The 72089-nt window shown below is 35.2% G+C and overlaps 3 protein-coding genes across 3 annotated transcripts; 1 reads left to right on the forward strand and 2 right to left on the reverse strand.

The window, feature by feature from the left end:
* The first annotated feature begins 5812 nt into the window (after positions 1-5812).
* Positions 5813-23023, forward strand: LOC104908621 (uncharacterized). The gene is made up of 12 exons (XM_010697746.4): positions 5813-6156; positions 9177-9241; positions 9764-9862; positions 9993-10125; positions 10762-10821; positions 14258-14317; positions 15968-16090; positions 16577-16648; positions 19271-19408; positions 19889-20044; positions 21382-21480; positions 22556-23023. The coding sequence occupies exons 1-12, from the start codon at positions 5935-5937 to the stop codon at positions 22583-22585; spliced, it is 1257 nt and encodes a 418-aa protein (XP_010696048.3). The 5' UTR covers positions 5813-5934; the 3' UTR covers positions 22586-23023.
* A 582-nt stretch (positions 23024-23605) lies between these two features.
* Positions 23606-25893, reverse strand: LOC104908620 (protein RALF-like 19). The gene is made up of 2 exons (XM_010697745.4): positions 25170-25893; positions 23606-23884 (listed from the first exon to the last, which is right to left on the reverse strand). Exons 1-2 carry the CDS (start codon positions 25400-25402, stop codon positions 23737-23739), a joined length of 381 nt encoding a protein of 126 aa, XP_010696047.2. The 5' UTR covers positions 25403-25893; the 3' UTR covers positions 23606-23736.
* A 28377-nt stretch (positions 25894-54270) lies between these two features.
* On the reverse strand, positions 54271-56724 carry LOC104908619 (early nodulin-like protein 2). Its single transcript, XM_010697744.4, has 2 exons — positions 56431-56724; positions 54271-55630 (listed from the first exon to the last, which is right to left on the reverse strand). Exons 1-2 carry the CDS (start codon positions 56627-56629, stop codon positions 54480-54482), a joined length of 1350 nt encoding a protein of 449 aa, XP_010696046.1. The 5' UTR covers positions 56630-56724; the 3' UTR covers positions 54271-54479.
* Between the last annotated feature and the right edge of the window lie 15365 nt (positions 56725-72089).

Below are 72089 nucleotides of genomic sequence, written 5' to 3' on the forward strand. Positions count from 1 at the left end.
TGTAAGTTAAGTAATTAACTTAATAGAAGATAATAATACTCTATCTAAGGTAATCGTCTTTAAGTTAAATTCATTTCGAAATCCAAATCATCTAATTGAATTGAAATAAGTAGTTAATTATTGTTACTATGTCATAGTAAACCTTATTGCTTATCAGTAAGATACTGATATGAAAAGAGAAAATTCGTATATGTAGTATACTATAAGCTAAGGTCTAGTACTGATTAAGGCTTGTTATAACTTATAAAAGTTCACTTAACTGAATACAATCAAATTATAGTTGAGTAATAGTAAATAATTGTATAAGTAAGGTTATAAGAAATCGACCTTAATAGAAGAAATAATTGTATATTAATATAAGTTTATAACCAATAACTTAAGTATTAATGTAAGACTTATACAAGTAGTAGTAATAGGTTAACTGTTATTGTGTTACGTCTTACATGTTAGCATTAAATTAATCCCTAATCACCGCATGTAACATGTTCACATATTTCTAATTTATAAATTTAGAATAATAATTTCTTAAAAATCAATAATACTAATTTAATTTTGAAAGTTTATAATTCCTATTAAGTTATAATAACACTACTAATTTTTAAAGTTACTAAACTACAACTTTGCCTTAACTGTTTCACGTCATTCATAATCATATTTACATGAATCAACTGGTTTGAAATTAAAAATAGTAATTAAACTTTAAAGTTTATAATTTTTATTAACTTATATTATTAATAATAGTTTAGAAATTTAAGTAGATTACTAATTTCTTATCAAATCAATACTAGAAGTATAGAATTATAAATTTAGAAATTAGAAAATAGAATATTTAACCTTAACCATTGATTTGAGAATGATAAAAATCCAACCATTGATATTTTGAAATCCATGTGCTTAATCACTCTTGATACTCATTGGTCAAAAAAAACAAATCAAGGATCATGAATTGTGACCATTGATTAACCAATATCAAATCTAAACCCTTCATTTCTTTATTCTCTAACCTAGTAACCTTAGAACTCTCTATACTCTTTACTCTAAAATCTCAACCATTCACTCTAAATCCAACGGTTGAGATTAAGTAATTAACCCTAAAATCTAACCCTACCATCCATACTATATAAACTCCCTTTTTTTCATTTCCTCATTTCGCCACTTTTCTAAACCCTGATATTAGTTTCTCTCTTCGCAATTCAGACCAACACCATCTCTCACAAAAACCCTAACCATTCTTCTTCTTCGAACACTCCAAAGTCGTATGAATTTTCAATTCCATTCAGTGCACCACACGACTTGCATCTAAAAACAACATTTGAAATTCGTTTAATGTCCTTCAACAACATTCAGAATGTGAAGACCCTTCGAGAATTCTGTAGTCCAGAAGACGGCGAAAAATAATGGCAAGAAGAATCCAGAAGATGATGCTCTGTAGTGCATGCAAGCGAAAGCGAGAGTTTTTGGTAGATTTTTGACAACGAACCTACGAGGTCTTCTACTTTCTCTCTTTTTCTTTTGTTTTTCTTTTTTTGTTCTGTTACCCATTTGTTGTTTTTGTCTCAAAGTTAAATACTTGATGAATATTAATAGGTTTCAGAAAAAATAATATGACAGAGCAAAACAAAGGGTGGGATGTCAAGAGGTTCTGTGTTCGAAGCTCGGTGGCTTCTGCCCCGAAGAATTTACAATCTTCTAAGAAGAAAATAATTTGCAGAAGAGCATTCGCATTGGTGTTCTTGGTGCTAGTGGTTACACTGGCTCAAAGGTACTGATTTGATTTCTTGTGCATTTCATTTAATGGAAATTTATGTTTAAAAGCAAAATTGCTGCTCCATCTCTGTTGGCAATTTGGTGTTCACTATGTTTTTTTTTTTTTGGTTAGAAAGGCATGTATTCATTCATAAATAAAATCCCAGTTAAGGCTTGAACAGCATAAACAATCCATCATTACTTATTATTAGTAAACTAGAAGGGTGAGAAGTTCCCTACTTTCATTCACCACAAAGGCATCGTTCCTACATTGCTTGGCTAGTTAAAAAATATAGGATCAGTTACTCCAATTTTTGTGTGATAAGTTTAATTAGATCTGGGTGGGGCTAGTGGTGGTGGTGATGATTGGGTGAGGTAGTGGGTGGTGGTTGTGGCTGGTTGAGGCAGTGGGTTGTGGCCTAGTGCACTGGGTGGTGTTCGGTGGTTCAGTAGTGGCTGTGTCGGTGGTTCAGCAGTGGGTAGAAGCAATTAATCCTAATAAAAATTACTAATAATAATGATAATAATCAACAATAATTATAATTAACAATAATGATAGTAGTGACTTGTTATAAGAGGTACTCCCTCTGTATTTTTTTTATTTTTCTCACTTAGAATATTGACACTATTCACAATTAGATAGAATCTTTTAGATTTTTCTCAATATATAAGAACAAAAATAGTCATGTGGGATCGTTTGATTTGTCTCAATGAGTACGTACTTTATTAATATTCAATTATAATAATTTTTACTATATATGTAGAATAAGTGCATTGGCAAACGTGCAAAGTCAAAGTAGGAAAGATAAAAAAATATAGATGGAGTAACCAACAGGTTAAAAAATCATTCAACTTATTTTTGACATAAATGATAGCAAAGTTGACTTATTTCAAAATAATTAAAAGATTGACTTATTTTTGGCAGATGAGGCAAAAGTTACCTTATTAGAAGCAATTATTCCCTTACAATTAGGTTTTACTTTTTAGTTTGCTTTTACTTTTATAATTACTTTTGTGATGACTATTTTCGAACTTTGTTCAACAGTAAATTGTTGCCGATGAGTTGATGTTGATGTGGTTGCTGTAGACGATCTTATGCATCTATCCTGGCGTGGTTCTGCTCATGGTGGTTCTATCATTACGTTGACATGAAAATTGACTGAACAATAAATTACAAATGTAATTACATTTTTGTTAATGGGAAATTGTATATTTGATAGAGTGATCAAACTCTTGATCTTTGTGCATATCTTGAACATCGAATGTAATTTTGTTGTGGAGTATAATTAATTATTATTTGTGTCTTGGTGACTAAAAACATATTATTGTTCATTTTCATTTTTCTGTGGAAAATTAAAAATTCAAATTTGTTGTATGAAAATTTTTGCATGTTACCCAAATATAAGAACAGTAAAGCCTAAAAAAATAACTCCTTTTTAGAAAGAAAACAATTTTTTTTTTTCAATTATGTAATTATCACATACTCAATATACAATATTTTTCTTTTATTTAATTTAAAATCAAAAGGTGAATTTTTAATGTTTATTTGATCTTTAATATTTCCTTTAGTAAACTACGCTTCTTTTTTTTAATTTGTACGTAATCTAAGTTATGTACATCTTCTATTGTACTATTTGTTTGAGATATATTGGTGACAAAAATATACTAACTAAAAATGTTACACAAAGAAAAATTTAACATATTTAAAATTTCAGTTACAGTTACTCCCACTTCAGTTTAATTCAGTTCAAATTTCAGTTATTTCAGTTCAACCAGCAGTTCATTAACCAAACTGACAGCTCTAGTGTTGGGTCGGAATGGCATTGAGTCGGATTTAGTTGGGTCGGGTGCTAACAGGGTTGGGTCGAAACTGGGTCGGTGATAGCTGGGTTGGGTCACAACTGGGTCGGTGATAGCTGGGTTGGGTCACAACTGGGTCGGTGATAGCTGGGTTGGGTCACAACTGGGTCGGTGATAGCTGGGTTGGGTCAAAACTGGGTCGGTGATAGCTGGGTTGGGTCACAACTGGGTTGGGTGGTAACTGGGTTGGGTGATAACTGGGTTGGGTGATAATTGGGTGGGTTTAACTGGGTCATTGGCGGGTGAAGTTGGGTGCGGGTCATTTTGGGTCGGAAAAGGTTGGGTCTGGGTCGTTATTCACAGGTGCAACTGGGTACGGGTAAACTGGGTGTCGCCCAACTCAGGTTGGGTTACTAATTCCACGGGTTAAACTGGGCAGCGGGTGAACACTGGGTCGGAATGGGTCGGCTTTCCAACCGACCACTCCGTCGGACAGGTTGGGTCTGGGTCGCATGCGGGTTCACCCGTGGGTCGGCCCAGTTTTTGACACCTCTAGGTTGGAGTCGTGAAAATTACATTGGATTGTGCGTTGTATAGGAGGGTAATTTTCAACCATACATGTGTTTGCATGGTACGGTGTTTGTACCGACTTGTTGGAGCTGTATAGGAACATGAAGTGAAGGCTTGTCATGAAAGGATGATGGTCAAGTAGGAGCCGAAAGAAATTGGAGCAAAAATCAGAAAAGTTCATTTCAAATAAGAAAAATAAGTTATGAACAAATCATATCATATAAGTCCATGAGAATCATGTAGGAATCCAATGGTTGGAGCTCCCACCTCCCAACCTCATGGTCGGGAGTTCGACTATCATCAACCCCATATTTGGGGTGTTTGTGTGGATTTATACTTTCGGATATAGTACAGCCGTGCAAAGACTAGGTCAGACCATATCTAAGATTCCGGTCCTCGGTCCACAAAAATCCCGATTTCGAGTTTTCGTTTTGGTCCGGTCCAAACCTGAAAAATTCTGGTCAGGACCGGTTGGGCTAGAATTTTTATTATTTTAGTGAAAAAAAAGTTTATATGTTAAAGTTTTAAAAAGTAGAAAGTTTTATTTTACGGGAAAAAAGTAGAAAGTTAAAAACCTACTATTTAATACTTTAGGATTATTGTTGTTAAAATTATAACCTTTTAATGTATCTAATATATAAATATATTTAAATGAAACAAAAAAGTTTTTTTTTTTTAAAAAAAGATTCCGGTCCAACAGGTCTAAAATCGGACAGGTCTCGGTCCAAGAAAACCCCAGATCTGGTCCACCGATCTAGTCAAATCCAGTCCGATTCGGTGCTCGATCGGTGCACACCCTTGCTATAAGTAGTAATTTAAGTCTAAATTTTTTTAATGGTTGTCGATGTGAGCTTATGGTAGTTATTTAAGTTAAATTAAACATCTCTTAACTTTTAAAATAAGCAAGGAACTACGTCACGTGGCGCTATCACTTACAGTGTTTATTTTATGTAAACACGCATATAATAAAAAAAAGAAATAGAATATGCATCATATAAGATTCGATCCTATTACCTCAATCTTATACACTAAGGGCCTATTGATACAACTTATTTTGTCTTATCATATCATATCTTATATTAAATTATCTGATCTTATTTTCTTCTGAAATGAGTGAAAATAAGTTGAGCAAAACCTCTTATCTTATCTGATCTGATCTTATTATAAGATTTTAAATAAGTTAAAATAAGTTGAACATAATAGAGTCTAAAGTCTTAACCACCAAACATTTAGTGTTATATTTATAAAGTAAAATGTTAATAAATAAATATTATAATGATTCTGGCATAGTCTGAGCCTAAAAACTAGTATATGTTAGAAATGTTGTACATATAAACAAAATAAAAGTCTAGATACATGGAGTATGGGTTTCTAAAATATGTTTCTAAGATTACCATAAAGAAACTTAAAAATTTACTAACGTAATAGATGATCTATGTGTGGCACGAGTTTATAATAATTTTTTAGTTTTAGGTAGGTAAGATAAAGGGTTCTACGGATCCAAACTTGTTTTTTTTTTTTTTGATCCATATGAGCCACGAAGGCAGTACAAAGTAGGGGAGAGGGGATTCGAACCTGTGACTTATCGTTCACAACACCTCAATCTTAACCACTAGGCCAAAACATCCTTGGTTAACCAGTTGATACTTGTAGTTGTACTTGACTACTTGTACCTCATTCATATTCCTTTCATCCGGCCAGGGGGGTTTTGGATGATGTTTGGTTAAACGGCTTAAACCCCAAAAGTTGAGCTGCTGAGTGAGCGAAAGAACACTATCTTTAACCCACACACTCTCTCCTTTCTCCTCTCGATAAGCCATGTCGAAAGGAACAGATAAGCTGATAAAGCAAGTGCAAGAATTCGCGGATAATCAGTACCAATATATCTGTCGCAAATATGGTCAGGATCTTATTGACATTTTTGATTTCCCCATAAAATTGGTTCTCTCTCCTTTCACCATTGCATGGACCGTTGGTTCTGCTCCTCGTGGTTTTGGTGTTCCCAAATTCATTTCTAAAGTTTCCTACACTGCTATTTTTGTAAGTTCCTTCTTTTTTGTTATTGCAGTAATTCTTCTTTTTTGTTCCCTCTTTAATGCTAAGTGGGATTTGAAATTGTGATTTTTTTTATCAATATGTAACATTTGTTTGTTGGGTAGCTTCTGGAAATGTTTGTGAATTTGGAATTTGATGTTGGGTACTTAAATAATGTTAAATTTTTTAAGATTCTGTGATGTTTTTTTTGAAGAATTGGGTGCATAAGTTGCTTGTTGGATGTGATTATTTGACATTTTACCAATCATAGAGTTTCAAAATTTGGTAAGTGATTGCTCAATATTTGAAATACATCTACATTTGTGAAAGAACATTGAGAGCAGGTTTAGTAGTTACCCATAGAAAAGGAGAATTGGACCACTTAAAGTTAAAGAGGCTATATTCCATGATTAATTTGACCAATTATGTTTATGTGGTGGTTAGATTTTCTCCTCGTCTCCAATGTAGAACAACTCATTTATGGACAACATAGTTCAATGCTCTTGCTCACATGTGAATGCTCATACGAAATTTCGCAGATTGGAAAGATTTAGAGACCAAATTCGAGACTTCGATCCTCATTGGGGTTAATTATCCAATAGCAAGCTCTAGGATATCAAAACAAGTCAACCTTAGCTATACCCCATGAAAGTTTCAATATGTCCATATAGGGCTGAAGATATAAGGTAGAAAACCTGGACGACTTGTAAGCCCAAGTGAAACTCCATCCTGAAACTAAACGGGAATGGGAGAAATTACTCTGTAAGCTTATAAGATGGTTATTATATCTCATCTTCTTTAGTGTGGGAATATTCACATGTACACATACATATACTATTGGGCCTCAACGCTTAATGTGTGCATTGTGCTCCCGAAAGCACAATGAGAACTGTGCTCCAACAATACAAAATAAAACATCTACGAATACAAAAAACGAATATTTTACTGTTGAAGTGGAACATTACAAAGTTTACTTACGAAAACGAACATTTTAATGTTGAAATGGAACATTACGAGAATTCATTTACGAAAAAAAACATTTTACTGCTGAAGTGGAACATTACCAGAATCCAAATACGAAAATGAACATTTTATTGTTGAAGTGGAACATTACTATTCAATTATTTAAATAGAACTTGTGCTTATCAAATATAGAACATATTTTGAGGGAAAATAGAACATAGTTTTTTGGTGGAAAATAAGTTCTAAAAGAACTTTTTTAGAATATAACATTTGCTTATTGAAATAAAACAGATTCACGAAATATAGAACATATTTTTCTACTGAAAAATAAGTTTAAAATGAACATTTGTTGAAATAGAATATTTACTTATTGAAAATAGAACATATTTTTTTGCTGAAAAATATGCTTAAAATGAACATTTGTTGAAATAGAACATTTAATCATCGAAAATGTAACAAATTTACTCGGTGCGTGGTGTGCTGCTAGGAGCACAATAGAATTTTCACTCAACGCTCCCCCTTGTTCTGAATGGCCCATAAATTTGTGAAAATGAAGAGTCTCATCCACTTCCATGGTGTTTGTTTAGGGGATAGGGGAGGTGGGATAAGGATGAGGGGATAGGGATAAAATAAATGTAGAGATAGGGATAAAAACCCCCTTATCCCACCAAAATAACACCTAGGAGGGGAGGGATGGTATAACAGGAAAAGATAAAGGGTGGGAATGAATTTTGTCCTAAATAAAAAGGGAAAAGGGAGGGAAGAAGGGGATAGTTAGAAGGGTATGTTGGCTAATTTGTCACTTATTCCAATCTTATTCTAACCATACCAAACAAGGAAGACACTTATAGTATCTTCAATCCCACTAACCAATTCCCTATCTTTATTCCACACTTTTATGTCTTGTCCCCATGACTCCTATCCCTCATGCCAAATGCCTCGTATAGGTACACAACATATAGATATGGGCTCGTAAACTTCTCCTCATACGTAAATGATCCATAATATTGGAGCTAACTAGGGGTCTGTTCCTGTCAAATTGCATATGATAAAATTCCCCGAATTTTAAAGAGGCGAACCTTCGATCTTATACCATGTTAACTTCTCAATTGTTTGTAAAATGGTTGTCCGTTGCTAATACGACGAGATTCTAGATCACTTATAAGTAAAAGGAGGCTTTCATACCAAAATTAAATGGTATTTTGAGAAGGAGCCCTCTAGACTTATAAGGAATTTATATTTTCTTCTTTTCTCCAACATGGGACACCTCACATGTGCAAAACACACATATATTGGACTTAATTAGAGCTGGCTTTGAGATTTCAGAATGACTAGTTGCTGTTTTTTGTTGTTGATGCGAGTTTCCTCAATCGTCTCATCTTATGTTGTTTTATGTCTACTGAACTCATACGTATGTGTTTATTATCTTTCCTTACATTTTATTAGCTCACTCAGAAGTTCTTTCCTATCATTGAAAAGTATTGTTGTCATGGTGTTGCGGAAGCAGCGTTTCAGGTGTTACAAATTACAACGTGCTTCGTGTCCGTTGGGACATGTAGTAACAAACTGAAAATGATCTATTTTATCATTCTAATGCAAGAGGTTGAAAATATTCATCATATTATAGCTTAAAATATACTTTTAAAAACCTTATCTTTTTATATTGTGTAAAAAAACGGTTTTACTTCTAATGGTGACTAAGTGTAATCTTATCCTATTTGTGAATTCGACTTTATCAATTTGCATAACGGTTTCAGAAACAGGTCATAATGGCTAAAATGGGAAGATAGTGGTCTGTATCAGATGTCGTGGCAAGATAATAACACGGTTGGTAATGGCCATTAAAAACCTGATGGCCCTGTTATGGTGCTCTCTGCAATGAAGATGCATTTTCTTGATGGTAGTAGTATTGCTGAAGAGACCACTTAGACTGAATTAAAAAAATTTAGCAGGAGAAAGAAAAATAAGCTTGATAAAACAATTTATAGCATTGATGAGTTGACTGAATTTTATGCCTGAAGGTCTGAAAGATGTGATTGGCTTTTTCTTTGCTATCTTTTCAGGCAATTGCTACTTTTGGAACTTGGGATATTGCACTGGAGCTGGGGAAGAAGGTGATATGTCAGAGGTGCTTATAATCTACCTTGCAGTTTCTAATCATGCGAATCATGAACTACTTGCTTTTAGCTCTTTGTGGTTTATTCTTGAAAGAAGGAATTTTTGCCAAGGGACTTGGAATTTTTGGATCAGATATCATTCCATGGGCTATATGGTTTTTCCATTTCAATATTTACTAGTTCGAGAACTTTTTTCTTCTTGCAAGTATATTAAGGACTTCTCATGTCTTCCCTTACTTCAAATAGATCTTTCTCTCAATCTTCGGAAAGTGGAACTGATAAATTTCTTGGTGTTTGGCTCACTGGATATAACCATGTCATATCTTTTTAGATTTCAGTTTTATATTTATATTTTGCATACAGATCTTATGGCTAGAAATCAGACAATATGTAGGCATAAAGCTGAGTGCTTTTACATACTTAAATTTCTTTAAATCATGTGGATGTGGCTTGGTTCCCGGTGTGGGCCTTTGAGGTTATAACTAATACTCTTCTAAGGTATCCTGTTGTTTTGTTATCTTTTTTGATTGTAGAGATTGTCGAACTTGTAGTGGATGGCAGGCATTACGGTGTACTATGTGCAGAGGCACTGGCCAGGTACACTATCAGGTGAAAAGTTACACCTTGAGGAGGTAGGCCTGTCATTGCTTTTGTTGCTTCTCTTCTTCCTGAATGATGTCTTGTAGAATCTTCAGAAATATCAAAAGCTAAGGGAGTTTAGCAATTTTAACGATCTTTGATGACTTTGTTGGCACTTGGCAGTGGTGAAAAGCCAACTGCTGAGTCAGTTGCAGATGCAATTGCCAATAATCAAGCCGAGTTGGTTCACCTTCCTTCAGCCATCGATCTACATACACCGTTGCCATCAAAGGATTGTCCTACTTGTGATGGAACTGTAAGACTTCTTACTGTAGTGGTGATATATATGTTTGGGTCTATTGTTTCCGTTGTATTCCATCACAAATTTCTGTTTCTTTATGGCACCTCTTTTTATGGAATTTCCATGAGGTACCCCATACCTTGAGCTTTTGAATGCACGAGGTACGTATGGGTTTTGAAAATTGCACCTTTATGCCTTTACCCCTAAGATTTGTAATGAATTTTTCCATATACCCTTGATGACTTAAAAACCTAAAAAATATTGTTATTTAATCTTCTCAGCAATTAACCAGAGTTCCAAAATCAGTACTCACTTTGTTCCCATTACCTCTTCCACCAATCTCAACAAATTTTGGCGTTCTAATTTATTTCTTGGAGGGATAGCTAACGACATTCTTTTTGCGTTTATTAGTTATTATGTAAATTTGTTGCAACTTGCAACCCTTAGGGGTACGCGCCGCGATTTTCAAAATGTGAAGGTACTTGGTGCATTCTTTAAAAGCTGAGGGGTACCTTTTAAAATTCCATTCTTAAGTTATAAAATGTGAATAATTATGTTCAGAAGGTCTGTAGCTCATACTCTAGTAGTCTAGTATTTGTCTGCAATATTTTGGGTTCTCATTTTGTGAGAATTTTGTTTGTGTTCTTCTAGGGTGTGATGAAATGTCCCGAATGCAAGGGCAAATTACATGTCCGTATCTCTGCTGATGATGTAAGTGCCTTAATGTTTGATCAATTCCTAGTCCCTTATAGCACTTTCACTTTTGCCTTCCTTGTTTGAGCCATACTAAGTTTTTTTTTTTTTTTGAGGGGAATTGAGCCATACTAAGTTAATTGTTGTTTAAATACAATCATTCTTTATTGGGAAGGTCCTCTCTAAAGAATCTGCCAGATCTTCTCATAACTTCTTGAGAAATGGAGAAGTGCATACTAAAAAAGTGCAGCATGTCAATGCTCTGGGATAATAAGACTTGTTATTGTTATTGTTATTGTTATTGTTATGGTTATTATTATTATTATTATTATTATTATTATTATTATTATTATATATTGATCTGTCAGCTTTTAGGAAAGACCATCTTTTTCACATAGTGTATAAATATTAGAATGCGATCAAAGAGTTGAAATAGCTTTGCTGGAAGTTGGAACTCCCACCACATGAAGACATAATATTATATATAAAAGTGTAAGTGATAAAAATCAAGAAACAAGTCAGAATTCAATTACAAAGTTGCAACAGCTTGAGTTATTTTGACACTACAGCGATATCATTTCTTACAGCCTCCATTGTAGAATTGTTGGGCCTGCATTTTCCAGCGACCACAATTTGATATACAAATGTTGATCCTTCTGCATTTGGAATTGAATTCTAGACTACATGCATACTTAATATCATTGATTAAATCATGCACTGGATCTGTGTCTGTTCACCAGGGCGGGCCTAAAGTCGTTGTTGACGGGTCGGGTCGGGTCAAGGGCTAGACTGACCCGACCCGACCCTGTTTTTTTAAAAGTAAAATTAATAGAAAACACTTGAGGAAAATAAAAGATGATACTCAATAGAAAACGCAGAAGTTACAAACTGGAAAATGGCCATTACATGAACTTTTGATGCAATCAGTACTTACTAAAACAGATCATCTACAATGTTATCTGGTGCAATTAGAATCATGTACATACTACCATAGCAGGAAATTTAGCACAAAACACCTACTGTTTTAACATCTCTACAATCAGGAGCAACAAATTCATCTAACATTTTTACTAGCTAGTGTTTCCCATCAACATTCCAACCTCTACTTTGTTAACATCATCACGTGATCACGTCTGCCACACACAGTATCTCTCTGCTGATGGCTAGATGGTTCGTAAATCCTGAAAATCAAACAAGCATGGTACCACAGTTAAATTGTTTGCTTCATATACGCCATGCCGAAAAAACTAAACCATTCTATACTGTTGCATAGCAATACATTAATACAGCACTACAGATTCTTATCAGAGAGAATATTGAAACTAGAAAGTGGAAGGGTAGAAAGAGAATATTAATAAATCATTAAGCAACTGCATGACACTTACTGGATGCATCGAAATAATAGATTCCAAAAGAAAGCAGCAAGAAAATACAAGAATGATGTCAGCCATATAAATCCTCTGAAAGATCCAAACCATTCAACAGAAAACCCAGCCCCAACAGTTTATGTTTTGTGGTTAGGGAAGAAGAAAACAGTAGATTATAAGCCGTTCGAACACCTACACCATTCACAAATTTCACCAAATTCTTTGTTAGAACAAAACTTTAAATCTGCAATTAACAATGAAATCGAACATTTGTTGAACAATCGACTGTAAGTGATGCAATTAAAATCTAAAAACCTTAGAAAAATCGATATTTGGTGAATAAAGTTGAATCTAAACCCTAAAAGCAGAACTTTAAGCATTGATTTACAAATCAGAAAAAAAATCGAAGAGAATACTAAAAAGTAGATCGTAATACTAGGAGTAGGAAGAAATACCTGGTATCTGTTAGTGTTAGCTATGGCGTCGCAATTTCCAGTGAGAAATATGTTCGATTTTGAAAGAAAGAAGGAGAGAGAGGGAGCACTATTAGGGTTTAGACAAAATGAGATTGATCCTTTTTTAACCCGACCCGATAATACATTAATAGGGTTAGACCCTATACTACCCAACCCTATTTTAGTTGGGTCGGGTCATGACCCTATAATAGGGTCGGGTCATGGGCTTTTTTTGGGACCCGACCCATTGAATAGGTCTAGTGTGCATTCAATCTCTAACAACTTGTTTCCTAAGCTGTATGAGGAATTCTAGATGATATCGTGAATCTTATTCCCAGTTCTGACAATCTTTAGGAGTATAAACTCTTGGAAATGATAAAACTGAGTATAATAATAGTTTTTGTCAAACTGTACGTATAGAGTGCAGTTTTATCTTGTTTAAATTCTTTTGGGGGTGAAAAGGAAGAAGAACTATACGATAAAGTAAGAGGCATTGAGAGTACGCACTACATAGTACAATGCACAAAATCAAACATCATTACTTTCTAGTTCCTACTGACAAACCATTTAGCAAGCTACAAAGCTTCTCAATTAAGTTCTAATTGAAGATATTTAGATTAGGGGTATGTTCTCTTCACCTTATTTTTGCTTATATTCAGAAAAAATACAAAAAATTGAGAAAACTTTAGGAAAAGTTAAGTAAAACTAAGCAAAGTTTAGAAAATAAAGAGAAGTTCAAAAAAAGTGAAAAGAAGTACAGAAGAAATAAATTTTTTTTGGGGAAAGTTAAGAAAAGTTCAGAAAGTTCTAAAAAAAAAAGAACTTCAGAAAAGTTCAGGAAAAATAAGATAAGATAAATTAAGCAAAAATAAGGTGAAGAGAACATACCCTAAGGACAGTAGCAGGATAAATAACGTGGGATGTTATATAAAGCACTTCGTCTGAACTCTGAGAGGAGTACCATAAGCTTACCCTTCGTTGAAACTCCAGGTTTTATAGCGAGGTGCGCTTAATCATTCTAGAAAGAGCATTGTTTCAAATAGTATTCTTTGCGTCACTTCCAAAACCAACATAGACAATCAAATCTCCTATGATACTGGCGACAAAATAAAGATATCTGTTTGAATGTGTCAAACCAACATAGACAACTTTCTCTGCCACTGCTAAGCAACAGTATGAATGTGTTTAAAGGAAAGGCCTACAAGTTCCCGTTGTGTTGTTATGATGCTGAGTACCTTATATATTAATCCAATCCCTGAGAAGTGAGAACAGTGAATGTTCCTTGCAAGACACTGCATGTGTTCTCCTCTGTCTCTGAAAGCAGCTTCTGATCCTTGTGAGTGACAACAATCGTCTGTATTATATAAAGGTCAACTTGACAAAATTCCAACGGGGACTGACTACCTGTTACCGCGAGATACTTTTTTGATCTTTGCTGATGTGATTCTCACACAACGCCTTCCTCTTTGTTTGGGAAATCTAACAATTAATAGACTTATGTGACTCTTCAGTATCGCTTGATTTTATATCCATTACTTTTATAAATTAAGTGAATTGCTGATGGTTTAAGGCAATCACTTATCTAAATATCTTTCTGAGTCCCATGTGCTGTTCTTGTCTTTTATTTTTCAGATTATGGAGCCTCCCTGGAAAGCCTATAATGTCTTGAAGAAAATGGACTATCCCTATGAGGTAAGTGTCATAGCTCATAGCTCTTCGACTTCCCTGCCTAGTTTTGGCTGCTTGTCTGTCTCTTGTTTGTTCCTGTTCTGTACTATGATCATCCATGTAGGGCAGGGTTTTCCTCAACTTTGGAAAATCACGAGAATATATTGTTTCTTGCATTTGCGACATGGATTCTCTTCTCATTCTCTTGAAGTTGGATAAGAGAGTGGTGGTTTATGATAGGGAAATGAAATATAAGAACTGATGCTGTGTCCTCATTCTATTATATGCATGTATTTCTGTATTTGTAAGCACAAGTTCCCAATGTATATTATGTTTCTGGATGGCTCTGACGATGATCTGCACTGTTTTGCAGTATTATTCTTTTTCATTTCAGTACTAGATGCAAAATTGTGAATATATCAGTTTCTCTGGTAATTCAACTATTCGAGTTATTAGCCTAGAAATAATGTGAATTCTCTTAGTGGTGATATACTCCCTTCCACATGAAGACAGTTGTTACCCACTCAGAATATGACATTTATGTAGTTGTTTATTTGTTAGTTTTCCTTTTAGGTAGTTTTTAAGGAAGAAGAATATGATAGATATCAAAGTGTTGCGATAAGATGACACTATGTGGGTGCTCAAATCTAGAAAGAATGTTGGGTTGAGGTAGCTGGACATGGACGCACAAGGATTTCAGTTGGGACTATGGGTTTGCTATTGAGGGTTGGACATGGCTATTTTTCGAAGTGTTCAGTTCATTTTATATTATCTGGAGCGTACAAGTCTCCAAGAATTATCATATGCATGTGTTAGAGGTTGGGTGCTGCCGCACTGGTACTTTTGACTGGTTTGAAGAAGCTACACCATAAGAAATAGGGACATAGTATTCTTAGGGGTGGATTATGGATGTGCTTTATTATTTTCTCTGTAATGTTTTAGTGGCATGTCCTCTTGTTTGTTATTCGCTCTGTGACTTTCCTTATTCCAAAACTTTGACCACTAATATATGATAAAAGTTGGCTTGATTCACAATGCGAAACATATATCATTAGTTGTATCAAATTATACCTTCTATCTTTTGTAATTTTACGAATATAGTTAGAGTAAATTAATCTCAAAAGTTCGACCTAAAAAATGAAGGTGGCATTCGGCAATTTACTTTGGAATTTCAGGCAATTAATTCCAAATCGACTTAAAAGAGTAAAGATGCATCCTCTTCTTTTCCGAAACCCAGCAGATAGTTCCTAACAAGTAACAATTGCTACATGCACCAGGTGCTTTTGCTACATATTCTCGGGGTTTAGATAACCTGAACAAATGCTGCATGCATAATGTGCTTAATTTAGTGAATTGCTTGTATTCCTTTTACTTGGTAGATAAGATCACAAGAGGTTCTTTAGATTGAGCGCTTTTTTCACTCTCTTATTACCTTCTAAGCTTAAAGCTCCATTGGGGTTGAGGTTTGTTGCTTTAATCCCTAAGACCTACTCCTCCCTTTTTAAAATGGACAACAACTCCCTTGGTATCTTTCTAGTACACTTCCTCATTACGGATCCTATAGAAAAGAAAAAAAAGGCTGCGTGCGTCATGACAATTTCTGGACTTGATATGGTTTCGAGATTTCTTGATTAAAGTCTCTGTTACTGACATCATTGCTGATCTTTTCTTCAGCACATTGTCCATAGCATGAAGGATCCAAGCATTGCGGAATTTTGGCTTCTTACCATGCCACAGATTGTTGGTGGATTCAACTTCGATGATGAAATCAAACAGAAAATTTGGTGGCAATACAAGGTTGAGGTTCTTTCTTGTTGCGTATATCAATTCTAGATCTAACTTTGGTTCAAATATGGTAAATCTTCATCTTCTGGAATCTTTGACCAAACAAAACCAAGTTCTAACCCAATAAATTATTTGCAAATTAGCTAATATGTAGAATCCAATTATTGCAATCTCCTTGGTATGTTTTCTTTTTTAATTTCTTATCAAGAATATCACTAGTATACTGCCTTTTGTATAAACTAGTACATGTGCATTCTCCCTCCTTTCTCTGCATCTTTCTATCTCCAACTAATCTAATTAGAGAACTCTGTTTTTTTAATTAATTAATTAATAAGGGTCATCTCTATTAATTGCACAGTTGGAATTAATTGGGTGATATTAGAGGAGATCATAGTTGACAGCCTCATTTATTTAGTCTCATCATTGCTTGTAGTTTCTTTCATTCTGGCTTCAAATATTTCATGCTTTGACAAAAAGTAGCTCTCTGGTGTGCTGTAGGAGTCGATGCGTTATGATCAACTGCGAGATGTGGTTTCTCAACGACAACCTGGATGGGAAGATTTGCAACAGGTAAGGTTTTCCTTCATGTCTGTAAGTCTAGGTAATTGTTGTGCGCGGGGCTGTTTGTGGTGTATCATTCAGATCTTGAAGCTTGATGTTTGTTTCAAAAAGTTTATAATTGGGGTCAGCTTGCTCAAGTTGGGTTTTTGAATAGCTAAGCTATCTCATTTCATTGATATTCCTATCCACCTAAACACCAAATATTACTCATCTTTAATACTCATATCACTTGTTTGCTAATTCTGACTTCCAAGTTAATATAATTTCTGTCTGACTGGACTTGTCTCACTAGCATTCAAGTATTCATAATTTTTATGTTCAATCTGAAATTCTTGGTTTGTTAGTATCTTTGAAGTTCTCACTTCTTGCACTGTGTTGATTCCTTCTTTTGTGAAGATATTTCCTCAAGTAATATGCAACACAATAAAAATTGTCCCTAATCAGTTTATTGATGTGTTTTCTCTCTGTGGTGCTCTCCATTTGGTATCCATGTTCAGTAAGTGCAAGTAATGATGAACAGAGTTGTTGTACCTTTCATTGTGTACTAAATCAATGCAAACCTATTTAAATAGGACCCTTGTTGGGTCTTGCTTTTGAGTTGGACTATTGGAGTAATGATTCTTCTGCACCCAAAGTGGAGGCTCGTAAGATGAATCCCTCTTTCTTTGATGTGATGTATACTGGCTATGGTCAATGAAAGGCATTGTCGATAGGTGCAATAATAGTGGTAATCCATGAAATAAGGATGATGAGCGCAGAGGTTTTGTGTAGAAATCAGCACTTATATGCCTGTGCATCATGCTCAATAGATATTCAGATTTATGTTTGAGTAAGCTTCTCGAATAATATTTTTCAAGGTCCAAAGCTCCCAATTATAAAATTATGAGTTTTTGTCTGCCTCTTTGATAGGCTAAAGTATTTTCTAGTCACTAACTAGTAGTCAGAAGTCAGGATCGAAAGGTCCACTAACTAGTAGTCAGGGAAGTCAGGATCGAATCCACAGGGAGAGAGTTATATTGTTATATTTGAACTCTAATATTACACTAACAAAATCAGATGAATAGAGTTGTGTTACTAAACTAAGCAAATAACAGAACTAAATAAGAAGGTGTAAATATATTAATAAAGCACTAGAATCATGGATCACTATGCATACAATTCGGGAAATCAGGGATGAATAATAACCACTTAGTAAGTTAAACTGTCTAGGGCACATGTAATTTCTCTCGAACATTACCTCCCTCAAAGATCACCCAGCCGCTCTCGCATGGTCAAGGGTCACTTTGCCTAATAATTGAAAGCCTATACGGTATCTCTCCTCTCGAAGCAGATTCAGTATTGCAACAATAGAAATATAAATCAGGCCTAACTTATAATTCTAGCATGAAGATTCAACCATAGGAAACAATTGAAATACAAAGCAATCAAACTAATCTACTAATCCCTCATTGCATACATAGATCCCCACAATCCTAGAAATAAAACTACTCACTCATAATCATGAAAACAATAACAAAATTCATATAAAAACTCATACTTTGAAACATTGCAAATAACTAAGAAAAGAATCTAATTAATAATAGAAGAAGTAATAAAGAAATAATAAAGAAAGATTACCGAATTATGTTGAACCGGTGAATAAGAAAAAGGTTCGATCTTGAATTGAATTCAAAAAGCACTAAATTAAGGTTCTTGAAACACTCTCTAGAGAAAACTAATAATAAAAACCAAGATGTCTTCTAATAATTCTAATTTTTCTATTTATACAAGCCCTAAAATCCATAGCCAAAAGTCTCGAAAATCAGCCCCGTATTCATTAAAAAGCGCGTGGTGTACTGTCGCCCGATCAGGCCAAAGTTGCCTAATAGAATCGGGCTCCAAAGCGGGAGAAACAGGGACAAAATCAAAGGCGCCCAATGAAATCGGGCTGATCCCCCCGTTGACATCGGGCGGCCTACGAGCACAGCAGCTACGCATCAATTTGCCAGGGGCGCCCGACATCGGGCCATGTCGCCCGATCCGGCGGAACAACGAATCACGATTGGGCTTCCAACGCCCGATCGGGTCCGCAACAGAACCACTTATCTTGCTTCTTCGCCCGATCGGGCTGTGTTGCCCGATCCTATCGGGCCGATCAGCCTTCACTCGTTTCTTGGCTCTTCTTTTGCTCAAAGTCCCGGAAAGCATCCTCGGGATCTTGAAACTCAGCGTCCAACCTCTCTAATCCAGTGTGCTGTCATATAAGGTAGGTAATAGCTCCCTAAAACCTACAATCCAACACAAAACAGCAAACCAAAACTAGATGGAGAGAGTTAGTATAAAATGGCTTCTAAGAGCACCATAAACATCACTTTTAGCATATAAGTAGGGGAGAAAAACTCTATATATAATCATAACATCACTCTTAAATGATTTTTGACTTTTCAAGTTCAGAAGCTTCTGGCCTTCAATTGCAATCTTGAATAGTTAATCAAGTACAGCCGCAGAAGATTCAGTCTTTCATCCTTGTAGCATGGACTAATCTGCTTGCTGCGTGTATTTGAAAGTTGACCCTCTAACATCATATTCTTGTTTTATCCTTAGAATTTTGTAATTATGAAGATGGTGTTCCTTATGTTGTTTTGATGGCAGGCCTTAATCACACTTGATCCTGCCCGGGCTAGAGATGACCCTGTTGTAGTTAAAAATGTTCCGTACTACAAGGCCAAGAAAGCACTAGAGATGGAAGTTATGAAGTTTGATCCTCCCCCACGACCCAAAGACTGGGGTGTAAGTGATAATTTTATACTCTATAACTGACATCTACTAATATTTGTCTGGACTGTAAAAACACATCGACTAAAACCAAGTAAAACTGGATTGGAAACGGTAGACATATAGGCAAGTCAATAAGTTGAGTACTGTAAAGCTAAAATCCAAGTAATACCTATCCACATCTTTTGTTGGTGCATTCAAATTTTCTCTTTAAAGCTGGCGCCTGTCTGAGTGGAAGCACTCGGTCAAGTGTAATGCTGTGACTGTTGGGATGTGTTTTTCTGAAACTTCAAGCAAGCTCCTATATTCTTAGTATATGAATAATACTTTTTTCTGATCTCTTTAGATAGTAACATAATATAAAGAAGTACAAGATCAGATCTGCCAAAAAGAAACTCTACTTCTCTTATTCATAAGTTTGATTTCCTCTTTCTCGCAACAGAAAAAGCATGTTAGTCTTTGTTAAGTAATGTATTAATTGTTTTGCAATTACAGGAATTAAATCTTCCATTAAATGCATCTTCTTGGAGCAAGGATGAACTTAAAGATCCAAAGAAGCTGCAGGAGATGACTCTTCTTCTCAATGCTCAAAGGGAGATAGCTGAAAAAGTTTTGGATGCGCAGTGGGAAGCAAAATGGCGTCAGAACAAGGTTGGTCATAGTGGAATCTTTTCAGGGTTTAAGAGTTGTGTTATGCTGTATGTGAGCTCCATGTATTGTCACAATGTTTCATTTGCTGTCGCTGCAAGTTGAACGGAAAATTTCTCTTTCACATTGATCACGTATCTTCCACTTATCATGTTATCCATAACCATGCATGGGCCTAGACTACACTTGCAAGAGCGGTAATGTGCCAACTAAAATTGCACGTTTGCAGCCTTTGCTAACTTTTGGACCATTAGCCTCAACATGTCGCCTATGCCACTACTTTGGTGCCACTAGATGGGTAGAGGTACATGTTTTGCTGATCGATTAGGATTTGTGAAGGAAATAGTCCAACTTAGTCCATTTTGGGTTTGTCTTTATAGTCCATGTCCAGTTTTGGTGAATATGGACAAACGTTAAAAGAGCTCGGTTGGAATTGCTTTAGAAGATGCCAAGATGGATAGGCTAAGGATGAGCGAAGAAGTGTGATGAAGCTGCCAAGAACTCTTGGACTTAAGAAACCTGGCCAACATGTAGGTGGTATGATTGGCTGACTAAATATACGGTGGTGAAAGTGGTATTAGAAAGCTGTTCTCCCCATGTGTGATCGCAGATGATTAATTACTAGATATTCTTGCTGTAGTTGTCTAGGAATTTAATTACAGTACTCTCTTTTCTACTTACTCTTGACCCAAAATACAGAAGTTGGGTGATTGATGTGGTCAAGTAATATCTAATATTGTTAAAGGAAAGCCTATAAATGGTATTAATATTAACAAGTCAGATTTATTGTTGCATTGGAGTAGAACATCTTATTATTTGGTTCAAGAGTAATTTGCTAAAACAGCTTATATATTATAGATCGGAGAGAGTAGTATCTTATATCCTGGCCCCCAAACCTACTATTACCTATTTACCATTCTACTTGCTGCAGTTTCTCTAGATACTGAGGAATTATGTAATATTCATGAAGAGAATCCGTAGTAGAACATCTAAAGAAGCAAGTATTCTGGCACGAGCGGGAATGGGATTTCTCTGTCCCCTGTTCATTATGCAATCTTTTTTTACATGCATATTTTTCCGACACTTCTCCGTCCCCTATAAGTAGTTTCTTAGGAAAGCAAGTATGGACATACTTTATGTTGATCATTCATTTTCACTGGAATTATATTTTCTAACAAATATTAGTATCAACAATGGTATATAATGGGTATCCTGAAAAATTTGACCACTTTCTAGAGATGCGATACCTATGAACCTCCCTCTCCCCCTCCCTCCCAGAGTAAGAAAGCAAAAAAGATGTTTACATTCTAAGATATGGTACTCATCTTTCTGATGTGTAGTTGAATGAGATGATGGAAGAGAAGTTGCAGCCTTATATTCAGAATGTTGAGACTCTCTCTCAACCAATCATCATGCATCCACCGGCTGAGAATAGAAAGGTTTGTATTGCATTCTCTTCACTGACTCCTATATCGGATCCACTTTCATTAGGTATAAAATTTTCACTGAAAGAACCCTCTCATTCAAATGCGTATATATCATCTGTAGTTATTTCCTATATATTTCTGCTTGTGATCCACAAATTTAATGGCAGTAGTTTCATTATGATTGTTTTGCTTTTAGGCTATCATGATTCATGTCTGTTACTCTGTTCTCTTTTTTTGTTGGCCAAGCATTATCATATAAAGCACTTTCAATATGGGGTTCAGCTTTCTGATAGTTGCCACAGGAACCATTATGCCAAACATGTATGAGAAATAAGAGGATATTTTCCATAATCTGCAAAGAAATATGTACGAAATGTGAAAAGTGGATAGTTTATAAAGGTATAGAGTTCAAATTAAATTGGAAGAGCATTGCCTGATGAAGTACCTGAATCACAGGGGCAGTCTCAAGTTCTCTACTGTTATAATAATAATGTAGAGGGCTAAAAGTGAGATTTTTTTCTAATTGTAAAATTATGTCGAAAAACAGTTCGTGGGAAAAACCCTTTCCTCAAAGACAATATGTTCCCACATCTATATATGCTGAAAATATAAACATTGTACAAAAACTTGCTTAGCATTAGGCTACAATCAGCCTTGTTGAAGATGCTATATATTGTTGGCTTTTTATTAATGTCATTTCAAAAATGGCCTTATGTTGCATAACCTTATTATTGCTTAAAACAGCAATTCTGGCCTGCATATAGTGGCTTCCATGAGGTTGCGTGAATTCGCAGCATGGCCTTCATTAGTTAAGACGAGCTGGCAATTTCTGATCCTACCCAATAACCTGCACCTGACCCAATCTGAACTTGAACCCAAATTGGACCTGTTTAACCCATCCATCATACATTGTAATTATATAAGCACAATTTGAAATTGAACCGAAACCAACCTGAACTGCCAGCGCTATCTAATGTCAGATGGTTTTTCCTGATATGCGTGCATATACCTTTTACTTGCATTATCTCATTGAGGTATTCTACATCTTATTTAGTCCCTTTTTTTTTTTTTAAATCTTTGGTCGCAGAGGAAGTCAAAAAGATGGTGGTTATTCTGATGAAAGATTGTACCTGTTTGTTTCTTCCGAAAGACTGCTTGTGGCTTCTGGAGGCTCTTATAAATTGTACATGTCGGAGTTGTCAAGTATCTATAGTACTAGTACTTAGCCTGTTTGATATTTACCCATTTTTGTTCCTTCAAAGTTATAGCGCGATGGTGGCCAGATTCTATTTCAAGCCTTTTTTATTAAGGTATTTGTGATCTTGTAATTTGGAGTATTTTTTCGACAATTTTTTCCCTCGTTATATACAGGGGGAAGACGAACATTAAAGTTTGTAAAAACTATGAGCAAGTTTGCCTCATATTTTCATCACCAGGCAAATGATTTCCCAGGTTCTGGCGAAGAAGCCTAATTGTTGCTTTGGTACAACGTGGATGGTGTTTCGAATATTAGAGCAATATTTGTATTATGAAGTAGTAATTAGATTTTATGCTATCTTATGTTTGATTTATATTAGGTCCTTGCATTTTATACCGAATTAAACTAGTCTAGACTAGAAAAAAAAAAAACAATCAAGCTCTAATGTAATCTTAATTTAGTTTTCATGTCAGTATCCACCAATTCTGGAGGAACTCTTGGCCTCTAATCCATTCATTTTTGCCCACCACTTGTTCGCCATTTGTGGCGGGTGTAAACCCAACCACCAAAGCCCCACGATGGAGTACAGCATAAGCTTATATCCACCGGCTAGGCGGCCACCGTGCCATCTAATTTGATTTATCCATCTATGACTATTTCCCACTTATACCGTAGCCACCATATCAAGTCTATCATGGATATGAACCTTAGCCATAAAATATTCATTAAACAAAATTATAATACGTTAAAAATATAACCATGAGAGATAGTACGGTAAAAATTGGATAGGTAGTAGGATTTCGTTCTTAATAACTTTTATTTTTATCTATTTCACTTATAAAAATGTTAATTTACACGTAATTTTTTCTTTATTCCAGATATTTTGTTCGAGTACATGCAAAGGCACAAGTACAAAAAAGCACATCATAAAATTGGCAAGAAAGTAAAAAATGTATAGGTTAGGATTAAGTTGTACAATAAACGTAAACCAAAGTTAATCATCGAATTCACGTATTACATATGAGAAAAAGAGTTGTGTTAAGCGACATATAGATGGGATGTGATAATAATCAACCCAAGTTCCTGGCGCAATGGGTGATGTATGAGCAGCCTCTGTTGTAGGGGTTGGCCCTTGCATTACTCCTGCAGTTGTAGTATGATTGCCCTCGTCGATTGCATGGTACGTTGTTCTTCTTTAATGCATCGTAGCTTATGTACCTGTTTTCCAGAAATATAGTCTTAAAGTTCACCTTCTTTGTAAAATTATAAGCAACTTGCTTTCTAGTAACATAAGTAATAACTAAACGACGTAGGACCCTTGATTATTTTTCAATAGAATAGAGTCGACTGCAAGAACAAAATGGTGCCATTCGTATCTAAATGAATAGTTTTATGAAATTATATAACTAGGATACATTGTAATATATGTCAAAGATTTCGATCGAGCGACTGCTCCAAAAAAATAACAAGTTAATTAACTAAACAACAAATAACTCTAATTTAGAGTTGAGGTAAAGTTTATAGATCAGATTGCAGTGACACATATAACAATGATTCAATTAGTTTCGCCCTTCTCTTAAAGAATCTCCAATAGTTGTAGTTAGGGACTTGCTTGAAATTTTTAAAAGTCACTAGCTACTAGCTTGAACATTGGAGACAAATTTAACAAGTTTGGCCAAGATAATCAGCTTTGGCAAGCTAATTTGCGTGGGGGGAAATCAGCCAAAAGCAAATCCAAGATTATTGGAAAAGTGGATCTCATTAATGGCAAGTGATACCCCTTTATGAAAAGTTGTAGCTAACCATTGGGATACAGCTAGAAATGAAAATGAATACAAAATCTTATGTGGCATAACAAGCTAATTTGATAATTAGCTTGCTATTGGAGTTGCTCTTACCGCCTTAAAAAATTACTTTTATAGATATTCTGTTTCGGTTTATTTCCGTGCATGTAAGGGTAAGTGATGATGCATGTATGTCATGAAGATGTACGTACATATCATTTCTTAAAAATTTCTTAATTGTCAACAATTCATGCATTTCATTAATAATCCAGATTATAAACATTTGTAAAAGCCTAGAAAAATATAATTTTTGTGATTTGTCACATTATTTGTCAAGAAATGCTTCCATATCATTAATCATTTGGAATAGTATATACTTTTTTTCTTAAATGTTTTTTATATAAAACATGCACATTTTTGTCGTGAAACTTTGACTATTAATTAATCTTAATATTACATTTGTTTTCTATTATTTGCAACGATTAGACATTTTCCCTCTCTACTTTATGTCAAATCGTTGCACATAATAAAAAACGGAGGTAGTAGTATACATATGGATAAATATCATAAGAAAATAGTACACAAATCTAGGGATATAATATATTTATCTCTACCATAGACCATAGTATAATTGGCAAGGATTATTAATAACGTCATGATTTAAAAGTTTCTCCTAGGTAAAATTTGCATGAGGCATTCAAATAGTGAGAATTACGTACCTTCTCCTTCCAGCCAACTGTCGGCGGGCATCATCAACGTCCATGGCCTCTTCTTCCTCGTCACCAATGCAGTCTCCAATGCGTCCATTACATGTACGCATGATGGGCAGATCACCATCACCTTTGGAGGTTAATCGAGATAGTCCCCATGTCGAATCATCAAACGAAGATGAGGATTCGGTGACAACCATCAAGGCTAAGAAAAGAGCAATTAGCCATAGTTTAGAAGCCATGCAAAAATAACTTAGTTTTTCCCCAAGAAAAAACCCAAAAAATATTTTTTTGAAGAAGAGAGAAAAGAGGAAAATGTGTGTTATTATTTAATATGGGGTATGTATTTTCTTCCCTTCTTGTCTAAAAGCGTAGGAGAGTGGACAGAATATAGGAGGTTATTAGGGTAATGGAAGGAGAGAAAGAGGGGAGATGGGTGGTGGTGGTGGGGAGGGATTTTGGGAGAGAAAAAGCCAGTTATTATGAGTTGTTTTTATTGTGTTATAGTTTTCTATTGGGAGAATATGATTATGTTGTGTGTTCGAACGTAATTTTCGTAGGGTTATGGTTCAAAGTGTTTTTCTTTCCATTTTTGCTTGTTGCTAATTAAGTGTTTGTTTTACGTGCTTGCTCAAACATTATATTTCAACAATACCCCTCAACATTAGGTCAATTTTTAGATGTGAGGAGACCATTTCGGTTGGTTTGTTGAGATTTTGGAACTAAATTTCTTCAGAACATGCAAACAGTACTACAAAATAATGAATGGTTATTCATGTAACTAAAAACAAAAACATAATTTTTGTTTAAAGATTCACAAGTTATTGGGTGTAATTGTTTAAACATAATTTTTTTTTATAGTCTATGTTATTCTTGTTAAGGTGTATGTCATCACACATGTTACACAATAAGTTATGGTGTAACATGTTACACTTCATACACACTCTTAAAGATTTGGGTTTATCATTTGTGTGTCACTTTAATCTATTAGCTGTTATTAATAATATGATCTGATAGAGAATATATTTAGGATAATATTTTCTCATCGATTAAGGATATATTTATATAATTCCTATGTATTTTGGATTCCCAACATGGTTAGGATTATTTTTTGTTAACACTATATATATTGATCAATGTGAATACTCCAAGATTAAAGAGTTTACACAATCTAACATGATCCACCATTTGTTAATTGAAACTTGAAAGTATAAAATATATTATAACACCAAAAAAATAATACACACAAGTGGTATATAAATTGTGGAAATAATAAATTAAAGTACCACAATATAAGCGAAAAAAGTTACTTCTACTATTGTCGATTGATTTTAGTATAGAATCTCCTTTGAACTTGTATGTAGACTAAACTTTTCTCTCCTTATTGGATTCCCAACCCCATTTTCAATTCTATCCAATTTATCACAAGTCAAGTTGTCGTATCACATAAAAAATCACTTCAAGTTCAATACATTTCTATATATATGTTAATATGAGATTTTTTTTTTATTTTATTTTACGGTGAACCCTTGAACTTTTAAACAAATTAAAGCACATGTTGATACCCTTGCGTTTTTAAGCACTGTATAATACTGCTATACCCATGTCCTTATTACTAACGAACAATATCAACAGTCGGAAATATTTTGCACTGTATATTCTTACTGTTTTTGATAAATCTCATCAAGGAGGATTAATCTGTCAAGAAAGTTAAATATAAGTGCTAAATAATATATGAATAAAAATATTGATCATTGTATAATTGTAAGTATGGCTATGAAAGTACACAAGTATTTGAGAAGGAGAAGAATATTAGAAATGTTACAAAGATGTTACAAGGATCACAAATTTGACTACTAGAAACAACAATGAACAATCTTCTAGGCACGATACGCTTTCCCAAAAGCAATATACCGACCGTTACTTTCAGCACGGGTTACACGGAATTCACTCTCGAGATACAAAGAAGAAACAACGATGATCACGCTCACTATAATTATCATTAAATGAGAATAAGTGTGTGAACAATGAACTTGTGCTTTTTAATAGAGAGAGTTTTCTCTTGTTGCTTTCATAAACATGTATAGGATAATGAAATTAGAGTACTTTGAATTACAGGAACATCTAGTATTATATGACAAATAACCGTCACAAACCAACTGAAGAGATGCGAAAATAAGCCAGCGTAGAGGGCTCCACTCTGGAGCGGGCGCTCTAAGTAGGGATGGCAATTGGGCGGAGCGGGGCGGGTGCGGAGGATGGTACCCCCATCCCCGCACCCGCATTAAATTCTCATCCCCATCCCCGCCCCACCACCCATTGCGGGGGAAATTCTAGACCCAACCCCGCCCCACCCCCGCCCCCGCGTCGTACTCGTGTCACACCCACTTCATCCTCGCAAAAAATCCACCAAAAAAACTGCCATAAGCCCATTATAGTTGTCTACTTCACAAAATCACAATATAATATGGTAAAAGAAAAGTTAAAATACATTAACAAAGGCAAATATTTTATTACATTTCAACAGTGTCTTCAAATACGTTAGTAATATATGTATAATAATAATTTTAATAATAAATATGCGGGGCGCGGGGGTGGGGTGGGGCGGCTGGGGATGGGGTGGGTATAACATAAAATCCACACCCGCTCCACCACCCATTGCGGGTACAATTTTAATCCCCATCCCCGCCCCAATTTGGCAGGGATGGGGCGGGTCTCCTACTTGACCCGCCCCACTGCCATCCTTAGCTCTAAGCAGGAGCCGGCGCTCCTCGTGCAATTTTTGTCAGTTTTCGCGTTCTTAAAATCCCTGCCAAATTTGATCGCTCGCTCTAAACCGAGCGAATGCTCCTTCATCAATGTAAGAAATACATTAATGAACTCTATAACTCATATTGATTCGAGTCATGCCACCATAACCATTACGAATCAAAACCACGTGACATGAAACCAAGACATCTAATACTCTAAATCTCCAATAATCCTCCCCCATTTAGAGTATCCATTTGTATTACTAGCACAAACTTCATCACTACAAAAACAACCTCATGCTAAATGAAAGTGTACAAAGACTTGAACTTCCACTTAGTACAATACACATTCTAAGAATTCGTATCCAAATGGTGTCGTTAAACGTTTGAACCATTAGCAATACATAATGAACACTTGAAGATATTGTACACACAAGATTAAATATTTTTTCTCATTATATACTTGACATTAAAATAGCCATGGGTCCGTATCATTCATAAGTACATCAAAGCTATGCCCACTAGCTCCGTGAAGCAGCCAAACTCGCACTCACATAAGTAGATCTCTTAGAAGAAACATGCTCTTGTGATAAAGCATAATGTCAAGAGACCTAGTAAGATTATACAACCTCTTAAATCATCACATATTTAAAGAACTTTACATTGGATGATTATATTAGTTCTTTCAATCATCAAATAAAGAAAATAATCTTATTAAACTCAAGACCCAATGTCTTATTGGGCGTTCAATTAAGATTTCCCTACTCGTGATTTTCAATGGGCACCAATCCTAAACCGATTGCCATCCTCAATACCGTATCTCTAGCTAAAGCCTTAGTGAAGCAATCCGCTAGATTATACGTAGTCCTTACATAGTCAACTGTAATAGCACTATATCTGATCAATACTTGGACATAACTATGTCTCACACCGATGTGCCTTGATTTACCATTGTAAACTTGACTATAAGCCCTTGCCAACGCTGCATCATTATCACAATGTATAGAATAGGTGAAATCGGTTTTGGCAACAAAGGTATCTCAAACATGAGATTCCTTAACCACTCGACTTCTTTGCTTGCCGATGCCAGAGCTATAAACTCCGATATCATTGAAAAATCCGCAAAGCAAGTTTGTTTCTTGGAAGCCCAAGATATAGCACCTCCACTAAGGAGGAATACCCATTCACTTGTGGAGGAATGATCTTCTCTATTAGAGATCCAACTTGCATCCGAATACCCTTATAAAACCGAAGGATATCCACTATAGGACAAACCATAATCCATGGTTTTCCTCAAATATTTTAATACTCGACGAATAGCTTGCCAATGTTCCATACTAGGATTACTAATATACCTACTTAATTTCCCTACCGCAAACGTGATATCTGGCCTAGTACTCGTCATAGCATACATCAAACAACCTATAACCCTCGCGTACTCAAGTTGAGATACAATATTACCATCATTTGGCAACAATTTTTCACTTGGGTCCATAGGAATTGAAACAAGAGAATAATTACTAACATTAAACTTCTTGAGCACTTTCTCAATGTAATGAGATTGTGACAAGATCAATTTTCCATTGTCTCTCTTAATTCTTATACCTAAGATGACATCCGCCTCTCCCAAATCTTTCATGGAGAATTTTGAAGATAGAAAGGATTTTGTCCATTGAACTTGTGACATGCGTTCCAAAAATCAACATGTCATCTACATATAAGCAAATCATGACACCATTACCGTTGTCATCAAATTTGCTATACTTGTCTGAATTATTCAACTTGAAACCATTAGACAACACAACCTCCATCAAACTTTTATTGCTTTTGTAATTGTTTTAGCCCATACAAAGATCTAATTAACTTGCATACTTTGTGCTCTTGACCTTTCACGACAAATGCTTCCGGTTGTCGCATGTAAACCTCTTCCTCTAGTTCTCTATTCAAGAACGCCGTCTTGACATCCATTTGATGGATCACAAGCTTATGAATAGCAGCAAGAGCTATTAATAACCTTATAGTAGAGATTCTAGCAATGGGTGCATATGTATCGAAATAATCAATACCCGGTTTTTGTGAAGAACCTTGAGCCACAAGACGAGCTTTGAACTTATCAATAGTTCCATCCACTTTCATTTTAGTTTTGAAAATCCATTTACACCCAATTGGTTTACACTTAGGAGGTAAATCAGCTAGAACCCAAGTGTTATTTCCATGATGGAATCCATCTCATCATTAATTGCCTCTTTCCAAAAAGGCATCTAGAGCCCTCATAGCCTCATTAAACGTTAAAGGATCCTCTTCCACATTAAATATATATGGAAACTTAGTCGTTTGGGTTTCGGCACTTTTACATCCCCCAAACTTTGAGATAACTCAAGTTTGGTTTTCTTTTATACCAAAGTTCATATGGGGTAACCTCGTTCTTTGTCATTGGAACTCGGTTTAACATATGACAAGCTGTTAAAATAGCTTCTCCCCAAAACCATCACTTAAACCTGAATAGTAACATAGAATTTACCATTTCTTGCAAAGTTACATTCTTTCTTTTCGCTATACCATTTTGTTGTGGTGTATAAGCTGCGGTTGTTTCATGTATTATTCCCATAGATTGAAAATAACTTGGATAATAGAATTCACCACCTTTATTGGTTCCAAACCATTTAACTTTGTCATTTAGTTGTAATTCAACTTCATTCTTATAGATCTTAAACTTATTAAGGGCTTCATCCTTACTAAATAACAAGTATACATAACAAAATCGAGAATAATCATCAATAAAAATTATCATGTATTTCTTGTTCCCTAAGGAATTGAAGGGGTGCTATGGAAATCACATAAATCATTATGCACCAAATCAAGCAATGAAGTATCTTTTTCCACATTGTTTAATTTGGAAAAGACTTTCTAGTTATCTTAGTTAACATGCATGTTCCACACTTCTCTATACTTGGATCAAAAGAGGGAATCAAATCATGCTTAGACATGGTATACAACTTTTTATAGCTAACATGACTAAGTCTATTATGCCATAGAGGAGAAATGTCATTGACAAAAAAAAAGTATCTTTCAGAGCATTAGAAATACTAAGTTTAAACATGCTATTACAAAGATAACCAAGTCCTACAAATGTACCACCCTTAGACAATATAAATTTATCAGCTTCAAACACCATTTTAAAACCTAATCGATTCAAGGTAGCACCGGAGACTAAATTTCTCCTAACTTCCGGAGCATACAACACAACTCTTAAAATAAGAGGCTTTCTGGAACTAAAAACTAATTCTACTTGTCCTATGCCTAGAACCTTACCCATAGAATCATTTTCCATGTAAATAACTTCTCCATTGTCAACCTCCTTGAAGGTCTTAAATAGAGACCGCTCCTTGCATACATGTTTTGATGCTCCTGATTCGATTCACCATGAACAATCATCCTGTACACAAAAGATTTCAGAAATCATACACACAAAATTCAGATTTGAATTAAGTGAAACTTGTATACTCATACCTTGTTGGGAATGGGTTTGGCTAGACTCGCCATTCCTACCATTATTTTTGTTCACTTTCTTCTTCCAAATGGTGCAATCCTTCTTGAAGTGACCGGGCTTCCCACATTCCCAACAACCTTGTTGAGCACCTTCACCGAACTTAGGCTTCTTCCCATTGTTGTCTTTGGTGAAATTATTAGCCCTCTTCTTAGGATTAGAAGACTCCATTGATTTACCATCCTCCACCATGTTAACGGTGGAAAAATTAGGATTGACATCCTTTTGTCCATCTTGGACCCAAATATCCTCTTCAATTCGAAGATGAGCACCCAATTGTTCAACATGCATATCATCTTTCTTATGCTTAAGAGAATTTCTTACATCTTTCCAACTAGGTGGCAATTTGTCAATAATAGAGGAAACTACAAAGGTTTCATCCATCACAATGTTGTTTTGTTTAAAACTCCCTAAGATTATTTGAATTTCATGAAATTGTTCCATAATAGGCCCTGAATCAACCATTTTAAAGTTATTGAAATTACTAACAAGAAATTTCTTGCTAGAAGCATCCTCGGCCATGTACTTGCTTTCTAAATCATCCCAAAGAATCTTAGCGGGTTCTACAAATTGATAAACATCAAACAAAGTATCAGACATACCGTTGAGGATGTGACCACGACATATGTAATCGTCGTTCTCCCATTTGTTTCTCTTCCTAATTGCTTCAAAAGTTTCATTTTCCACTTCATCGGGTTTGGGAGTACTTAGGACATATGCTACACTTAGAGAGGTAAGGAGGAAATGCATCTTCTTTTGCCATCTACGAAAACCCACGCCATCAAACTTGTCTAGTTTGTGAAAATTTGTTGTCATCTCACGAATGGTAGTCATCTTCGATAGATATTGCTTTTGGATTGTTAGAAATACTACAAAGATGTTACAAGGATCACAAATTTGACTACTAAAAACAACAATGAACAATCTTCTAGGCACGATACGCTTTCCCAAAAGCAATATTCCGACCCTTACTTTGATAACGGGTTACAAGGAATTCACTCTCGAGATACAAAGAAGAAACAACAATGATCACGCTCACTATGATTATCGTTAAATGAGAATAAGCGTGTGAAAGAATTTGATGTGATGAACAATGAACTTGCGCTTTTCAATAGAGAGAGTTTTCTCTTGTTGCTTTCATAAACATGTATAGGATAATGAATTAGAGTACTTTCAATTACTTATATGACAAATAACCGTCACCAAGAGATGCAAAAATAAGCCAGCGCAGAGGAGGAGTTGGCGCTCCACTCTGAAGCGGGCGCTCCAAGCAGGAGCCGGCGCTCCTCGCGCAATTTTTATCAGTTTTCGCGTTCTTAAAATCCCTGCCAAATTTGATCGCTCGCTCTAAACCGAGCAAACACTCCTTCATCAATGTAATAAATACATTAATGAACTCTATAACTCATGCTGATTCGAGTTACGCCACCATAACCATTACGAATCAAAACCACGTGACATGAAACCAATACATCTAATACTCTAAATCTCTAACAAAGAAGAGTAAAGTAGTTTTAGACTAAGCTCGTAATCTCATGTCTTAAATTGACTTCATGTTTCCCTATTTATGATAAAAAAACCCTAGTTAAGTTACCGTTATTGGTTGGTGGAAATGATAGATATTCCTGCTGGAGATTTCTTATATCATTGCGAGCTTTAACCATTATTCTCCCAACTGCCCAACAGATGCCGACTTTATTCAACGCGGAATATAAACACGTGCTTGATGGTGATGTAAACAAAATCGGGACATGTCGTATCTTTGGACACGTCGATTAATGTTGGTCAAATATGACTCGAATTTTACCACACAACAATTCCCCTAATTTTGCTTGGGAATTGCGCCAAAAAGTTGAAAAACGAAAATTACAACTTCCTATTACCCACACAATTAAATACTAGACCTTGAACACTGTTACATGTCTTTTCTTTCAAAAGGTAACCATCACCCATAGTTACGTCTCTCCCCAACCATTCATTATTTTAAAATATTTATTTACTTGCACACGCCACTTTTTTCAGATGCATATTTACCGTTTCATCTTCCAAATTCTCCAGGTAAGAATTCTCTCTGTAATTTTTCAATTTTGCCTTCTTCAATTTTATAGTTCTTTTTTTAGTTGCCTTTTTCGCACTTCTTCCAATTAAGATGGGAAAGAAAAGTACTAGCACCAGAAAGAGAGCTCAGTAGCTTTATGTTTCTTCTATTTCTTCCTCTAAAAAGAGTGAACACAACTTCCTTCCCTCTGACATTCTTGATGCTTTGAGCTCTAAACCAAAGTCCCTCTTAATTTCACGCAAATGAGAGTTTGTGATCCGACGGAAATCTCCATTTTTGTATTGGTGGTTAATGTAAATTAGAATGAAATAGAATATAAACCTATGGAAAGCGAGGTTATTGAAGGAGTTGTAGATGGGATTCGTAAGAGATAGAGCAGTAGTGAGGTGGTTAACATTTGCGGGCTTAAATATGAAGAGGATTCGGCCCATGACAATTTAGATCATAATTATTGAGATAAAAGATACGGTTTTTTCACCATATACCACTGATTTTTTTTTGCGCCATAGAACCTTTCAAATTTTCAAATTCACTATATACCCCCGACATTTTAAAAAATAAATCAACCTACTCTTATGACTAACAGAACTCTAACACCGTTAGTCATTAACCCTTAATCCCCCCTCTAACCCTAATTTAACTAACCTAAACCTAACCTAACCCCAATCCCTAATTCCCCAATAATCCTAACCCTAACAACCCAGCCCCACCCCTTCCCCCACCAACCTCAACAGCCCCCCTAAAACCGTCGCACCACCCTCACATCACCTTTGAAACCGTCGCACCATCCTCATAACACCCCTAAAATCGTCACACCACCCTCGCAGCACCCCTGAAACCCTCACATCAACCCTAAAACTGTCGCACCACCCTCACAACAGTCTTGAAACCCTCACACCTCCCCTAAAAATCCTCGCACTACCCTCGCATCACCCCTGAAACCGTCGCACCATGCTCGTAGCACCCCAAAACCCTCACACTACCCTCGTAGCACCCCTGAAACCTCGCACCACCCTCACACCTTCCCTAAAAACCCTTGCACTACCCTCGCAGCACCTTCGTGTCATTTCTGAAACCCTAGCAACACCTTCACAACACTTCTAAAACCCTGGCAGCACCCTCGAAATCACTATGAACCAACACATCACCCTGAAAATCGTTACCTAGTGGGTTTTAAAATATATACCCCAAGTGCACGATGTATGTCTAGCGGAAACTGGCAAATACGGGTTGATCCTACAGGGAGAGGAGTTCTATAGATTTATGCTCAATTATTTAACTACTTCAAGAGAGGAAAATGATTGAAGAATTAATAACTAAACTAGAACAAACTAGAACACAAAAAGATGGAAATTTATCAAATAATTAAAAACCTAGGGCAATCGATCGGTCCACCATGCTTATACCAATTTAATCACGACAATATAGTTCAACAATATTTGGGTTGAGGTTCCAATAATTAGAGTATTTCGTTAATCCTACGGTCCGGCTTAACAACTCTTAGATTAACATATGCCAGTACGATCGCTCATCAAATCTACCTATTGTAACAAGCCTGTAATGAATACGATCTTTCGATTCTAACTCCTATTAGCTAAACATAACTCATGATATTGCACAATTACATGAACTAAACAAGCATAACAAATCAATAGGAATTATTATAATGCAATCCAAATAACGAAGAACTGTAAACCATAATAACAAAAAGGTATAAACATGGCTTCCCTCTATAAGCCCTAGAAAAATTCTACTCACTCATTATAATAATAAACTCAATAAACATAATGCACGTAGAAGAATCCATTAAATTAAACAAAGTAAAGAGGAACACCGAATGATTGAAGAACAACGAAAACGAAATCAATGATCTTTATAATCTTCAAAACCAAGAGTCAATACAAAGCTAAAGAGAAAAAACTAAGTATTTAGACCTAAAAAACAAAGAAATTAAGATGGTCTAATCGAAAATACTAAAATCTTATTTATACATATACAAAACCGGCTAAAAAGGGCAAAATTAACCTTCCCGAAAAACCGGTCGAGCGATGGTGATTCTCAAACAACGACAAAGAAAAAATTCCGCATGGTCGGGCGCGCAAGCAAGAAAAACCGGGCTAACATGCCTTGCATTCTGGTGAAAATTTCATTTCGCCCGGTAGGGCGAAACCGTTCGGTCGACCGGGCGGGACAACTGCGATTTACGTCAACTTGCAAAGGATGTATCTCTCAAACCAGAAGTCAGATTGGGGTGTGTGAGTTATCATTGGAAATCACTTGAAGTCTAGTTTCCAAACCAGCTAGAATTTCTTGATTATAAAGTTTCTATCAAAATTTATGATCAAAATAGTGAATAGGTGTCAGTTTTGGCACTTCTTTCACTAACTCTTTGCTTCATTTTAACTCAAAATTGTCGCTAACGGATTCATTGTGATCATTGTGCAAGATATATTCATCTTAAATGATTAATAGGCTTTATCTTAGATAATCATAATCAATTTGTATTAAATTAACCTGAAAATCATCAAAGCACGCAAACGGGGAGTAGTAGAGCACAACTTACGTAATTCATGCCATTATTCACCTAAATGCTCTAAAAGGAGTTCTAAATACAATCAAAATCCATCTAAAAACTATATATAAATATGACATATCAAACTCCTCAAGCAAACAGGACATGAACATGAAAATAATTGTCTGGCCCCTCAGATAGGAAAATCACAGTTCAAAATATTTTCATGATTAAGAACTGTTCAAGCAGACAAAATTCAAGTTCGCTGTTCATATTAATCTAACTACCAATCACCCAAGCAAATAATCAAATGCGGCTGCCTTATATGACATGCAAATCTCGAAAAGGCACTCGCTAGGGCGTCACTCCTCTCAACATTTTTGTGGCAGACAATAAATGTTCGCGAACACTCACCATCCCAACCATCGATATGTATACACACACACACATACAAACAATTAAGCATAATCTTAATGATATTAATAAAGACAGATATAAGTGTAACCTTAAGGTTTTTCACATTAAATTGTTGTCTTATAATCAAGCGTAATTTAATTGATAGTTAAAATTATCTTTAGATGCAATTACTTTCTACATGATGTTAAAAAAAAAAGTTAGTTCCACTGCAACCCCAATTCAAGTGACACTAAAAAATATCTTTAGATGCAACAATAATATATGTGATGCTGAAAAAATGGCTATAGAGACAACTAAATTCATTTGACGCTAAATACATGGCTTTAGAGACAACTAACTACATTTGATGCTAAAAAAAGGGCTTTAGATACAACTAAATTCATCTGACACTAAATACATGGCATTAGATACAACTAACTACAATTGATGCTAAAAAAATGGCTTTAGAGACAACTAACTTTATGTGAAGTTGGAAATACGGATTTAGAGACAACCAATATTCATGTAATGCTAAAAAAATGGTTTTAAAGGCAACCAACATTCATCTGATGCTGAAATGTATCTTTAGAGGCACCATAATATACTTGACACTAAATACCATATAATTTAGAGGCAACCGTGTTTATTTGATGCTAAAAGGGGGTTTTAGAGGCAAGTCGGTCAAATGATGTGCCTCTATAGCCAAAATTTTTTGTAGTGTGAAATGCATACTTGAAATACTCTTGTTCATCTCCCCCTTTATTCTTGTATCTTCTTGATCTCCCTTCTAATTGCAATGCTCCAATCATGTGCACTTGTTTTGTGCTCTTGAATCCTTGAAAATACCCCTTGATGTTTACTCCTCCACTTTTATTTCCCTTATGTCGTAGCATTGTGTTTGTTTGCTTGAATTATTGTTGATGAACTCCATGATCCTTATTACCCTACTTTAATTTTTTTTGTCGGTATCTTGATTGTTGATCCGACATACAAAGTCTTCTTACCTCAATTTGCATTTTGGGTCTTTACCCATCCTATGCACTACCGTCACATCTATTGCCCGCATTTTGCTTAGGTCTTGTTTTAGGGTCTAATGCCCTTTAATGCTCGGGTTTTTTGCCCGGCACATGATCGGGGTCTATTTCCTTGCCCCTGATGTATCTAGTTCACAATATTTTGTATATGTCACCCTGGTATGCATAGTGCTAGCATATATTTTGCCACCCATATGCTTGTAATGTTGTGGCTTTGTGAAGCCATCAACTTAATTTGTTTGGCATATTATTCACCATTTGTATATGCATATGAAAAGTGTAATTTGATTTTGAAAAACGAAACATGGAGTAGTTTTAAAATAGACATAATTTGAGAAGCATGTAGTTACTTACTGTGGATTTGGTGAAACCTTGGAGGAGACAAATCGGGAAAAACTCGATGGAAAAGGAGAAAAATGTATCTTCATCGGATAAAGTGACGAGTCTAAAGGATATCATCTCTATCAGCCCGAATCTAAGAAGCTAATAATCTCAAGAGATGTCATAATCGATGAAGGAGCTCCATGGACGTGGATGGAGAATGAATCTCAGCCACGTGAAGGAGATTTTCTTCCACCAAGCCCAAGAGAAGATGAAGGCCCAGATCATCCAGCAACACATTCATCCTCCAGTCCATCATCACCGAGATCTCCAACCACATTCTCGAGATCGTTGAGTCCAACATCAGAATCAAGCTCTCAAAGCTCAGCTCGAGTAGTACGACGTTCGCAAAGGGACCGACGACCACCAAGCTACTTGGAGGATTTCCAGTGCAATCAAGCTATCATGGCTCTCTTCGCTAGCGAACCACAAAGCTTTCAAGAAGCATCACGAGAAGAGAAATGGATTGAGGCCATGAATGAAGAAATCAAGATGATCGAGAAAAATAACACATGGGAGCTTGTTGAGAAACCTGAAGACAAAGAAGTCATCGGTCTCAAATGGGTTTACAAGGTCAAGTATAATGAAGATGGCTCCATCCAGAAGTACAAGGTACGTCTTGTTGCAAAAGGTTACTCCTAACAACCAGGGATTGACTTTAACAAGACATATGCTCCCGTTGTCCGCATGGAGACTATCATGTCAGTCCTTGCTCTTGATGCTCAACTTAAATTACCTGTCTTTCAATTAGATGTCAAGTCAGCATTTTTAAATGGGGAGCTTGAAGAAGAAGTATATGTTGAGCAACCACAAGGATATCTCACCGAAGGCAAAGAAGACAAAGTATACCGCCTTCGTAAAGCCCTTTATGGGCTTAAGCAAGCACCCAGGGACTGGAATAGCAAAATAGATGGCCACCTACTTCAAAATGGGTTTATAAAAAGCCCAAGTGAGCCATCACTATGTATCAAGGCCCAAGGATCACAAGATTTCCTCATATTGTGTCTCTATGTAGATGATCTAATCTACATAGGTACTAATTCAAAAATGATTACGGAATTTGATAAGTCATTTTTATATATAGTTTTTAGGTGCATTTAGGTTGCCTTTTAGAGCATTTAGTTTCATATTTAGGTTCATTGATGCATTATATTCTTAAGTTATATTTTTCTACTCCTATTCGGTATGTTTTCTTATTTTTGATGAATTTCAGGCATTGAGAACGTATTTGGATTATGATTAGATGAACTTGAGGATTAGGAGCACTTGGAAAGGATTTATAATGCTTAAGGATCATATGGATATGTCATAGTACGAGTTTGAGCAAAAACGAAGCGGAAAAGTCATTAGAAGAAATGTGAAAAAGAAGTCACATCTACTCTTCTGATCATAACTTTTGATGTGCTTATTTAAATCGAGTAATTCTAACATATTTGGAAACTAGACTTGAAGAGATTTCCAACGATAGGTGGCACGCCCTGAGAAGACTTCTATTCAAGAAGTTATGCCTTTTTGAAGTTGGACTGTTTCTGCTGGAATCTGCCACGTACGCGTACCCGCGGATCACTAATCCGCCTATTAATGATATATGTAAGACTTTCCTTATCTTGTAAATTACTTTCCAAGTCATATTAGGTTATTGAATATTTATTTAGATAGGTTTTCATTCTTTCTCTCCCCTCCTCCCTCTCACGTTATTTTCTTAAGTTTAGTTTTAGTTTTCTCTCCTCTCTTTTCTCTCTAGTTTTTAGTGTAAACCCTAGTTTTTATTCTTCTTCATTAATTCATGAGTTCTATTAGTTTCTTTCATTGATTTCTTTAATTATGTTTTCTTTTATAGTTTTAGATTTCATTATTTATTTCATGATAGAGTAGTTTCTTTTATCTATGGTTAAGTTGAACCCTAGTATGATTTAATTCATGATTGTTTCTTTAAATTCTCATATTAATGGTTGATTGTTCTTGCTTAATTGATTGTGCATATTCCAATACTAGATTAGGGATAACTAGTATTGTTATGATTCCATTGTCTTGATCACAACGGGAGTTGGATTTTGACGGATTTGAGTATTTCAATTAAGGACATGAAGTTCTCCACGGGAGTAGGTAGAATGGATTGTTAGGAAGTTAAAGTGCAGTGTTTAATGTCTTTAATTTGCATGATTCAACGGGAGTAGGCTTGAATGCATATTAGAGAAGCCATAGATACTCGGGAGAGGTCTATGGTACTTTATAGGGTGTACTTTTCCTTGTGAACATTTAATTTATTAGTTTGGGGTAGAAATTATTTTGTATTATTTCGTGCTAGTGGGGATACTAGCTGTAGATTTTTTTATTTATATATTGATTAGTATAGTTACTTCGACGATCATTGTTATTAATCTCCTTTAGTCTTACCATTATTTAAGGGCTAATCATAGAACAACTTTCTCTCTGTGGGATCGACTCTGACTTACCCTACTACATAGTTAGGAGGATTAGTTAGGTTATTTATTTTTGTTAGGTGCGCGACACGCCTACCAAATTTTGGCGCCGTTGCCGGGGAGACGGTTTTGTTTTAGTTAGTTTTTATTGTTGGTGAGACTAAATTGTATATATTTTTTTTCCCTTTTTGTGAATATTTTATATTTATTTTTTTTAATTCTTTTTGTATCATGGAGTCATGCTATTTTGATGACGGGGATAATTATTTTGCTAGGCAACATAGTAATAATTTTTGGAATTCTCATGTTTACAGTTTTGATGCATCATATCAAAATCCTCCCAATTTTTGCATGAGTTCTCCTAAATTACCTCATATGTTATGTGAATCCCATGTATATGCTAGTAATTCTAGAGCAATTTTTTCTTTTCTTCAATATGAGAATGAATTGTTTTGGAAATACTATCACAGACTTGGTGATTTTATAGGTCCTAATCATGGAATTGAATTATGGTATATGTGCCTAGTGATTTATGAGGGGTTAAATGAAGAAACTAGGATGGTGGTAGAATCTATGTGTGATGGAGGATTTCTATTCCAATCGCCTGATTATTGTTGGGATTTAATTGAGTGGTTGGCTAGAGATACTTATGAGTGGGAGATGTCTTCATCTGCTCTTTCACCCCAAACTTACATGTCACCACCCCCTTATTGTTCTAATTGTCAGTCTACTTCTCATGATTTTTATTCTTGTGATGTGACATTAATAGATGGTTTCGACCCCTCTTCCCAATTTGAATGTCAATCTGCTCAGAATTCTAGCCCCGATCCGTTTATTTATGATGATAATGAGGGTTGGATAATAAATGAGAGCTATTGGGATGATGAAAAGATTGAAAGAACGACTAATGTGATGGATGTTTTGCAGGAGGAAGAAGCCATGGTTGAAATTTCCTCTTTGGAGGAAAGTCAAGTTGAGCGTGAGGTGATTTATGAGTCTTTATTGGTATCACCTACTGTTTTTGAGTCTCATGTTCCATTCTCTAAGAAACTTAATATGATATCTTCTTCCCCTATATTATATCCTCCATCGTTCGTTCTTTCTCCCCTTTTGAATGACTTTGATGATAATGTAAATAATATACAGTTAGTTTCTTTTCCTTCTTTTGAGTCATGTAAAAAGACTAACAATTTTTCTTTTACGTCTTCTTGTAAATATAATTTTTCCTTTGATTTTTCTTTTCGTAGTTTTAATAATTTTTTAGTACTAATTTTTTTCATTTTTCCTTTTCACTCTTATATAATATGCTCTGAGATGTCTGCAGGAACATATGATAAGCTTCTTAGAGCATTGAACTATTATGAGTGATTTACTAGTCTTCAACGGTCATGCAAGACCTTAAATTTGCGCTTCTCGGGAGGCAACCCGGACATTAACTTATTTTCTCTCTTCTTTTCTTTACTTTTATACGATTTTTGTCTTTGTTTTTTCCTTTTTTAGTGTTTTTGCTAACTTTGGTGTGTTTTGTGTGTTTGTTGTAGGTGGAACAAGTTTTATTTATTTATTTTTTTTTTTTTTTTTTAAAATAATAATAAAAAAAAATTCCCTGTTTCGATCTTTCCTCCCCAACCCTGCATCTTTCACCACGCCACCACTGCCTCACAACCCTCCCTTCTCCGACGAACTGCCGTCCTCACCGGAGCACCAACACCGGCGCACTACCACCGGAATTATCGCCGGCGTCCACACCGCTCACTCAACCTCAACCTCTCGCCGGAATCCCGCCGCACAACCGGCACCCCTGCTACCCTCTTCACACCAACCACCGCCATTCCGCACCACCAAAACCAACCGCCCCATTCTGTCCACCGTCACCACAAAAAAAATCACCGCCGCCCAACCACTCGCACCGGAATTCGTCGTCGCCCCATACACGCACCACTTCCTCTTCTCCTCTTCACGTCTGCTACAGTGATACTCCCTTCCTCTGTCCCCTTTTCGTGTCTACTGCCCTCCGCCCTACCGTGAACCACCATCATCGTCACAGCTTCCGTTTTCTTCGGCCAAGACCCGCTTCCCTCTGATTCTTTTTCTTTCTTCCCTTTTCCCCCTTTTTCTTTCCCTTCTTCTTTATTTTCTTTTCATTTGAATTAGTCTGATTTTATTTTTTTTATTTTATTATTTTTTTTTCTTTTCTTCTTTTCATTTTTTTTTCTCTTCTTTTATTATTACCTTTTCCTATAATCATCTAATTCTTCTTTCTTTCTTTAATTGATGATTGTTGTAGGATTTGTGCAAATGGCAACAAACAGTTCAAGTTAGTCTTCAAGAAGTCGTGCAATGTGATTTTTAAGCTTATTCGATACTTCAATTGGGTAGTAAGCTTTTTTATTTTGTATTGTTGATATTGTTGATATGACTTTAAAATTTTTGCTTGGATTTTTCTATTGATGCCCTCTTGTTGCAAATCTTTTCAACACATTGATTGAATTTTGGATTGTGGGATTTTTGTGGTTTGTGGTGTTGTGGCTTTTGGTGGACGACTTTGGTGTTGCATGATTGTTGGGTTTCGATATTGTTCGTTTTCTGAACTGGTTTATGCAGTGAGGACACTGCAAATTCTAGCTTGGGGGAGGAATATTCTATCTTTTATTGCTTTTTAGTGTAGATTTCATTGCTTTCGTAGGATGTTGCATGGTTTGTACTGCTTATTAGGAGTGGGAGTTTACGTGTAACCAAAAAAATTGTACTGCTTTCTTAGATGCATTAGCATATTTCACCTCATATTAGATTTCATGTCATTTTAGTTGCATCTATGGGACTACTGCTAAAACTTTTTGAGAACCTTGTTGATATTTTACTACATTTGTTAAGTGTCACTCATCTTGTTCATGATACTTCATAGCATGATTGTTTCGCAACTGATTGTTTGTGGTAAGATTGATTGATCTCTCTCTGGCTCGATTTAACATTACTATGCAGACACCTTAATTTAAGTGAGCTTTTGTGCCTATAAACTGACGTATCTGTGTCAGTTCTGTTCTTTCATGTGTGATTAGTTCCTCGTTGTTGCATTGATCTTGACTTTGACTTGGTACTCCTTGATATTTGATAGTGCATATATTTTGATATGATTGAGGCGTTTCATTTGATGATCTTAGCTCCAGAGTTATTCTTGTTTTCATATTATCCTTCCTTTTACCCCCGCTGAGCCTTTTCTGACTTTTTCGATTGTTACCTACAATACATGCCTTGACCTCATTTGATTCTTGTCCCAAGCCTAGCTCGGGGGAGCGAGTATTAGTTTTGGTTTAGTTTGTATTGGATTGAAGTGCTCTATTTGTGGTTTAGACTGATGGAAAAGTATGTTTAGTGAGCTTGGAAATTGAAATTAAATTTTGAAAAAAAAAAAAAAAAAAGGTGAAAAATGAAATGAAAAAGAAGTGAAAAAGAAAGTAGTAAAAAGGGTTATGATTGAGTTTCTTAAGTGAAAAAGGTTGTTGATTAGATTTGGAGATTGTTGGTCGTTGCATGGAGTTGTTATGACCTTTTGTGGTCATGTTTTCAGTTATATGATTCCCCCTTCTTGGTTTTTCCACCACAATTCCCAAATTATTTCCATACCTTTAACCTCAACCCCATTACAACCCTTAAAAGTCCTCTTGATCATTATATATTGTATTGTTGAGTATTAAGTGAGTCAAAAAGTCAAAGTTAAAGAGTATTTGCTTCATCTGAGTCGACTGCTTTAGGTTGGGAGTCATTATTTAACCCTTAAACACATGAGAGATTTGAGTGCACATAACTATAGCGAGGTCTGTCAGGTTTTGTTAAATCCAGTTTGGGGGAGATGGTCTGTGGTATGATTGGAGAGTCGATTGCAATACATGACATGCTATGCGGCTTTGTTCGAGCTTGTTTCGATGCTTGGCTTATGTAGTGATTATATTTCTTGTGTTTTCAATTGAGTGTTTAGCCCTGTTGTAGTCCATATTGTAGTTGTCTAACTTTTCCGTGTCTATGTCTTATTGCTTGAGGACAAGCAATGTTTTAGCTTGGGGGAGTTTGACAAGTCATTTTTATATATAGTTTTAGGTGCATTTAGGTTGCCTTTTAGAGCATTTAGTTTCATATTTAGGTTCATTGATGCATTATATTCTTAAGTTATATTTTTCTACTTCTATTCGGTATGTTTTCTTGTTTTTGATGAATTTCAGGCATTGAGAACGTATTTGGATTATGATTAGATGAACTTGAGGATTAGGAGCACTTGGAAAGGAGTTAAATGCATAAGGATCATATGGATATGTCATAGTACGATTTGAGCAAAAACAAGCGGAAAATCATTAGAAGAAATGTGAAAAAGGAGTCACGTCTACTCTTCTGATCATAACTTTTGATGTGCTTATTAAATCGAGTAATTCACATATTTGGAAACTAGACTTGAAGAGCTTTCCAACGATAGGTGGCACGCCCGAGGAGACTTCTAGAAGAGTTATGCCTTTTGAAGTGGACTGTTTCTGCTGGAATCTGCCACGCGTACGCGCGGATCACTAATCCGCCTATTAATGATATATTTAAGACTTTCCTTATCTTGTAAATTACTTTTCAAGTCATATTAGGTTATTGAATATTTATTTAGATATGTTTTCATTCTTTCTCTCTCCTCCTCCCTCTCACATTATTTTCTTAGGTTTAGTTTTAGTTTTCTCTCCTCTCTTTTCTCTCTAGTTTTTAGTGTAAACCCTAGTTTTTATTCTTCTTCATTAATTCATGAGTTCTATTAGTTTCTTTCATTGATTTCTTTAATTATGTTTTCTTTTATAGTTTTAGATTTCATTATTTATTTCATGATAGAGTAGTTTCTTTTATCTATGGTTAAGTTGAACCCTAGTATGATTTAATTCATGATTGTTTCTTTAAATTCTCATATTAATGTTGATTGTTCTTGCTTAATTGATTGTGCTATTCCAATACTAGATTAGGGATAACTAGTATTGTTATGATTCCATTGTCTTGATCACAACGGGAGTTGGATTTTGACGGATTTGAGTATTTCAATTAAGGACATGAAGTTCTCCACGGGAGTAGGTAGAATGGATTGTTAGGAAGTTAAAGTGCAGTGTTTAATGTCTTTAATTTGCATGATTCCACGGGAGTAGGCTTGAATGCATATTAGAGAAGCCATAGATACTCGGGAGAGGTCTATGGTACTTTATAGGGTGTACTTTTCCCATTGAACATTTAATTTATTAGTTTGGGGTAGAAATTATTTTGTATTATTTCGTGCTAGTGGGGATACTAGCTGTAGATTCTTTTATTTATATATTGATTAGTATAGTTACTTCACGATCAGTGTTATTAATCTCCTTTAGTCTTACCATTATTTAAGGGCTAATCATAGAACAACTTTCTCTCTGTGGGATCGACTCTGACTTACCCTACTACATAGTTAGGAGGATTAGTTAGGTTATTTATTTTTGTTAGGTGCGCGACACGCCTACCAGAATTTAAGAAGGCAATGATGTCGGACTATGAAATGACCGACCTTGGGGCCATGAAATATTTCCTTGGCATGCAAGTCAAGCAAAGCCCAGGAAAAATATTTCTCTCACAAGAGAAATATGCAGACGACCTACTCAAAAAGTTCAACATGAGTGAATGCAAGCCATTAGCTACACCAATGACACTTAATGAAAAGCTATCCAAGAATGATGGGAAAGAGAAGGTCGATGCATCAATATATTGAAGTCTGGTCGGCTCTCTCATATATCTCAACACACACGAGACCAAACATAGTTCATTCTGTAAGCATTGTGTCAAGGTTCATGAGTGAGCCAAGTAAAGCTCACCTGGCAGCAGCAAAAAGGATTCTCAGGTATATCAAGGGAACAAAAAGTTATGGAATTCTTTACGAGACAGAGGAAAATCACAAGCTTACAGGATATACAGACAGCGATTGGGCCGGAAGCATTGACGATCGGAAGAGTACAAGTGGCTACGTGTTTCAGCTGGGAACCAAGGCTATCTCTTGGTCATCAAAGAAACAAGCAATAGTAGCTCTGTCATCAACAGAAGCTAAATATGTAGCAGCAACAAGTGCAGCATGTGAAGCAGTAGGGCTTAGAAGAATTCTCGATGATCTACAACAGACATCAGAAGAACCAACAACTATATACTGCGACAACATGTCTGCAATAGCCATGACAAAGAATCCAGTCTTTCATGCCCGAACGAAGCATATCGAGTTACGGCATCATTTCATCCGAGAACTAGCCGAAAAGAAAGAGATCGAGCTACAATTTTGCAAGATGGGGGAGCAGCTCGCAGACATATTAACAAAAGTAATTCCAACTGAGAAGTTCATCCAATTCGAAAGACAGCTCGGAGTACAAGAATTTTCAGATTAAGGGGGAGTATTAGATATTAATCAAGAAAATTCTCCATAGTAGTAGAAAGATCATGTAATTATAATATCTAGAGTAATCTAGGAAAATATCCATGAAAATATCTATGTTAGAAAAATCTAGATATATTTCTAGAATGATGTATAATAATATCTAGCCTAGGGAAAATCCTAGAAAAGTCCTAAGAAAAATCTAGATGTAAAAATCCTAGAAAAATCTAGAAGATGCACAAGTTTTCTTACCATACCTATAAATAGGTGATGGTGTAAGCCTTGAGTAGGTATGAAAAAAAAACATCACAAAGTTAATGAAAAAGCCTACCATTTCCCACAAACAATCTCCCCCTTTACCATCAAACAACAACACTCTTTAATCAAAAACATCTCTTAAGCATAAAAGTTCACTACTAGCTACTTCCGCTTAAATTTCCTACACTAAGCAGATAATATGAATTTACTTATTTTAAGGTGTCGTACTATATTGACTTTAGAATTTTACACTAATCTATTCAAACTGCTCCTATTTCATCATATATTTATTGAATCAAATTGTTGTCAATTAATATATTTATCAAAGGGGTTCTTCGACGACACCACCAAGACTAGTAATAATTCATCTTGTAGCCACCTAGTCATCTACTCAACAAGTGTATGAACTTGTGTTACTTGTCCCTTAATAATCTTCGTACTACTATAACCAATGAGCCACGTGATTATTTCACATGGATCGAAGAACAGTTTACTGTTATGTAAACAAGTAACCAGACTTCTACCATAATATATCAAACTAATTTTTATTTCATGGTCAATTTGTTGCACCGCATCGTACAAAATTACTTTTCAATCGGCATATAATTGTGTTATATGACTAGTAAAATGTTAAATAGGAACTAATCTCTTATAAGGTTGTGTTGAAACCCATGAAATGCCCATTTGTGAGTGTCCCACATTAGAGAAAAAGGAGAGGATAAACCACTTTATAAGATTAGGAGTTACTCCTCCTATCACCAATTGGTTTAAGGATGGAATCTCCTATCTTGTGAGTGGGCTAAACTCTTCTCCTCCTTATTGGGTCACCCAGGCCCATTTTCGAATAATCTGAAAAATTAACATGGTATCAGAGCCCGGGTTGCGGGTCTCATATAAACTGGGTATTTGATCGCTACTGGATAAGGGTTTACCTCGACAGGATGTCCAGCCCCTAAGAGGATTATTTCTGATTACCTTTCCAGTTAGCTCTAAATTCTGAAGACAAGTGAGGGGGTGTGTTGAAACCCATGAAATGCCCACTTGTGAGTGTCCGACATTGGAGAAAGAGGAGAGAATAAACCACTTTATAAGATTAGGAGTTACTCCTCCTATCACCAATTGGTTTTCAATAAGTAGATGGTGGACAGAGGTGTAGGATGAGCATCCTACACCTTGTCCAAAACTACGTAGTTTTGATGGTTTTAGGGGAGCTAAAATTTGGCAGGCTTTTGGCAGTATTTATGAAAGTGGGCCAGCTCTTTCTCTCTCATCACCCACTCATTCCCTCATTTTCTCTCTCATTATTTTTCAAGAACCATTTCAATTCTCTCTCTCATTTATTTTGTTCTTCATTTATTTCTCCCTTATTTTCATTCATTTGTATTATAAATTTCCAAATGTTGATATTTGATTTTATTTTCTGTTTTGCATTTTTAAAACTTTTTTTTAATGTACAAATGCATATGGTTTGATGTACAATAATATACAAGTGTACATTTGGGGATTTCCTGTGATCAAAGTAATGACCATCAGTGTACATTGTGATTTATCCTTATTTACGTTGGTTGCGGTACCTTTTTATTATTATTATTAGCTCCACCTACAGTTGCATGTACATGCACGTACCTAGCATGTACACTTTATTGACATTCATGTACATTAACTGGGTTAATGTTACAATCATGTTGGTATGTGTTGACCTTTTGTTTTAATACTCATATTGAGTTTTTTTTGTTTTGTTTGTGTCTATATCACAAGGATTGTACTTTGGATGTCTATTATTGTTCATTGTGTGTTATTGACGATTTTATGGGGGATGTCATTGTACATTTTGATTTTGTTAATGAACAACCACGAAGCCAAGAATGTACAAAGAAACATAATAGAATAAAAGTAACCTAATTCCTAAAGCTGATGTCAAGTGAGTAATTTGCAATCTTTGTACACTGGTGTGTTGATGTTTGTTCACTAATGAAATTCAATATGTACAATTACACTCCTATACCTCATAGTGCTCCAGGTGCCACAAAAACAAACTCAATATGGGTATTAAAACAAAAGCTCAATACATAACAACATGATTGTAACCCAGTTAATGTACATGAATGTCAACAAAGTGTACATGCAAGGTACGTGCATGTACATGCAACTGTATGTGGAGCTAATAATAAAAAAAGGTACCGCAACCAACGTAAATAAGGATAAATCACAATGTACACTGATGGTCATTACTTTGATCACTGAAAATAAGGATTCATTATTGTTTGATTGAATGTTCACTGGATATGGCTCAATGTACAAATATTCTAGCAAGATTGTTCAATTATTAAGCCTGAATGTACAATGTTGTTATGACTGAATGTTCAAGTTGTTTTATAGAGCTGACTTTGTTCTGTGTACATTAAAGTTGCGTTAATGATCATTGTGTATGACTAAATATACATTAGCTTCACTAACATGCATGCATATAACATATTCTATAGACACAAACAAAAACAAAAAAAACTCAATATGGGTACTAGATTAAAAGGTCAACACATAACAACATGATTGTAACCCAGTTAATGTACATGAATGTCAACAAAGTGTACATGCAAGGTACGTGCATGTACATGCAACTGTAGGTGGGGCTAATAATAAAAAAAAGGTACCGCAACCAACGTAAATAAGGATAAATAAAAATGTACACTAATGGTCAATACTTTGATCACTGAAAATCCCCAAATGTACACTCGTATATTATTCTACATCAAAACATATGCTTTTGTACATCAAAAAAAGTTTTAAAAATGCAAAACAGAATATAAAATCAAATATCAACATTTGGAAATTTATAATACAAATGAATGAAAATAAGGGAGAAATAAATGAAGAACAAAATAAATGAGAGAGAGAATTGAAATGGTTCTTGAAAAATAAATGAGAGAGAAAGAGAGGGAATGAGTGAGTGATGAGAAAGAAAGAGCTGGCCCACTTTCAAAAATACTGCCAAAAGCCTGCCAAATTTTGGCTTTCCTAAAAGCATCAAAACGACGTAGTTATGGCCAAGGTGTAGGATGCTCATCCTACACCTCGGTGCAGGATCTAATTTGCGATTGGTTTTAGGATGGAACCTCCTACCTTGTGAGTGGGCTAAACTCTTCTCCTCCTTATTGGGTCACCCAGGCCCATTTTCGAATAATCTGAAAAATTAACAGGTTGTGCCCTTAATGAATTAAGGTATGTATTATTTGTAGATAACTTATACTACCTCCGTTTCTTTTTAATTGTTATACTTTGACATTTTACACTATTCACAAATTGCACTTTGACCCTCGTTTGTGATTTATACGTGAATAAAAACATAGTCATGTGGGATCTTGTTAGATTCGTATTAGTATGTATTTTATTAATATGTAGTTTTTATATTTTTTACAAATACAAAATTAAAGATATAAAGGCTCAAAGTAGTGCATCGGCATGCGTGAAAAGTGTAAGTGTAACAATTAAAAAGAAACGGAGGTAGTATATAACTACAAAAGATTTTTTATTAATTAATTAAATTAGCTTACTAATTATGTTTACTAGAAATATCAATCGTTGTATTCTTTCTTAAAATAATGATAATATAGAAATATCCTTAAGAGAAGGACGAGTTATATATATGTGAAGTTGTTTACTGAGAGTCTATATGCCATTTGGCTCGAGCGTAATAGTAAGTGTTTTAGGGACACTTTGCTAAGCCCCCCATGCTATTGTAAAGGAGAACATTTTTAAAGTAGCTTGCAATTGTAATGGGTAAGAAAGAACTAGGCTTATCTTGACTTAGGGCCTGTTCTCCCCATCTTATTTTCAGTTTAGTTCAATTCAATTCAGTTCAGTTCAATTCAATTCAATTCAGTTCAATTCAATTCAGTTCAGTTCAGCTATGGACAATACTTTTACTCACATATCACAATTCATTTCAGTTCAGTTCAGTTCAATTCAGTTCAGTATAGTTTAGTTCAATTCAGTTTAGTTCAGCTATTTTATGCTGAAAAGAACATGCCCTTAGTAGGCTGTGTACATTGGATGTTTAAGGGGCAGTTTGTTGCTCTTCTCATTCTTAGGTTGCACCTTTTTTTTTGTTTATCAATAACAACTTTCAATTGCAAAAAAAAAAAAAAAAAAAAAATCCTTTGTAAAGACTTCCACTAGTACAACAAAAGAGTTAGAACTTTCAACTTTCTCATGCATGACCTAAAAAATAAATATTGTGCTTACATTCATTAGAAGGATGGATGGGGATCCGGTGGCCATAGTTCTGAGAAATAAGTATGTGGTATAGATATGAATGACCATACTTTTTGTCAATGAATAAATAAGATCCTCTATAGCTTCCGGGTCCAATCATGCACGTAAAGACCACACTACGTGGAGAACGGAGTAATGAAGGATAAGTCGTTTACATAGCTCTTGTCTTTGTCTTGAAGTTACGTTCCTATTACAAAATTTTACGACTTTATACATGATTACATTAATTAAAAGACTCAAATTATTGTACAATCCTCGCAAAACCGTGACTCACCAAGTAGGGATGGTCGATGGATCGAGTAATGGGTATATGCCACATCTGTGCTGTTTTGTGGGGTTTTGATTTCTAAAATGGAAGTTGTGACGAGTATTTAGTCTATTGGTTGTATTATTGTCACTTTTAGAGTTCATCTTCAACTTTTTCTCTACGAGCATATATGCAATATGTCTACAAAGCTTATAATTTGGTATCGAATTCTAATTTCTAACCGACATGGTGTTTCAATATTCCTATTTGGCGGGTACCCTCAATATTCGGTGTATGACAAACCACTATTAATTTAAGTAGCTTTTTTAATTTTTACTCTGGCGGATATTTAGCATCTTATTCACAAATTTGTGGGTTTAACTGTGTTACATTATAATTGTTAGTGTAACAACCCACAAATTAATGCTTCCTTTGTAAAAATAAATTCAATTGACATAAAATCAATGAAAAATTAACATGAGATTCATGTCATTATTTGTAAAGTATGCACGTCATCTATGTTGGACTGTTAAAGTCTATGTCATTATGTATGTTATATAATAAGTTATGGTGTGACATGTTACACTCAACTAAAGTATCCAATAGAAACAACAAGTCAATTGAACCACCCAGGTGAACAACCAATACATATAGGTGGTCAAACCAACCAAGTAAAACAATGAACAACTGATGACCAATTGTCGAACACCTCATAATATAATTCTTATAAACAAGTAAATAAAAAAGAACACTTCTGTTGGCTTTCAGAGAAAAAAAAAAGAATTCTTCTATTGATGAAATTTTGTTGTAAATTTTTTTGCAAAAGTGTTTCTTCTTTTTATCAACATTGCTCCAAACAGTAATCCACTTTAGAATATCGAAGTCAAGAAAGACAATTATTCATTATTTTTTCTGACAAGATAAAAAATTAATGTTGAAAGTATCCCAACTACTTTTTATAAAAACATTTATTATATTTATTATTTGTAGCTTTACTTTACTCCTAGTAGCTAGTGGAAAGAAAAATTACTTAAGCATGAAGCTAATTCAACATTATATACTATTACAAAATGGAATAACTTTTATCAAACGAAAGGAGAAACTTATCATACGAATTAAGTTGGGGTTAATTCACATTGACATTATTTCTAACTCAAAATACTTCTAGCTAAAAGATATCCTTGCAATGTGTCTTTGACCTTTTGCAGTTTTTTTTTAATATTTTATTTGAGATTTTCTTTTAAATCTATATTTTATAACTTCTGATGGGAAAGATGTTGAATACTCCATCCGTCCTTTATTAGTTTACCCATTTGTTTTGCACAGAATTTTAGGAGAAATAATATTGTAGGTCATAGAAAAAAAGAGAAACTATTATTTTATATTAAAGTTGAATGGATGTGTGATGAAAAGTTTGTGGTCTCATTCCAAAAATAGCAAAAAAAAGAAAGGAGTAAACTAATAAGGGACACCCTTAAAAAGAATACGGGTAAACTAATAGAGGACAGAGGGAATACTTTGTTAGCTTAACCCGCTCATCAACATTTATACTAATTTGTTGAACCTCATGTATGTTGTGTACATGTGAATTGTTTCATATTGGAAAAAGATAAGAGAATATACCACAATATGAGGTAGAGGAGCTACTCTTATTATTGACAATTCGTTTTAGTATGGAACCTCTTTTGAATTTATATGCGGACCAAACTCTCCTTCTCTATACTGAATTGCCCAGGCCCATTATTGAGGAGACTGGAGAGCTAATATTACCTTGGGGCATTTATAATCATCACTCCCAAACCTATTTTCATTTATGATGAAGTAGCAGTATTATTTCTTTGCACCAAAAGAAAACTGCATTATTTCTGACAAGGACAAGTCTTTTGATTCTGCCGACAGACCCAATATTAGTGAAGAACAGAGATTTTATGTGAGAATTACAAAACCAATGGAATTGGATTCACTATTTTTCATTATTTAGAAGAAATTTTTTAAAACCATAAATCGTCAATGAAGATTTTAAACGATCATATAATAAATGACAACGAGAATTTAGTGGTCAATAATAATTTCAGAATTAGTACGAAGTATTATTTGTCCTATATCATTTAGAGCTATTAGATTCTTATAATCATATTCAAAATATATGATCATGAAAAACATTCGAGAATCATTTGTTTGTCATAATTTTTAGCTAGTGTTCAGCTCGTGTCTCATCACGAAACACTTTTAAACATTTATAAGCAAAGATCATTATTGGACACAATGGCCATGTTTGGTAAATGGCTTTTTCATTAGCTTTTGGCTTTTTAATTTAGTCAAACAAACAAAAAAAGTGTTTGGTTATTGGCTTTTTGGTTGGCTGAAAAGCTGGCTTTTAAGCCAAAATGAAAAAGCTGCATGGAACAACTTTTTGGATTGACTTTTGGCTTGTTAACCCACAAACTCTCTAATAAACAGCCAACAGTCACACTTAATTTTGCCAAACACTTTTGCAAACAGCTAGCTTAAACAACCAACTTAAAAAGCCAATACATACAGCCAATGCTTCCAGCCAGTCAAACAAGCCAACTAAACCAGCCAAAAGCCAAGAACCAACAGCCGATTGTCAAACAACCCCAATATAGGACTAAAAATAAGAAATGGAAGTCTCTGAGAAATGTGTGTCACTAAAGAAATCGTTATCTTCTCAAAATAAAGTGATTAATATCTCTATAAATAAAATGTCAATTCAACATGTTGATCAAGAAGGATGATTATTAATAAACGTGAAAATTATATTGAAACAAATTATTTTTTTTTACAAAAATAACAGTAGTAACAAACAAAATAAGTACATATAAGTGAGTAAATTTATTTGATAAGTCGAATAATTCACAAAAAAAATCACTGTAGTGTCCAAAACCTACATTATCATACCCCATTAAACACCCCTAATAATTAAGGGAGTCTAGAAAAGTAGATAAATAACACACATGTACCCCTACTCCTCCACATAAATCAAACTCCAAAAAAAAAAAAAATAGAAAGTAAAAAAAACAAATTAATTAAACCACATAGCAAAAGCCACTAATAGTGACAAAACTCCGACTCCCACTGAAAAACTATTCCTCCTCTCAGCTCCTGATCTTGTCGATTCCGAAGGCGTCGGTGCCGTCAAATCCGCCGGAGTTCCCCCCGGAGAATTTGCCGGCGATGTTCCCGGACCTGGAGCCACCGGTGACGGCGGTGACGCGGAACCTGACGGTGTCATTGCCGGTGATAGTCCGGCAATTTCCGGCGAACCTGCTGGTGGCATGCCGTATGCCGGAGACATTGACGGTGATAACGATGATGTCGGTGACATAGATGGACCTGCAGTGATCGGAGCACCTCTAGGTGATGACGTGGCGGATGGCGGAATAGCCGCCGAAGGTGACATGGATGGTGACGTGGCAGATGATGGCGGAATAGCCGCCGGAGGTGACGTGGATGGTGACGTGGCTGATGATGGAGGATATGCTGGACCTGGCATTACTGGGGAAGGTGGTGACGTGGCGGATGATGGAGGATATGCTGGACCTGGCATGACAGGGGAAGGTGGTGACGTGGCTGATGACGGGGAAGAAGCTGGGCCCGGAATTACTGGAGAAGGTGGTGACGTGGCGGATTTAGGAGAGGAAGCTGGTCCTGGCATAACAGGAGAAGGTGGTGACGTGGCTGATGACGGGGAAGAAGCTGGTCCTGGCATAACAGGAGAAGGTGGTGACATGGCAGTTGGTGACGTGGCAGGGGAAGATGGGGGTGTAATAGGAGAGTAGGTGGGTCCAGGGGAGGTTTTAGGAGTGGAGGCGGAAGGTGGTGTAGGAGGAGAATAGGTGGGTCCAGGGGATGTTTTCGGGGCCGATGGCGGTGTCGTGTGGTGGTGATGGTGGTGGTCCATGGGTGGTGGTGAAGAGGAAATTGGGGAAGGGGAAGATTTAGGTGGCATAGGAGGATAAGAAGAAGGGATTTGTAAAACTTTAGCAATCATTTTTTGACCTTGTTCACAATGAGTTTTATTACCACTTATGAAGTAAAATGGACCAGGATGGTTTAAATCAAACTCAGATTCACCATCTTGTTTCATCTCTATTGGGTGATCAGTGTTACAACTATCATAGTCCTCTTTACTTACTTCCAACACTGCATCCTCCTCTTTATTATACCTAAAGTCTGCATAACAAAAGTTTTCAATACAATAACAAATGCATTTCATACCATATTTTTTCTACAACTACTTCATAGTTCATACTACTAGTCTACTAAGTTTACAACTATGTTCATTTCCTTGTTGCATTCCAGTTTTCTGAATCAAAAAGGTTTCATATTTGCAATATTCTAACTTTTTCAAGCCATAAGTTGAATTAATCATTTTCATAAAAAAATTTTAGAGACACTTTACTTTTCTACACAATTATTTACATTTGATCAAGTTACATAGTACTTCCTCCGTTCTAAATAAGTGCAATATTTCTTGTTTTCACGTTTGTCAATGCATTATTTTAACCATCAATATTTTTAATTATCAATAAGTAAAAATTATAAAAAGTTGATATTAAAAAAAAACGAATCTAACAAATTCCCACATAACTATGTTTTTCCTAAAATGTAAATTACAAAAGCTAATTAAAATTTAAATTGTGAATTGTAAACACTATATGCAAATGTTACACTTATTTAAAAACGGAAGAAGTATTTATTTTTTATACTTTATATAGCTTATAAAGCAATGAAAATAGTAGTATATCTTTCCTTAAAAAAAAAACAAAATTTGTTTGATTTCGTTTCCAATTGATTGAAAACCCATCATAAAACTTCATTAATCACCTTTTGTGAATCAAAATGGTCTCAGATTTGTACAATTATACTTTACTAACACAGTTTCAAGCTTTATAGGTTAAACTTATCAAATTCACTAGGAAAAAAGAATGAAGTCATAGAAAGGAAATGAATGAAAGAAAGAAAGAACTTACAAAGAGTGTCATGAACACTAAATCGGTTATCTCCAGCCCACTGATTGTAATCCTGGGAAGGATGAAGTACCCATCCTTGTCTGCCATTAACATAGTGCCTAAGAGGGCGAGGTTTAACAGCCTCCGAAGAAGCGAAAGCAAAAGCAAAAGCAAAAGCAAAAGAAAGCAACAAAATACCCAATAGCTTCATAGAAGCCATGGATTGAAGATGACAAATTATTTGATGATGTGCTAAAAAAATGGTGTTTGCAAAAACAGTAAAGTTTGTAATAATGGAGGAGAGTAAAGTAGTGGTGAGAAGAGAGATGTTTATATATAGGAGAGGGGATACTAGAAAGTTCAAATGTGTACGTACAATATGATTTTATTTCCTAGATTAATTTGATAGGATATCTTTATTGGTGGAATTTTGTGTGATTGATCTTAATAGGGAAATAAAAGATATTTTGAAAATGAGTATGGTAAAAAAGAACGGGTAAATTAGGGATAAGAAGGCAAGAAGATTACTGAAATGGGAACTTAGATTATAAGAGGGATTTAGGAAGGAGTAATTAATGAGCTGTCTTTTTCACTGTGGAATAGTAAATTGATTGATATTGGAGTAAGAGACGTGGTTAATGCGAAGACTAGGGATTTAAACTTCGAAATTGTAGTAGACAACGTGTTTTGGGATACAAAAAAGGAAGTGATATTGGGTAATGATATTTTTGATTTACTAATTTGTTTCTTGTCTAAGAAATTTCTTTCAGCTTGAGTTTTATTTGTCGGATTTTAGTTGACTCAGGGCCTGTTCTCCCCAGCTTATTTTCAGTTCAGTTCAGTTCAGTTCAGTCCAGTTCAGTTCAGTTCAATTCAGTTCAGTTCAGTTCAGTTCAGTTCAGTTCAGTTCAGTTCAGACCAGTTTAGTTCAGCTCTTGACAATACTTTTTCTCTCACATATCACTATTCATTTCAGTTCAGTTCATTTCAATTCAGTTCAGTTCAGTTTAGTTCAGTTCAGTTCAGATCAGTTCAGTTCAGATCAGTTCAGTTCAATTCAGATCAATTCAGTTCAGTTCAGATCAGTTCAGTTCAGCTGTTTTATACCGAAGAGAACAGGCCCTCATTGATCCGGTATACAATTTGAGATATATAATTGGAAGCTTGGTTTGGTAATATCATTGTTGGAGTCTAAAATATAGAGCTGATAATTATCTATAAATGAATGAATTCTCCACCCACCCACACTAGATAAATAGGTGTAAACCCAAAATGAGGCGGGTGCTTCGTGTGTGGCGGGACGGTTCGGAGATGGCTGAACTTCTTTTGACTCGTCACCCGCTGTTACCCTCATTTTTAGATGTCAAATAACATTTATTATGGTACATTGAATTGGACATCAAAAGGTTTAATTTTGCTTTAATATAAGGGTCCAACAAAAGCACAAGGCCCATTAGGCAAAGTCAACATAAGTCAAAGTCAATAGAGGAAGACCATCAAGACTATCAAGACACGAAAGCCAAGGGTAATAGAGGAATAAACAATTAGAGAATAATCATGAAATGATTCAACATGAAGAGGAACGTGCATAATAAGGTGATAGTTATTCAACGCCAGAAAGAGATTTTAATCAAATATGATTCAAACATTTTCCCTCCTTAACACGTATGGAAGTTACATATTACGTTTCTCTATAAATAGAGAAACCATCATCAAGCAGAGGACAACGAACAACACATCAAACTGCATTTCTTATTTTCTTAGCGTAGCCTAGTCCTAGCGTGTAGCCAACCCCCTTATGAGGGTTATAGTTTAGATCTTTACTCGTAGAACATGTTCTGGCACCAAGATCTCTAATTCTCCGATTGAAACAAGGAACCATGGAGGTAACAACCTTCGTGTCTCCCCTTTAGTTGTCCAGCCTGACTTATACTTTTATGTGTTGTAATTTTTTTTCAATGTTTATGGTATGTATGGGAATATTATTCTTTAATTAATTAACAGATTAATTATTGTTTGCTTTATTTATTGCATTTCGCCTGAATTTAATAGGCGTTGTAGTTTAATCATTAATTAAATTGCAACAAAGTACGTTAGCAAGATTTTACGTAATTAAAACCGGTAATCCCGAGGGACTAAGCCTCCCAAGGCATCTAGGATCAAACTACTGGTTGTGCATTAACTTGTTTGCAAGGTCAACAAACTGATTTTGCACCAATACATTTTTTGGCGACCATTGGGGGAGGAGAAGATTCATAATCGAATTGTGAAGTTTTTTCTTCGTACTTTGGAAAACTAACTGTAAAAATAGTTGTTTTTAATTTATTGAAATGCCGAAAACACTTTCTAAGAAGAATAAGGAAATTGCTCATGATGAACCAAGTTTCCATAACATGGAAACTAGTTCTTCAATCCCTCCAGAGACAAGGGTGCATGGTAACAATGGTGAACCAATTTATCATGGTCATGAGGAGTCAGTTGGAGATACCCCACAAAGGGATAACTCATCTCCAAGTAGTACTGGTCGTGGACTTATAAATCAAATGTATGGAAAGCTCACAGAGGTAGTAAAGAATTTGCTATTAGAAGTCAGAGAGAGTCAGAGACATCAATTTGACTCTAACTACATAACTCTAGCCCATGAGTCTGCCAGGGTCTTCAAGTATATCCTCCAAAGGATAAGTGAAGAGAATAAACATATGAACTCTAGGAAAATTGATAGGATACTTCTAGATATCAATGATACGCTATGAGTGCAACTTTCACGGCAATGTCCAAGTCTCTTTCTACTGAAGTAGTTACTCGCCTAGAGCCACTAGTAGAAAAACACTATTAGTTAAATGAAAAGCTAGTTAAGGCCTTAGAATAGGTCCCGTTAAATAAAACAAGGGGAAGTTGTGGCACAGCGCCAGACGTTCCTCCAATAGGTTACCCTCCAAGGGTACATTTCTCCCATCCTAAAACTAGAGATCCACTTATCTCAAGCGATCCACAAACTTCCTCCCATGGGCATCAAACAAGGGCAATACCCTTGAGCCATGGAGAGGGTAATCATGGAAATCTTAGGAGAAGTGACGGAATGGCAGCGGGCGTGGAGCCAGGCTGGCACCAAGCGCCAGGACATCATCAACCTTCGTTTTTCATGGGTGGTGGACAAGTTGGTGACAACACACACCAATCTAGACCATCACAAGGAGGACAGAGACAAGGTACTTTTGTTGCAAATAATAATAGTATATGATAAGTGTCTATTTATACATATTTTTACCCTTTAATATAATACTTTTTAGTGTCGTCTGGTGAGTTATATGAGTTAAATAATATACTTTTAGAATATTTTGGTTTAATCACTTGGTAATTATTTTTAGTGTTTAAAAGATGAATTTGTTTCTATATTAATTATTTAGTAATAACCTATCGGAATAGAGTTCGAAAAGATACACTAAATTCGAGTATTACTAATTCTGCAGGGCTGATATAGTATTTTGGTCATATCTCTCTCATACGGAATCAAAACGAGACGATTCAAGTGGCTACGGAAAGCTAAGATCAAAACCTACAACTTTGGCGAAGGAAGCAAAAACTAATTCAGCTGTTTGCTGTGTCGAAATTATACTATAAGAAAGCAGCCCATAACTTTTAATTGTATTAAAGAGTTGAGATATTAAAGATTGAGCCCACATGTACTGCAAAGAACAAAAAAACCTTAGACAGCATAGGAAAGGAAACTGAGGAAAGGAAAAGGGAGGCCATCAATTGTTGTTGGGCTAGAAAAATAATACCACGGGGGGATTGAAAGAGAGGAGGGTTCCTATTACCCTAAATATAACGCATTACAATAGAAAAAAAGGAAAAAGCGGGAGAATGAGATGAAGAAGGGCGCAGAAGAGAAATGAAGGAGGACGAAACAATGGCGGCGAGATTTCAGTCTAGAAATTCGTCTCTAATGAGTTTTCTCTACTCTCTTTATCTCTTTTCTTTGTTTTCATGTCTAATTTAGAGTAGTTTACACTAGTAGGAACATGTAATTGAATCTTGTTATGGGTTTATGAGATTATGATTTATGTTTGTTCAATTAATTAGTTTGATTGGTATTCACATGAAATTCGTTATTTGAGTTTATAATTTATGAATGTTAATTTTAGATTGATCACCTAAGATTTTATTCATGGTTATTTGCTTGGATTAACAGTAATATTATTAGGTTGAAGCTTTCTTATCTGATGTTATTGCTGGAATTTTATGTGATGTTAATTTTAATATAGTTGCAGCTTTCTGGCTTAATTAAAGTTAACTGATTGGTGTTCTTAAAGTGGTCAAGTTTGTTAATTTAATATATGCTTTCATTGTTAAATTGATATATTTGATTAGGACTGAACTTGCGTGCGTTCACGGGTTTAGTTAGTATGAATTATAAAGCAACTAATTTTCTTGCGTTCAAGGGATTATTTGTTAACCAATCTATCTATCAACTAGTTAAATGATTCAATGATTAAACTCTATCTCAAGAGAAAATTACATGTCTCCTATTAGCTTCTTTATTATATTTTAAAACCGAATTTATTTCATGCAATTTATATTTTTAATTTTAGTTTAATAGTTTTAGTATAATTCTGATATTAGAACCCCCCAATTTATAGAATAGTAGTTTTATATATAATTAAATAATCAGTTTAAGATAATAATGCAGTCTCTGTGGGTTCGACCCTTACTTTCCCTATCTATTTGTTAGAGTTAGTGAGTGATTTATAAATTTAATTTTGTTGCGGAAACGACACGCATCAGTATACCATATACATGCACGCCTCCTAACCAACCAAATATGGTTGGTATTCCTTCTACACCTTATGCTTATATGCCTCCTAACAAACCAACTATGGTTGGTACGCCTCATTATGGGAACATTTCAGGGTATGGTCAACCCCAAACTCTATTTGCTCAAGCAACTGGTGCTTATCATCAAGGATACCCACAAATGGACATACATTCGCACCACAAATGGTACAATGAGTAGCCAATTCTACCTTTATGCACAACCAGGAGATCCCTATAGGATATTATTAAAATTAAGCTTTCAATCCTAATCCTAATCCTGCATATGATCATGCAGAAAGTATGGGGTATGGGAATATGGGACACCCAAGAAGTTATCAGGATCCATTGGTAGCACAAATTGAGGCACTAGTCCAAATATTAGCAGGGGACACCTCTAGGAGAAATCAAAGCCAAATAGGTCAAAAACCTTACCTTGAATGGACTAATAGAGCAAATCCATTTCCTATAACGTTTAAGAAACCTGACTTTACCTTGTTTTGTTGGAAATGACAGAGTTTTTGCTGAAGAACATTTAGTTAGGTTCAATTGTCAGTGTAGAGAAGCAACTGACAATGATTTCTTAAAACTTAAAATGTTCTCCATGTCTCTTACTGAGACTGCTTTTTGGTGGTACACTAATTTACCACCAAATTCAATCCATTCCTCGCAAGATATGCAGGTACAATTTATAAATCATTTTGCACGCATTGAGCCAGAAGTGACTTTAAGTGATCTGGCCAGAATCGAACAAAAGTTAGGGGAGTCTGTGGAAGACTACCTATCTAGATTCAAAATGGCCAAGATCAGGTGTCATGTCAGCATTCTCTAAAGAGAGTTTGTACAAATAGATCAAGAGGGAATGTTAATTCAGTTTCGGAAAAGATTTCATGGTCATGCATTTGGCAATTTTGTTAAATTAGCATAATTGCCTGTAAGGTATGAAAGGAACCTACAAGCTGAAAGTGCAGCAAGGCACCAGAGCTTCTTTGCTCAGAATGAAGAGCCCTTCCACTTTGAGACTGCACAAGAAGTGGACGTGGTAGAAATCATTAACGGAGTACCTTATAAATGTTCTCCTTTAGAGAAGAAAGAATTTCTAGTACCAAAGGATATAAAATTTGGACAAAAGAGGACATATACTTCTGATGCCAAAAAAAAAAAAATTCTATCTTTGACTGGTTATAATCTAACAAAAAGATAAAATTAGTATGGAGACATAAAGTAAGAACTATTGCAGAAGTTAAGGGTAAAAAATATTGTAAATGGCATGGTGCAGTAACTCATGATACTTCTGAATGTATTATTTTTAGAAACAAATCCAGGATGAAATTGATAAGAAAAATATCATGTTTCCTGATGATGAAGATGTGAATGTAGTTATAATGGACGAACCATTTGAACTATTATATGGTATGGTAGAGGATAATAATGCCTTTACTGTTAGTTTATAGGCATCTCAAGCGACTGAAGTAGGTAACCAGCTTTTCAACAGATTGCTCGATGAAGGAATCTTAGTTATGCCAAAAATAGCAAATGAGGAAGGGCTGGAAGAGATGTGCAGATGGCACATGAATGGGTCACATACAGCAGACCAGTGCCAAATGTTCAGAGGATTCCTAACTAGGCAATTAAGTCTCAAAAGACTAATTGTATCAGAAATGGAACAACATGCTATGGAGCTAGAACAATATAAGGCCAACTTAGCCAAAGCTAAGGCGCCTGCTAAGTCCAACCTAACTCCAAACGTGGAGATGCAGGAGGAAAGATCTAAAACCTATAAGGAGACTATAACACCCCCAAATTTCTCCACTTTAAAAACTTATACTTTCGTAAAATACTTGGAGAAACTTAAGGGTATTACCACCAAATATAAATATATTTTGGCAATACTATAAACTGATACACAAAATATGCAACGGAAACTTCTAACTTTATTTATAAAAATAATATTATTATCCAAAAATCACAATACTAATATGAAAAGTCTAAAGACTACTAAAATAATGATCTAATTCTAATGATCCCAAAAGGTTCCTCCCATGCATCATGAATCATCAAGAGACCTGCAAACTACTTCCTGTAAGGAAAGTAAGGCAAAGCCAAAACAAATAGGAAATATGAGTCAGTTGAAATACTGAGTACAATTACGTGCAAGACTTGTAAACTTGTAAACATATAATTCACATACTTTCATAAACATGATTTATTTCACAATTCTAGTAATAACAAAAGATAAGATCAATCCATTATTAAATTCACGTTAACACCAAAGAATATATCTCCTATAATAATTCCATTAAAAGTGGAAAATAATAATATAAGAACTTAACATAAACCCCTTTCCTTGATCTGCGGATCCTAAGTGTGCACACCCCCAAGTTAGTATCCCTTTATGAATACAAAGACATTGGAGTAACCTTGATGCCAACTAGTGGACTTGGAAGAACCCTTCTTGAACAAAGCCAAGTGGTAATTGTAATAAGAATAACGTAGGGGTAGACCTTTCCTTTAATTTTAAAGAATTATGATAAACAAACTTAATTATAGGGAATTAAAAAAAGATAATTTAAAATTTTAAAACTAAAACTCATGCTAATATTTTTGAGTTAATCAAAGCCACTGATTTACAAAAGTGGATTCCTTCATAAAAAACAAAAATGGATTATACATGCAAACTGATTTTTTTATTTACTTTTCTAAAACAAACAAAACAATATTTGGTTGGTTTAGCATATCTACGAGTCAACAACGCAAGAGAAAATACAAGCTTTAATTTTATCTAGCCTAAATGATAAGAAGGTTTAGATTAAACCAATTGCATATACCAATTGATATAATTTATACTAAAGCACACATAACTAATGTATACATAACAATTAAAGATCAAGCCACGTAAACGTACCTTGATAATTCACTGTGGAATAGTAAATTGATTGATATTGGAGTAAGAGACGTGGTTAATGCGAAGACTAGGGATTTTAAACTTCGAAATTGTAGTAGACAACGTGTTTTGGGATACAGAAAAGGAAGTGATATTGGGTAATGATATTTTTTATTTACTAATTTGTTTCTTGTCTAAGAAATTTCTTTCAGCATGAGTTTTATTTGTCGGATTTTAGTTGACTCATTGATCCGGTATACAATTTGAGATATATAATTAGAAGCTTGGTTTTGTATATCGCTGGTTTTAAGATTCAATGCACGAGAGTATTTATTACTATTACACATTTAAATGAAGTGGTAAATAATATTGATTTAACTTCCCGTATTACACAAAATCATAAAATCATAAAGTAAAATTGGTAATGCACAAAAATTACGAATGAAATTTCCAAATCAATTTATATGTTTGCAAACACTTCATTCTAAATTACATTTGGTGTATTAAAAAAACTAATATGAACCCGGTGCACACTAATTAGCGTGCACCCGATCCATATCACGTGAGTTTAGGATAGTGTATATTGACATGATATATTGTATGTTAAAATGATATAATGTATGTTAAAATGATATAGTGTATGTTAAAATGATATAGTGTACCTATGTATAATATTGTATATCTATTTTTGATATAATGTATTTATTTTTGATATAGTGTATCTATTTTTTATATAGTGTATGTTTCTGTAATGCGTTTAAGTAAATATTTTCCTATAGTATATAGTGTACCTAGTTATGATATAGTGTTCCTATAGGATATAGTGTACCTAATTATGATATGGTGTACCTCTGTATGATATAGTGTATGTAGTTATGATATAGTGTATCTATTTTTGATATAGTGTACCTATGTACCATATAGTGTATCTATTTTTGATATAGTGTATCTATTTTTGGTAATTAAAAGTGAGTACTTCTTAACCGGTCACGTGCCTGGGCCTAATCCACACTATTTTTAATATGAACCAGGTCCATGCAAGACGGATTGACTACAACATAAAATTTTACATGGCTGAAAACTGGTCTCGGGAGATACAGGCCTGCATGAGACAGAGATTGTCCTTGACTTTTATTTATAGTCATAGCAAAACAAACCGTTAAAGGAATTTGTCGTCTTTGAAACCCAATAGGAAATTTAGTAGAGTCAGACGGGGTTAATGTCATTCTTGGGATGATTACTTGTTCTCCAACATTGCTTCCGGAAATAAAAGTAACTTCGATAACACGATTGCCTAAATGATTGACAACTAACCTCGCTCGTGCCATTTCATAATCCAGATGTTTGATCAATATTCCATAGAAGCATAATTGGCGCACCAACCTTTAATCGTATGCTATGAGAAATTTAGTGGAGTATATTTCATGTACTCCAAAATGGACTCAAATAGACTTTCTCTTGTCCATGAATGGTAGATAAAACATGATCATTTACTATTTTCACTATCTCATTTGTTGGTGCCAAAATAGCTCTTTCTTGGAAGTATTTAGCTTCCTAAATATGCTCTTGTAGGTCTAGGTATGTCCTATCAACAATTGTTGAAATTTGATCTGCCAAAGGATCTATAAGTATATCTTTTGCAACCTCAATTACAGTTTCACCATCATTAGGACCCCCAACTTTTCCTCTCCTACGCTTAGTATCCAATATGAGAAATATCTTAATTCATCAACAATAATAGATTTCGAAGAACATATTGTAGTCTCATATTGCGATTAAGTCTTAGGACTTTACATGAATCCCACAAGTAAGATGAATTAATGGTGGCGAACACGATATCTTGCCTCGTTCCCTTAGGTACAACTGGTAAAATCTGCCTGAAATCACCACCAAATACCAGGAATTTGCCACCAAAAGGTCGATGCAAGTTAGCCCTATCAGCCAACTTTATGATGTCCTTCAAATTTCTACCAAGTGTTTCAAAACAAAACTTATGCATCTTGCGCTCTTCATCTCAAATGGTAAGTTTTGTCTTAATAAGAAGAGCAGCCACATCAGACCCTGACTACTTTTCTTAGAGGTTTAGATAAAATCACAATTCAAACCACCAATACTGGCACTTAGCCATACACCTGCTTCCAACAGTCCCAATCACCCCCTCTCTCCACCTCTCTCTATCTCTCTTTTTCTTATCGTCATGCACCATAAATTTTCACCACCTTAGGCCACTCAATGGCCTCTGATTATGTATATAATATCTTGATTCCTATAGTATTCGCTTTAGAAATAAAAACAAATAACAAAATTTTAAAAAAGTATAATGCAATAGTCAATACTAATAACTAAAAATTTTAAAATACTTCTTTATACACATTATTAGTTGTAGTATTATACCTTCCTCTATCTTTATCACAAATTAACATATTTAAACTTTTTTTTAGTGGTAACTCTTTATATAGCAACATAAAATTCTCCATATCTGAACACTGATCGAGGGAGATATAAGCCAACGTGAGAGAGAGAGAGAGAGAGAGAGAGAGAGAGAGAGAGAGACTATCCTTGGCTTTTATGAATCGTCATGGCAAATCACCCAACACTAGTGGAAAAATAAGGAAGGGCTGCGCTAAAAAAGTCCCGTAGGACTGCGTTTTTTGACAGCAGCCCTTTCCATAGCAGCCCTTCACTTTTTAAGTAGGGCTGTGCTTTTCAAACGCAGCCCTCCTTCATGCTTAAAAGGGCTGCGCTTTTAGAAAAAAAAAACGCAGCCCTTTTGACCCAAAAAAAAAAATATACAATTTTTTTTTGCATTTTTTTTGCATTTTTTTACTCCTAAATATATCTACTCATATTGATATTGTTTAAACAATCCAAAACAGAAAAGATTGATCAATGAAACCCCTCAAATAATTGGGAAACGACTTACAAAAAAGTTTCACGTAAATTCACTAATTCTAGGTGAGCAACAGGGTAATCTAGATGAAAAAAACTCCCGCCATTATTTGGTTGGAATCCATACAAGTAATGCCTCAAAACACACCTACAGAAAGTGGATCACCAAACTTGACAACCCAAACTTAACTACATATTACAGCTAGCCACTAGTTATTGCAACCCAAATGAACATGAATAAAAAAACAGACATATCATTATCAGTATAGATAGCTTATGATTACAACACATATTTTACATCTTCAGAGTTGCAACAGAGTGAAAGTATGCTATATATTCTTGTCTAAACATATTAAACAACTTCTAGTAAACAAAATTTAAAAGAAAAAAAAACATATCACCCCTTAAAACAATTCATCACTGTTTCACACAAATACGCAAGATTGCAAGACCAAAAAATAAAAGAAAATAAAACGACAAGCAGATAAAAGCCAAGTTTACTCAATTATTGGAAAACCTTTTTAAGTTAAAAAAAAAAACACTAACTAGTAATTATACAGCAACATATGACTACATCACAAATATCATTATATGAAGTAATTATATTCTAAAATAAAAAAACTTAAACATAGATCTGAAAAATAAAACTCAAGAGATTACATTATTATCGAAGTTATCGAACAAATGTTCACCGGACGATTTGGCGTCGTTTCAAAGATAAATCCCGCAAAAATGCCAAAATCTTCGCCATTAAATCCATCGACAAATCCTCAATTTCCGACGACAATATCGACAAACAATCTCTCATCAACGAACCCAAAGCCCTATGAGTGATTTCGCTGCGTTTGTTGATGATTCGCTGTCGATGGTGTGGTGTTGTTGGTGGTGCGTGAAAACGGTGTGGGGGTTGACATCGTTCACTGTCGATGGTGTGGTGTTGTTGGTGGTGCGTGAAAACAGTGATGACGGAAGAAGATGAGAGGAGAGAGAGGAGACTGACCTAAAACCTTGCAATTTCTTTTAATTTATTTTTTTTTAAAAAAAAAGCCCAAGTAGGGCTGCGTTTTTTGTACAAGTGCAGCCCTTCACAAAAAAGGGTTGCGCTTGTGTAAAAAACGCAGCCCTTCTCTTTACAGTAGGGCTGCATTTTTTAGACAAGCGCATCCCTTCCATGTGAAGGGTTGCGCTTTTCTATAAAAACGCAGGCCTACTATAACGAAGGACTGCGTTTTATTTAAAACCGCAGCCCTACTGTCTAGAAGGGCTGCGTAATGAAGAAAGCGCAGCCCTTCCAGCGCAGCCCTTCCTTTTTTTCCCCTAGATGCAACCAAAGGAACTACCTTGTCTGGAATCTAATGAGAAACTTTTTGCATCTGATAACGTGAGTTTCATGTGTGGAATAAAAACTTTACCTCCTTTATTACCCCCGGGAAGGAACACAACTTCAAATGGATAATAAAACATTTTTTTATATATAATCTTAGCTCTTGGACCCGTGTATGATACACAGGATTTTTTTTGTTCAATAAGTATAGTTATATTTTTTCTTGGCAATTGCACCCTCTTTTTCTATCTTTATCACATGGATCCCTCTTATATTTCTCTATAGCACTTTCTTCTCCTTTATCCCGGTTCCCCTATATTTCAATTATTTTAGAACGAAAGACATATGTACTAATAACTTTTATCTTTATGGTGCAATGAACTTCGTAAATACTATTTTTCAATATTACTTTAACATTTGGATTTTTTTTTATTAGATAATTCGACGATTTGTTCCTAAACGTATTTTCTCGTTAAACCGGTCCCACATGTTATTTCTCTAAATTATACCATGTTCCAACACAAAAATAGGCAAGATTTACCACGTTATCTCTAAAAGCTATCTTCACGGCTCACACCCATCATATGCCCCGTTGTATTTTCTCATCCATTATGAAAACATTGTTGATCCCAATTTTTTTTCCTTGAATTTAAGTAGGAAAATATCAATTTTGGACAGTTGATACAAATCAAATAACCTTCTCTATCTTATTAGACGTTAGTGTATTTCAAAGTGCAATCCCTCAACTTTCATGTCGCTTTTATTTAGATTAATTGGTATTCAAGCTGGCGATAGAACTGAAAGTGATTTAAGAGAAGAAGGACTAAAACAATTGAGACCAAGTTTGAAAAGATTTCTTGCTTGTCAATTATTCATTTACAACACAAGTGATTTACCATTTCGAGTCATTTTGTCCTATATTTTGTCACCCAGGTTATTACTTCTATCGTTATTAAATATTTCACTATACTTCGTTTTACTAATTTTTTTTCTTTTGTTACTGTTTTTTTTAGCATTTCTTCATTGCTGCATCTGTCTTTTCAATCAAATGATTTTTTTCGACGAACCAATTCATTTAAATATAAACCTTCATATTATATGCCGCCCATATTTATACAATTTCTTTTTTCCCTCGCCTTTACTACTTCTTCTTTCATAACCACCACCATCCCTCGCCAGTACCCCCACCCCACCCTTACACCCCCACCCAACCCCCATGTAATACCCCGAATTTTTAATAGTTATTTTATTATTTATTAAGGTTTAATATTATTTCCACTCAAAATTTATTTTATGATAATGCGATTTTATTTGATAACTATGTTTATTAAGATAATGATTTCATTTAGTTTTGATTTATTTAACAAAGTTTAAAATAAATCATTTACTTGTTTATTATTCATTTTATTATTTCTAATTAATCAAACCCCTTAAATATCTTTGTGGATATATTTGTACTAATTGTCCATCCATCCAAAGCCCAAATTCAAGTCCAAGTCCATACACCATATGCCTTGTAGCCAAAAAGAAAACAATAAAAAAACAAAAAAAAAAAAAAAAACAAAAAAGAAGGAGAGTTGAACGTGATTCACCATCTTCAACCTCCTGCCTTCCTTCGTCTGGTTCGTTTAGGGCTCAAAAACCAAAAATTCCAACACCTCCCTCCTCTTTCGTCGAGTTCAAGGCTCAAAAACCAAGAAAATGCAACACCTTCCTTCATCCTCCTTTCTTCTCCTTCATCTGATTCAAAGCACTCAAACCAAGAACTTCACCATTACATTTTCTGCCCAAACTTCTTCCCTATAAATACTGATTTCACTCATTCGATTTCTCAAGCAAAACAACTCTGAAAGGTTGCTTCCATTCCTTTCTCTTCTCCCTTAAATTTTTGATTTTTATTTTGAAAATTAAAAATAAAAATGTTTCAATTCACATTTTCTCTCTGTTTTCCTTCTCGCCGGAAACCACCTGACCTCCAACCCATCTTTGAACCACCTGTTTATGCCAAATTCTGATCAGGCAGAACTTAGCTGAGGATCTACAGCTAATGAAATTGTAGCTACGAACTACAAGAGATACTAGCTACGAAAATAAACAAAGGCAGAAAAGAACAAGACACCAAGAAATGGTGACGCGGAAAACCCCAAGGAAAAGGGTAAAAACCGCGGGTGGAATTGAGTCCACCAATCCACTATGTGAGAGAATTACAACTTATAGCTAGCAGCTAGCAACTTGTACTAAGTACACTTGTGAATGTTCTAAATGTAGAAGAGAATGTATGAATGTAAAGCAATGTAAAAGCTTATCCTACCCAGATTGTTTCCCTTTCTATATATACTAATACATTTTCTGAACGTTGCTTCTTCTATTTGAACGTTACATAACAAACTCCTAAGAAGGTGCCATGACTTCCTAAAATCAAGGGGTATCTTCTCTTCTTCTTAACAACTGCCTCCATCGTATTTCTTCGGCACAACAATCGTTGCTTGACTTGGTCTTGATCAGCATCCAATGTTTTCCAACCGGATTTATCTTACGCACTTCATAACTGCTTGCTGTAGCTGCTACTTGATGCTTTCTAGCTGTGGTAATCACCTTACCTGCAAATTCCAGCATAGGAAAAAATTTAGGACATAACAATTGCCCCTAACTTGTGATGCCAACCTAGGCGCAACTAAGTTAAAGTCACAAGTTACCAAACCGAATGAAATACTCGTTAGCAAAAAAGAGAGCTCACGATTAGGATAAACTTGTGCTCACTTAGAATTTCTATCTTTTTACCTCAAAAAATGAAATCACTTGAAGATAAATTTTTGCTTAAAAGATAAACTTTCCTTCCGCCTAAAAGATAATTTTCCTTGAGAAAAGATAAACTTACCCACCACTTGATTACTTAGTAGCAGCTAAAAGATAACTTTTGCATAACATTAAATATTTATCCGTTGGACTAGAGTACTGTTGAGCTCCTAATATTTAAGGGCCATTTATCTCTCCCTGAGACTCTTCTTCACCATACTTTTTTGCGAATTCTCTTTTTTCAGGTAAATTCTCTCTCTTCTGTCTTGCACTTTCTGAAGTTCTTTCTTTTCTTCTTCCTGATGGGGAAAGCAATTGACGATGTCTCTTCGTCGGTCACTGCGCAAGAGATAGATGAACTTAAGAGACTGGGGAATTTCCCTGAAAGCACTCAGATCATCATTCCTTCTGAGACATGCAAACCTGAATTTTTCCCAGAAGATTACGTTTGTTTCTACGAGCATCCCTTTTTCTTGGGCTATAGTTACAACTTCTCCCCACTTGTTATATAATATGAGTACAATAAGAGGGGGGGGGTGAATTATAGTGAGAGAATAAGCTATACTTTTTCACGGAATTAAAAGTAAACTTGGGAACAAACAATGGGAACACGAGAGATTTAGCGAGGAAAAACTTCCTAGGCCTAGTAGGAAGAAACAACCTCGACCACAAGGGTTTTAAACAACTTTCCACTATAATAGGCCAAAATAACTCTGATTACAACCTATTACTTTTCTCTCGATTCTCAACTTAAGTCACTCAACTCAAGTTCCCAACGACAGTTCCCACAACTAACGTTTCTCTCAAACTTCACTCGAAGTTCCTTTCTCTTTCTCTTTCTCTTTCTCTTGCTTCACTCAAAGCTTCTCACAATTACAAGAGTTCACTCAAACCCTTTTCTCAAAAATACACTTTGTAAAACAATGGAAAAGTAATAAACTCGATTAATGTAAGTATGAATTCTCTTAAGGAAAA

This window comes from Beta vulgaris, chromosome 4 (assembly GCF_026745355.1).
Source record: "Beta vulgaris subsp. vulgaris cultivar EL10 chromosome 4, EL10.2, whole genome shotgun sequence".
Taxonomy (NCBI): domain Eukaryota; kingdom Viridiplantae; phylum Streptophyta; class Magnoliopsida; order Caryophyllales; family Amaranthaceae; genus Beta; species Beta vulgaris.

Coding starts and splice junctions, on each gene's coding strand:
- LOC104908620 (XM_010697745.4), bottom strand. CDS start 25,402: ATGGCTTCTAAACTATGGCTAATTGCTCTTTTCTTAGCCTTGATGGTT. Junction 23,885..25,169: donor CAGTTGGCTGGAAGGAGAAG/GTACGTAATTCT, acceptor TCTGGAAAACAG/GTACATAAGCTACGATGCAT.
- LOC104908619 (XM_010697744.4), bottom strand. CDS start 56,629: ATGGCTTCTATGAAGCTATTGGGTATTTTGTTGCTTTCTTTTGCTTTT. Junction 55,631..56,430: donor TAGTGTTCATGACACTCTTT/GTAAGTTCTTTC, acceptor TTTGTTATGCAG/ACTTTAGGTATAATAAAGAG.
- LOC104908621 (XM_010697746.4), top strand. CDS start 5,935: ATGTCGAAAGGAACAGATAAGCTGATAAAGCAAGTGCAAGAATTCGCG. Junction 19,409..19,888: donor CACGACCCAAAGACTGGGGT/GTAAGTGATAAT, acceptor TTGCAATTACAG/GAATTAAATCTTCCATTAAA. Junction 21,481..22,555: donor CACCGGCTGAGAATAGAAAG/GTTTGTATTGCA, acceptor CTTTGGTCGCAG/AGGAAGTCAAAAAGATGGTG.